Genomic DNA, 71,805 nt, shown 5'->3' with positions numbered 1-71,805 from the left:
TAGCAGTAATCTTAATGGCTTACATTCTCTAAAAGCTGATCTGGCTGGTTGCTACAGGGGTGAGCCATCCTGGTTCTCCACTGGGTTGGCAGTACAGTGAGTCTTGGCTTGAAAAAAACAGATCTCCTTAGGGAATGTTGACCCTTATACAGCATATCATGCTTAGTTAGCAGTGCTTTGAGTTGATAATCCTTTTTATTTCCCTCCTTGCCTCTTACAAATAAAGATCTTTGCCTGCTGTCTGTTTCTTGCATATACTTCTCTGGCTGATATCTACAGGTGGTTATACTTGTAGCGAGAACTTCGCACGAAATTTCTCAGCTCGCTCAATTGCCATGATCATGTAGTACACTTTTGCTTGTGTAGAAAACAGTGCAGAAGTGGAAAGCTCTTTAGTGACAGAAGAATGAGAGAAAGGAAATATTTGTCTACTATGGATTCTAAATATCTTGCTCTTGGCTCTGTAGTTGGTTTTAAATGTTAACTAGTAGCTGGCTTCAGTTTCAGCAACAGATTGTTGATTATCAAGTGTGATTTCAAGAACAAGAAGATAAAGATGAACTTTATTAATCCATTCCTTAAAGGTAGTCGCTTTCAGTAATTTCAAACGGTGATCTTACTCATAAAAAGTTGTACTTTTTATGACAACTTAAATAGCGGTGCTTATTGCACTTGATTGAGAATGGACATGTTCCTTTTTAAATACTTAAGACTTTGTAAGTTGTTCTCTGGGTACAAATATACATCTACCTCTTTGGAAAAAAAAGTGATCCAATTTTTATCTCAATAATTGTCCCAGGTGCTCTGTAACTGAAACAAAGGCTGAAATATATGGGGAGTAGAGCTTATTCTAAACTATCAACAAATTGTGTACATAGAGGAGCTCTTTAAAGAAAGAATACATTGATCTTGCTTGACAGTTGCTGGGATGTAACTGAAATGTCAAATTAGCTTTGGATTCTATAAGGATTTTTAAGACTTTTCACTCATGTAGTGAAGAATATTGTTCTTCTGGGCAAGAAGATTCTATTGTTTGCTATCAAATTTAGGGTGTTCAGATAGTTGAATTTGATTTATAATCTGAAGCAAGTATAGGCAGACTCTGTTTAGTCATAGTAATGGCTCTTAAGTGAGGATGGTTAGTCCAACCTCATTGAGTCCATTGTTCTCATGTTTTTAGCTATTTACTTACATAAACTGTAATATTACTGCAGTGAGTTTTCCATTTGGATCACTGTATATCAGTAATTTTTTTAATAAAATGTGATTTAATATGTATGCATCTCAATTTTTGTTCTGTAGGATCAAATCGGTATAATGCTCTGAACATACCATTGCACAATAGAAGATATCAGGTAAGTACTTTTTGACTTCATAGGTAAAGAAGTAACTTTCTGCTCAGATACCGAATGAAAACAGTTGTTTCAGCAACCCAAAATGGCAGAAGATAGACTACCTTCCTTATTATTGTGGTACTTCGAGAAAATTTCTGTCCACAAAGCCTCTGCACTTCTTAAAGACAGTCTGTACTCTTATATGGAATAAGTCATCTGCTTATCTCGCTTTGACCTAGAGCTAGTCTATTGACGCCCAGTTGGTGATTGTTGTTAAGTATTAATAAACTGACAGCTTTATAGAAAGAATGGCAAAAATGCCAATATAACTCTTATTAAAGACAAACACTTGAAATACTGTTTTACTGTGTCAACCTGTTCAGGTTAGAACCTGAACATTTCATTTTAAAAGTTTAAATCTACCTTAGTTTAGAATATGTAATCTTTTTTAAAAAAGGTAGCTTTGGTATCTTTAGTTTCCCTCAAATTCAGCTTCTTTGGTCATATCACGGGAGCTCCAAAAAATGTTTTCATTTGTAAGTTTTATGTTGGTGTATACTAGGTAAATTACTACTATTTATATGTTGTAATCTTTTGAAAGAATAAATATTGTAATTTTGAGAACTTGAGTTCACTCCCATTTTATGGGATATTTAGTTTTATGGGATATTTCTAACCAAAACATATGTTATATGTCTCTTGTGAGAGCTGATGGCCTGGTGTCCAATTTTGTGATGGAAATCTTAATTTGGCCTGTTGCTGAGTAATAGAAAAAAAATCAGAATAACTTCATGCATAGTTTAGCCCTTTACTGTTGCCTGGTGGCATTCTGTCAGCCAGCTTCACACTTCAAGATCTGCAGTCTTGAAAATGTTCCAGGACAGATTTTTATGACTGGCTCTGCCAGTGGAGGCAAAATGCTGCTGTATTAACACAAGCTGCAACGTAAAGGACAGCAAAACAGTAGTATGGTCTGTGTTCCTCTCTTGCATAGATAACTAAGATACACAAACTGAGTATAATGACTATTAATTATTTGTGGCTATCCCTGATCCACAATTGAGATTCACTTCATTTGACACTTCATTGCACTACTACCAATGTCTCTGAAGGATAACTCATCCTTGGCTGAAATGTCACTTCACCCTTATTCTGTACTCCATATTCACGACAGAATAAGGTTTTCTTCTCCATTGCCTTTGCATTTTCAAAATGCTCCATTTTTGATTTGTTTCTTGGATATCCCCCAATTGCACTGAAACTAAAGAACACCCTGATATGCAAGCAACAGCTCAGTTCTGTACAGGTGGGAGAATTGCATTGCTGATTATAGAAGCAGACGTCTTTTATTCTTGGAGAGAGCCCCAGAATAAAATACTTGTGTGTGTTTTTTTTTTGTTTTGTTTTGTTTTTGTTTTGTTTTTGTTTTTAGTACTTAATTTTCCTTACAGATAGTTGTCACAGATTTCTTGCTTTCATCATGCTGAAAGAACTGAGCCGTGGTCAGCTATCAGTCTATTGATCTTGAAGTATTTATTTCAAAGATTGCTTGCATAGTTGTAACAACCTCTTCAGTGTTCTTGTGGCCTGTAGTTTGAGAAATACAGCAAAAGCAAGCATCATCTGTTGTATGGAATAAAACACTTCAGTGAACAAAAACGTGTTTCTGAATGGAATTGTAGTTCAATAATTCATTTTTAAAGTTTATAAGTAGATAATTGCTGTTGTGTGTCTTATGCTGATCTAGTGGCAGGAAAGAAGTCAGCATTTTTTTCTTGTGTCTAACCACCGAATATTTTGCGCATTTAAATGGGAACGTGTCAAATGCAATCACTTTTATAACTGTCTTTACAGCTCAAGCTACGAGACCTTGCTGGCCAGGCACTATCTTTTGTTCAAGAGCTTGTAACAGCTCTTTTGAACTTCCATACGTACACTGAGCAGAAGGTCCAGATCTTTCCCATTGATTCTGCAACAGACACTATATCACCATTAAATCAGAAGGTAAAGCTTACTGATTTCAGCTGTAAGTATGTTCAGTTGTTTAGACCTTATTGAGTGAATAATCTTAGTCGTGGAAAGTTCTGCCTCCTTTACCGAATGCTGTAAATGTGTTTGAGAGCTTTTCCTGCATCAGAGGTCTTTTCTGTTGGGTGAATTGTCAGAATATGGGGAAAGGGATAGTTGCAGAGACTCCTTTTCCCCTGTGCCTTTGTTAAAAGAGAAGTATGATAGGCAAATCAAAATCTTGCTTTTTAAATGCCAAATTAAAGTGTATTTGTTAGTTAATATAAAAATGCACTGTGTAGCATGGGAGATAAGAAGACAGAAGGTCTTGTGTTTGAACTGTGTAACTATGATGTGAAATAAACGGCATGTAAATTAGGTTTACCAAGGTGAGAACTTTGACTCTGCTTGTCAAACATCAACTGTATAATCTGATTTTGGGCTATTTATGTAAAGACCCCTCCTGTAAGTGTTGTGAAGCTTGACATCTGATGAAAAGCATGTTGAAATTATAGGGAAATGTGACCTGTCTCTACTTATGTAACTCTATGGGAAGATTTTTTTTTTTTTTTTTTTACTTTAGGGTGTCATTCGGAGTTCTCAAGTTGCACCTTTTGAGTTTTTCCTTCTATGCCATGAAACATAGAAGATAATACTGCACACAAGTGTTTGTGCAGGAAGTCCATATATGGCTGCTATGGAATAAAAATTGCTTTAGCATCTGACTTGTTGACTTTATAGTGTCAGTGGACAAACATGCTTTAAAGTTGATAGTTAAATGACCTAGTATTTTGCGGTTCAGATGAAAATCTCAATTTACTGGTTTGTGTGGCTCAGACTTAATTTAGAGATGGATGTAATTTTTTGTTCATCAAACGGCTGTGTAGTACGTATATAAGCAATGTTAACTGTCACAAAACATTTCTGTTCTTGGGAGGACGTCCATCTATCTCTTTGGAGTCAAAAAATACGCTTACGTGGGTGTTCTGGAGAAATCCTGTTACATTTACGTTCTCAGTCCTTTCACCTATTTAAATCAAGAATTAATTTTTTGGAGGCTCAGCATAGCTCTTTGTTTGAAAACAGTGTTTTCCTGCTCCTGCCACAGCAACACTCAAAATGGCATATCCTTCTTGTGAAGGCCATGTAGTCTTGTTATCTTCCAAGTTCTCTGGGGTAGGAACTGTCTCTGTGTGGCCTAACACGGTGATTGGATTCTATAAACACTATTGCAGTTTACAGTAGGCAAATAAAATCAGGTCTCACAGACATCACTTCTCATGCATGTTTTCTCTTAATGTCCTAACTAACAGTTCTTTGTTTTTCAGCAAAGTGCTTTCACACAGCTGAAACCTGCAACTTAATCAGAACTGTAATTTGATTCTTCTTTGCTGATGATGGATTCAGTTCAGGCTTTGTTTGTTGTCATAATTGTTTTCTTGCAGCCTGCCTCTGTTCCTGTATATTTATGACCTAAATGTTTCAGTGCATCCTACCTTACAGCTTTTGCTGTGATTTTTTTCCAGCAGCAAAATGTCTTTTTTGCACTTCTTGAAGCTGCTGTTGCTCCTATATCTTTGAGTAACTTATCTGTTTGGCCGATATTCTCAGTGTGATCTTAGCTCCTCCACTGAGTGTTTCAAAAACCTCCCCGTAATGCAGTAGAGAAAATGAGACGAGTGTCATGTAGTGGCTTAGCACACTTGTGCTGATTTATTTTTCCCCAACTCCAGGTCTTGTCTGGCGCTTTCAAGCTCTTTTCCCCACCAAACACTCAAAGTAGATGTGGACAATTCTCTTCCAGGTTCAAGTATTTGTTTTCTCTTTAAGTATTGGATTGCTGGGTTCTACTGGGGCTTCAGCATCGTGCCAGATAACTCCAGTCCTCTCTCTTGCAACAAGGCAGGAGCATTCTGCATGTGGCTCTTCCTCCTTAGATTTAGGAATTCTCCTTAATTCCATCCAGACATATGCATGTATGAATGAGAGCTTCGCATCTCTCTTCTTGTTAACACTGTGTTACTGCAGCATAATAATAGTAAAAAATAATAATAATAACTAAAGTTTCTTGTACCCTATTTGCCTGGGATCTGTAGCTACTACTGTAGTATAAATAATCAAAGGTGAAGGTATCTTTTTGTGGGATAAATTTAAAAAAACAGTATCACTTTTTGATATGTCAATTGCCTATGTCAATCTGTGGAAAAAGTTTCTGTAATTCTGTGGTGTTTATAGTCACATTTATAAATGTTAACAGTACCACCAGTGTTCATTTTGAAGAGTTTAAGAGTAAATACCTTTGTTTCCAGGCATATTTTTTTTAAAAAGGAGAAATTAGCCATAAAATTAGTATAAGTAATTTTTAGGAAAGTCAGGCAGTTCTATGACACCCATGTTTCAAATTTTCTCTAACCTGATACAGTTCCTGAAAGCAGCAGTTCTCCCTTTGCTTAGTTATTCCTCCATCCTTCGTACTTTGTATTGACAAAAGTGTACTTTTCCCCATGTGGCAAACTGGACTGTGAACAGATAAAAAAATAAAATATGTTTCTTTTGCTGTCAGTTTTAACTCAGTTTAGTTCTTCAATACTTTGCACAGCATGTTCAAATAAATGCTTGTGCACAGAATGAGGGCTGACAGGTGAACAGCTGGGAAGAAGGCAGGACAGTTTGTTTTGATGGCTTAATGGGTGCATGGATCTAGCCTTAATTTGATAATGAAACAAATAATGAAAGTGTTTATAGACAAAAAAGCAGGAGTTTGGTGTGCTGTGCATGGCAGTTAAAGGGAGATACAGGACACAGTGGCAAAGTTTTGCCTGGATTTCCATTATAGTTTTCACTATTTCTCACTTTCCCTCAAGGTATGTGTTTGTGTGCCCTGTAAGAAGAGGGGGCTGTACACTTGACTGTTTTGTTAATGATGTCTTGGGGATCATTTCAAGTTACAGGTACTTTGCAAAGTGTAAATTGTTATCTTAAAATAGTTTGAGAGCCTTCACCAAGCACCATTTTAAAATCTCTCTGTGCTTAGTTCTCACAGTATCTTCATGAAAATGCTTTGTATGTTCGCCCTCTGGAGGAAGGAATGCTTCACTTGTTTGAGAGTATTACTGAAGATACTGTGACAGTCCTGGTAAGATTTATGATTTTCATCACTGAAAAAGATCTTTACAGAGCAAAAATACCTACTTGTTATCTTTCTTTCTAGGAAACAGCTGTGAAATTGAAGGCCTTCTCAGAACACTTAGCTTCATACTTATGCTTTTTAAGAAAGATTCTTCCTTATCAGTTAAAAAGGTACTTTTGATTTAATAGATCAAAATAAAGGGTCACTGTGTCAGATTTGCAGCATTGGTAGCATCTACAACTCAATATTAAGTCAGTCCTTAATGCACCTTGGATTTAAAATCAGAACTTTTTTTTTGCCTGCTGTTTTTTGAGCCTTTAGATTATGCTTTTTTTCAGCTGTGCATTAGACCTAAAACCATATATCTTCAAATTTTTATTCCTTCACAGGTGAAGCTTTAATGTTTCTTAATCATGTTTTTCAGTAGCAATGATACTATTCAGACATTATACACTGAAGCTGTTAATTTTTTGAGCCTGTCTGAAGATTATTTGTCATGCAGCAATTAGAGTAATTTAGTAGAAATTGGTGAGATGCACATTCCTTATGCAGTGAAGATATTTGTTCAAAAGGAAGGTGAATTATCAGTGCAAAGGAATATTTAAAAAGTGGTTTGGGTTAAGGAATAAAGAAAAGGTTTTTTTTATGCTTTCTTTGTACCTTTAGTAAGTTCCTCTGATAAGTTAACCTTTCTAATATAAATTACCAGTTTATTGTTACTTTGGATTGGGAATGTAGAGAGTACTAGCTATCTACCCCCAAAAATACTGTTTGTTTTTTAACATACTCATTTATTTTTTTTAATTCATATATTTCTAGTTTGGAAGAAGAGTGTGAGTCTTCTCTTTGCACAGCTGCTTTAAGAGCTAGAAATATGGAACTACACAGAGACATGAAGAGGTTGACTGCGGTCTTTGAGAAGTTACACACATATATTAGTCTTCTTGCTTTACCAAGTAAGTGCCGGTTTTGGCTCACTTGTATTGAGGCTGGGAGGTATTAGTATTCCTTTTGGGCCAGTTTTTTTAAGTAACACTTCCTTGATACAGGAAAAACAGGATTGTGGCTACTCTTTAGGTACAGTCTAAACTATGGGGTAAATGAGTTCTGCAGAATGCTGTGTCATATTGGACCCTCTTTTATCCTGGCTGTGAGTGTGCACTGTTTCTTTAATGCTCAGCACTCTTCCATCTGGATAGACATGGACACAATGTAGGCCTTAAAATTACACTATAATCCCATGTACAACATTTTAGTTGCAGTTCATTATAGAGGAGAAGAAACAACTGTAGGTTTTTATCATGCTATCGACACGAAGTCATTTGTTATCTCTTAATCATGAATTCGTTAATAAACTGCATTTTATATAGTGTATGTATATGTTTAATGTTAAAGGAAGAGGTAACTCAAGCAAATATGCTTTCAGTAGTTGAAAGTTAGGTGACTTTCAAAGATATTTTTTCATTGGTGACTGAATGCTAAGGTTTTTTCCCTTTTGACATGGTACTTTAGGTACAAAACCAGAAGGACTACTTCGAACAAATTACAACTCGGTGTTTACAAGCATTGCAGCAAGTCTTCGTGGGTCTCATGACATTTTAAAAGGTGAGACTGCAGAAGTAGTGGTTGTTTTCAGCTTTGCTTCTTTGTTGATTCCTTACAATTTTTAGGTTGCTTGCTTTTTTTTTTTTAACATGACTGTATAACCAAAGTTTATGAAGAAGACAGTTTCAAAATTAAAGCAAAATTTCCTGCTTGTAAATGCTTTTCTTTTATCAAAAGGTTGTGGATATACTGGATTAGTGGAGTACTCTTCAGTTGCTGGATTTTTAGTGGAGTGCTCTTTGGTTAATACTCAGGGAGTTTTAAAACATCTGTTTAGTCCATACAAGTCCATATATCCAATAGCTTCTGTACTATGTAGCTGTTTGTAGGGAGAGTAATTAGTATAGTTGAATTGTTTTGATACCAGTCAGCTGCATAAATACTAATGTCTTAATTTAAACAAAATGTATGTTGTTTTTGTTCAATTAGCAATAATGTCAATAGCACTGACTCATTTTACAGGGTCCTGTTTTAAAAAAATTTTGATGGTAGAGATTTGTAGACTTCAGACTTGCAGAGACCTCAAACAACATGAGGTACTACTATGCCAGAGAGTATTGTAGCATTGATAAGTTTATTGATACATACTCTTGGTATAGTTGCTGTAATGTAATCTCAGTACAACTTCTTAAAAATAAAGAGGACAGAAAAGGTACTGAAGAAAGTTTTTAGAACTCATTAGTTAGCAACAGAGATGTGTGTAATGTCTCATGCTTACATACTCGACAATCTTGATCTGTAGTTTCTCTTTACCCTCCCTTTATAACTCAAACAGTTCTCCAATTGCTTAACCTTGCCTCAAGCTAAAATTTCTGGTGGTGATGACCTGGGATTTCTCCCTTTTGTAGCAAAAGTACTTGATTGTAAAATAGCTGTGAAATGTCTATTTGTGAAATGCCTGTTAATTTTCACAACACCATGATTAAGAACATCTGTTTTACATGATAAATACTTGAATTTTTTATTTTGATATTGTTTAAATTTATTAGCATATGGAAGCTAATATTTCCTTGTAAATTACCTTCAAAAAATGTGTAGTGGATTTCTTTTTGTTTTTCTCTCTCAGAAGACTAGTCTATTGATTTTACCTGAAAGAACTTCAGATTACAGAAAGCGATGTTCTGAATTTTTAGTAGACTTTTAGGTTTGCTCTGACAGAATTAAAATACCATACCCTTCTAAGTCATATAAGCTTAAGGCTCAGATACTGAACATTAATAATAATTATATCTTCAGTGTCCTGATGTAAATATGTAGAAGTGGGAAGTATAATTTTGAAATCAAATGCTAGGTTCAGTGGGAGTTTGGCTCCCCTGTACAGCTATGATTTTTGGGATGCAAAACATAAATATACCCTTTTATTCTGCCTGCCGTAACAGTAATAACTGTTCTTTCTGACCTTAAACAGTTGTGTAAGGCAGTCTACTGAACAACTAGAAGCATCCAGACTAAACACTTGTACAACTCACTTAAAGAGGAGAGAATTGTTCAAAACCCAAGGTCATTAGCTGAATTTGGAGATGGTTGCTTGAATAGACAAAAACAAAATTTATGTAAGTGTTTTTCTTTTTCTAGACATTTCCAAGCACTACAGTCAGAAAGCTACATTAGAACAAGAGGTTCCCACTGTCACGCAGAAACTCATAACTACAAATGACTGTATTTTGTCCTCTGTTGTGTCTTTAACAAATGGAATGGGCAAGGTAATGTAAATTTTTGTCTTAATATAATGCCATAACTTGAGTGGTTTTTTAATAAAAATTTTATTTGAGAAATCTAGGTGTACCTCTGATACTATTAACTATATGGTACAGGCTTAATGAAAGGTGCTTTCAGGACATACGTTTAGAAACGATGTGTAATAAGAGTAGATATTGTAAAGAGGATGTTTAGTAAGGTCCAAGCTATGTAAAGGAGCCTGTAGCTTCTTTAAGTTTCTTCTTGTGAAGTTCAGTTTCACTAAATGCTCATCTTTCTCTTGAATGAGTTATTGCTCTAAGTCACTGTATTCAACTTAATTCAAAAAGTGACTTCTCTTTATGTTTAGATTGCCTCGTTCTTTAGCAACAACTTGGATCATTTCACTGCTTCGTTAAGCTATGGCCCAAAAGGAGGAACAGAGTTCATCAGCCCTCTTTCAGCTGAGTGTATGCTGCAGTACAAGAAAAAGGCAGTTGCTTACATGAAGTCTTTGAAGAAGGTTTGTTCAGTTAGCATGTTTGCACAGAGAAAGCATAATTTAGTTGCTATTCTAGACCATTGGTTTCCAGCATTTGGAATGGATTTCTCTCAAGGAGGGTTTTTGGCTGAGGAGAATGGGATCCATACAGCAGTAATGCTATTGAAGTGATTAGATCGTAGTTGCTCTCAAAATTGACAGTATGTGTTGATTCTGCTGTTAACCAGTTCCAAAAATATCTGCACTAAGACTCTGAGACCAATAACTACTTATTTAAACTTCCTCCCATGTTCACCAAGAATATGGTGTGAGTGACATCATTTTTATACTTGCATTCACTGGAGACAGATCTCCCCGCTGTTCCCTTTAAAGTTAAAAAAAAAAAAAAAAAAAGTTACGATGTATTTCACGGTGATTTATTGAGAACCCTTATGTTGTGATATCTAAGTGGACTTCAGATACATTTGATCACTAAGTTGCACACAAGTAAAAGGTGCCCAGAGAACTTTGTATGCATTTTTGGGGAGAGAAGGCAATGGTTTTCTTTGAGTTTGAACCATGGAACCATTTTTTCTACTGTCTGGTATAAATATTTAGAACATATTTTTCTTCCCTCCAGTGAAGTAAGAAGGACAATAAGAAAATAAATGTAGAATACATACTCTGATCTATTGCGAAACATGTTTTCTATCCTTTCACAGCCTTGTGCAGATTCAGTGCCTTATGAAGAGGCTTTAGCCAATCGTAGAGTTCTTCTGAGTTCCACAGAAAGTAGAGAAGGTCTTGCACAACAGGTATTCTGGTATAAATGGTACTGATGTCTAATAATAAATGTAAAGGAAAGTAGTACTGAATAGTCTACCTATGTTTGTATGTGGTTGTTTGTACATAAAGGCACATACTGAGTCATAAAGTAACTACAGATGTCTTACTTATTTTTTTTAGAGTAAAAGAACAGCTCAAACTGGAATATTCATTTCTAATTTTTTGTACTGTCTTGAGTGTTTTTGAAGTGTGTCTTTCCTTTTCTGAAAGATAAGGCAGAGGGAGACTAAATGGTATTTAAACGGCCTTATACAGTCTGCCCACCTCTTTATGAGTGGGACTTGCTAATTTGAAGTACTGACTAAAACTTCTCTTGCTAGCTCAAATATTCAGGCTGTTCTTGTGTTAGTGTCCTTGAACTTTTGTAAAAGAAAAATACTTGCATTTTTTTTGTAGTGGCCCACGTTCAGAATCTATTATTTGAGATGAGATGTTCAGTAGAAATGTGTGGAGTGAAAGGTTATGTACTGTTCCATAGCTTTTCTTATTTGGACAAGCTGGGGGGGGTGTTTGTGCATGTCATAGATGATCACAGTTCAACCTACAGAATGCAGCCTACTGCTTTGTTATTCACTAGCTCATTTGTGTTATGATTTGAGATAATTCTCTCTTCAAACAACTTCTGGGCTGTGTTTTTTCTGCATTGATTAACGTGAACTGTGAACTATCCTAAAGGTCCAGCAGAGTTTAGAGAAAATTGCAAAACTTGAGCAAGAAAAAGAACACTGGATGTTGGAGGCGCAACTAGCTAAAATAAAACTAGAGAAAGAAAACCAAAAACTGAAGAACTCTCTTAGTGGATATTTAGCTGAAACTGCACAAGAACGTTCTGTTTTGCCAAATGTAATTGAACAAAAAGAGGAAACAACAGAAAAGAGTCAGAGGGAACCTATTAAAAGTACTAGTCTGGTAAGTGACTTTTTTTCCTTCAATGGGAAAAAAAAAATACATTTTAGTAGTAGTACTGTTTGATCAGTGAAACATTAATAACGGAAGTGGTTTGGTGTTGAAATGCAATCATGCTTGGGTTCATTACATTTCCAATTACATTACATTTGGCTTGCTGATACTTTGTTCAGATTTTGGAATTTCTTGGCTTTTGAGACTTTGGCTATTTAGTATAATAGAGGGATTCTTGTGGTGCTGTACTTCTGTGACTGAGGAGGAAATGATTGGTATTAACATATCCATAATATGTTAAAGCAAACAGAAGTTGGTAACTAGTATTTTTAAAAGAGCTAAAAGACTTACTGTAGGTCCATGTAGTATAACAAAGTTAACTTGAAGTCATTCAAGTTTCCAGTATTCTCTGGATCATGAATTTTACATAACCTGCGTAGGTTCATACAACTTGGGTTCATCGATTGCTTTTGGATATGGCATGAATTCTGTGTTGTTTCCCTGTGTTGGTAAATAGCTTTTTGCTGTTTATTATGAATATTTTAAAAGGATTGCCCTTTCCTCTGAGTTGCTGTTTCTGAAATGGTATTAACAGGGCTGTCATCTGTAAGACATTAAATAATCTGTTAACACAAGCATTCAATAGAATTTGAGTTTTTTTTTTCCTTACCGCTTTCCTGTTCCAGGATAAAAAACGAACAAACAAACAATGGGTTGTTTTTTGTAGACTCACTTAAGCTGGAAAAGACCTTTCAGATCATCAAGTCCAACCAGTTTTGGAATTACATGCTTTGATGTAAACTGGCATTTTAAGTTCTTGATCACATATTTTATCCTTCAGGAGTTTGAGGAGATTTTTTTCTAGTCACAGTGCTTGATGTAAATGATAGGTCAGCATAACAAAAATATTGTTCATAGACCCAAATCTATATATAGTCCTATTGGGTCAGGAAGAAATATCTGACTGAGTATGAAAATCGTCTTACGTGAAACTAGTTAATCACATACATCCCGCTGGTAGAGTTCTGTCAGGGCTTTACACTAAGCTGTCAATGAAGTTTATTAGTCAAACTGCAAAGAAAGGAATTCATCAGGTACTCAAGAAATCCAAGATAGATTTCCTTTTCCTTTTTTCCTTAGGTTTCCTTTTTCTTGTGTAATTTAGACACCTTAGTGCACTGAAGCATTGCTTTTTCATGTGCATATGATCAAGTAGTTACATAATCAGATAAGCTAGCTGCATCTTGTTGTTTTTATTGCTCTTGCCATGTGTATATCCTGAGATAAGGGATACTTAATATTTGGAGAATTGGTGTCACCTTTAATTCTGTTCAAGGGATTCCTGTATATTGTGCTTTATTTTATGTTACGTGTGGAAATTCTTAATTTTAATTCTTAATTTCTTAATTCTTAATTTTAATTCTTAATTTTAACTGTTTCAAGATCGTTTTATTGAAGTCCTTTTATGATAGGTACCTATTTCTGCAATCCTCACTTCATATGTATTTTCTTCCATGTTTTAGGTCGGGATGTTGACTATAACTACTGATAATGAGAAGGTAATCTATTTTAAATGTTATCCAGTTATATATGGTAAATATTTTAATTTAATTGTTAACCTTATTCCAAAGGTGTAATTAAATATCAAGAATACCATAAAATAATGGCATGAATCACTCAGTCTGTGTACCATATCTTCAAGCTTCTGAAATCATGTATATGTGTTTTTGTTCTGTATAGTCAACTGTAGCTTTTATTTGTGTAAGTGGCCTGGAACAGTATGAGCTGTAGCCTAGGTCTGTTCTCTGTAGTTTCAGTAAGAGTACAGAGATCAATGCTTTCCTTAGGAATCCTAAGTGGATTCCAGGCCGCAATTCTTAATTTCCTGAGAAGGGGCTTAAGTTGGGAGTGGTGTAGAAAAAGTCACTGGCTGTATGTCTGTGTTTTAACAGGCTATCCCAAACCAGAGGTTATACCGAAAGAAATATAGGGCTACCTGTCAGACCAAATGTTAACTCTTCCTTTAGCACTACTATAGCATAACACTTGCCACACCAAGAACTTAAGAGTAAGATTCAGTGCTTTGGCTTTCTGCTATTGCATGGAACTGACATGTATTTTAGTTCCATCTTTTTTTTTTTTTTCCTGAAGGAATGATTAAAAAGAGGGTGGGAGTCAGGTAATAGCTGATACCAGGTCTTAGAAGCTGCCGCATAGGACTGAACTTGGAGGTATTGAGAAATCATATGAAAGCTGCCCAAGTTATAAACCACCACTTCACCAAAAAAAACAACCACCCTCATGTGTAAATGAACTTCTGGAACGTGCACTGTTCTGAGAGTTTGTGAGCTTCTGAAACTCTGAACTCTGAAACTTAGTTATGTGGAGGAATTTTTCCTTGCTGGGAAAGCCAGTAAGTGTTTAGTAGTATGTGTTTTTTTTTTTTTTTTTTAAGGTGGTAGAATGAGTTTACTTCTGCAGTGGTTTTTTTTTTTTTTTAATCTTCATCAGAGACTTGATATGTTAAATCAAGCAAACTTCTTGCATCCTTGGTCATCTTGTTGTCCTTAGAGGAAATATGACACTAAATAGGCATTGTCAGTTGATCTGACCTCTAATTTGTCTGTTGTGGTTTGGGGAACTTAATGCTTTCGGATATATTGAGCATCAGGAGGGAAGGGAAGTCAATAGAGAAGACTCTGTTGTGATGCACTGTGAAGTATTCAGTCCATTAAACTTATATGTGTCTGTTTCAATTTTTGATTTACCAGGCTCCAGATGTTGAGTCTCGGGAAGACTTGATAAAAAAACACTATATGGCAAGGATAGCAGAACTTACATCTCATCTACAGCTTGCTGACAGCAAATCAGTACACTTTCATGCTGAGGTGAGCATACAGGCAGTGTTTGTATTGAAAAATGCTTTTTGAATTTTCCATAAACAAGTGTTAAATATATAGTACACTATATCTGAGAAAAATGTGTTCCTGGAATATGTTTTCGTCTGTGGTATTGTATGCATAACAATGGAGAGTATAGACAGACTTCTTCTATAAAAAAGGCTTTTATTAGCGTTTTCTTCGTTGCATTAAGAATTACAATGTGTATCATGTATTGGTCTACTTCTATAAGGTGAAATGGCTGGTATTAGTTACCAGGCTATTTTTGACTTCATCTTAAAATAATGCTGACGTCATTTAAAAGAAATACTTGAGCATATAATGAAGTGATAAAAACAACTCTCCTGAGAAGCTGTACTTAAAATTTAGAATTAACAATGTAATTCAGTCTTTTTAAGTTCCTCTTTTCTTTTCAAATCGTTAAGTAATCCTTGAACATAGTGGCTGTTTTGATTTGTATAATTAACCAAAACATCTTAAAATTAGTTTTTTAATAGTAGATGACATAGTAAACCATCTTTCTATGATACTTGAGTATCAATAGTATGAAGTGACTTGTGTTTTTTATGAAATATTTTCCTAGCAATAATGTGATTAAAAATAAAGTTTATACAAGTGGTAATATAGTAATTCTGTAAAATGAAACAGAAGTTTAACATTAACTATTAAATTATTTTTGTATTAAAAAAATGTACACAGATTCTGATTAATACCTGAATATATAAGGCTTCCAGAAAAATGGAAACATTCAAAGTATTCAGTTAAAGATGGCACAAGACGATACTGTAGAACTAAATTTCTTCCCTTCTACCCTCCTTATCCTGCTTGAATTGACAGTGTCGAGCACTTGCCAAAAGACTGTCTTTAGCGGAGAAGTCCAAGGAATCACTCACGGAAGAATTGAAACTAGCTAGTCAAAACATCAGTAGATTACAGGCAAGTAAAATATTAAATGACATAATAGATGCATAGTTAATTGTGTGTAAGAGGAAGGTGAAGGAGAAAGACCACCAAGCATGGTCCTGCCTCATCTAGGTCCTTAATGAGACATATAAAAATTAAGGGTATGTAGAGAAAAGAAGTCATACGCTTCAAATCCATGTATAAAGTTGAAGTGAAATATCCTTGTAAAGAAAGGTGGTAGTAGCCAAGCCTGTGTTTTTAGCACATTTGATATCAAGGCTTTTTTATGAAAATGTGTTTTCTGTATGTCTAAATGCAGAGTTGTATGATGTATTTCAGTGTCTCGTTTCCCTCTGTGAGGGGAGGATTACTTAATGTATGAGCAGTACTTAACATCAATTTTTTCCTCTTCTAGTGTCTTCTACTCCTTACAGTATTAGGTGTGGTACTGGCAAGGTTGACTCCATATTAGTTCATTTAATTTAAACAGGACTAGGAAAACGATGATAGTGCAGTATCCTAGATGAAACATGGAATCTTTAATCCATTCTAGCACCTGTTACTGAAAATCTTAGAAAAGTCTGTCATTTTTTGTGGGCGGATACCTTAATATTAAGCAGAGATAATTTTGCAGAGATAATTAAGCAGAGATAATCTTTTAAGAAGTTGTTTTTAACAGTAAGACGATAAACTGTTACAGCAAATTTCTTGGGAACTAGATAAATCCTTTACAACACTAAAAAGAACTCCTAAATTGCAAGCATCCCACCTTGTCCTTCCAGAAGGCAGTAGCGGGGTTAAAATTCCTCATGAGGATTAGGGTCTTAGTAGTGAGATTAGGTACATGTATCAGACGCCTACCACATTACCCTTGTTATTGTGTGATTCCTGCTTATAAGATCTTAACTGTGTTTTAACCACTCTTTCACATAGAGTGTGATTCTTTGCCTTCCCATCTTGTCCCTCCTAAAGAGTCTGTATCCATTCATCGCTATTTTCTAGTAATGCACAGTGTCCTTCCATGTTTTTAAGGCCAGAAAGATCGCTCTGCAACTGCACGTGAGTTGCTGATTCCTTCAGCTTCATGAGCTGCATGTGTTCGTGTACAGGCAGTGTTCTAATCCTATAGATTTTACCTGTGTCTTGGTTGGAAGCGAAAATCTAGCTGTTCAGCTTTTATATAAGCTATACAAAGCTGAAAAAAACTTAAAGAAACTAAACAAAATTACAGGGAAAATACCGTGCATAAGGCTTGAGGTGAAAGGAAGTAACTACTGACATTTTTTTGTTGTGTTATTTTTCAGTGGTTTAATTGCAATTTATGATTCATTGATGTAATTTCAACGGTTTAAGTGCAATTTGGCCTAATTGCACATATCTGATAACAAAAATGTAGATTACTAAGTGGAGGTGGTGACAACTGGCAAAGCAAACATTTTCTAATATTGATCAAAGGCTTCAAATTGTGGACTTCTTCGTTTTTCGTCCTAATAGGATGAATTGATGACAACAAAGAGAAGCTATGAGGATCAGTTAAGTATGATGAGTGACCATCTATGCAGTATGAACGAGACCTTAACTAAACAAAGGGAAGAAATTGATACACTAAAAATGACTAGTAAGGTAAGTTGTCAAGTGTTGACAGTAGACACTGGCTAGTGGAGTTCTGTGGGTTGCATTTGGCGTGCCCGCAGTAATACCCTTTCACAAATAAACAAGCTGTAGTTCTCACTCTTGGCCAACTGGAAAGAAAACTCCAAACCTGGTCATGCATATTTTCAAAAAGAAGATTTTTAGAAACGTACATGTGTGAAAGAGCAGATGCTGTATATCACTGCTTCAAAGCATGCACATTTAAAGTGTATCCTGTGAAAGATCAGCACTTTTTTTTTAGTCTGGTGAAAATGAAGCTATTTGCAATTCTATCTAATGATATAGGATGTTTATGATAATGTCCTGTGCTCCTGTCCTGGCAATTGTTTTTTTCTCCTCTGCTTTACTTCCATATTCTAGCTGATCTGTTGTTTTTTTTTTTTTCACGTGGGAGTGAAAAAGTTGCCACCTAAATTCTTCTGTGAACTTCTGAGAAAGTCACACATTTCTTTTTTCCAAGCAAGTTTATCCATTTACCAGAAGCAAGTTTTTCTACTTTATGATGAAAAATATAGTAGTCTGCTGTTGAACAGTCAGTGCTTAAACTATGGTATATCCTATCCTGAAGGTTCTAGGAAGAAGTGTATGTTGTGAAGGTCTTTATCCTTCACTTGTTTGGCTGTGAAACAAATAACTCTCTTTAATTGTGGAATGCATGGAAGCAGGTTTCACTGAGGGGTGTGTGTATGAAGATCTATGTTTTGATTCGACACCCCATGACAGTGATTTTTATTTGTAGACTTCCTTCACATTTTCCTTCAGATGTCTGAGAAATTTGGCTTGACAATGTGCTCTTTAAGGTTACTTTCTTTGTATATAAGCTCTTCTTGCTTCTAGAAGGAAGCTTTGTATACTGACCATATTGCTTCATGTTTCTATAAAATGTTTTGTGGAATTTTTAACCTGTCATAATTATAAAACTCGAAGGGGTACTCTGTCTCTAAGGAGCTAAGTCATAATCTCATAACAGTAGACACACTTTTTTGCATTTTGGATGCTATCAAATGTAGAAAACAAATGGCATCACTTTCATTTAAACAGAATTAAACCATTAGAAAAAACAAATGTTATCATAAGGAAATAGGAAAATGGAGAATTGCCAGCAAGTAACTACTGTACAAAATTTAAGCTGCATGTTTGCGTTGTGGAATTGGTGAAAGTCAAATGTAATATGGTTGTCACGTAATAAATCCTTTTCTGAACTAAGAATATTCTGTGTAGACTAAGCTGAAGTCAAATTTGTTTTGGAACAAAATGTTAGGGTGGAGAATCGATTTCATTTGAGGCAATTATCCTATGAGGTTTATACTTGAAGAATTACCGAAGGGCAAATTATGATTTAACTTGCCTTTGGTGTCCTTAAAATGTTAATGGTGCTAATACAACTGAATGTTGTGGGACATAACTCAGATGTCTCATTTACCATAGGTTTCAATTAAAGTAAGGTACTGTTGTACTTGTTTGAAAGCTCTGGTACTCTTTCCCTCTGTTATGCCTGTAAGGACAGAGATTTTTCAGAACAAGCAGTTACAAGCTTCTGTTATTAACACTGATGGACTGTTTATTCTCAGTTTTACTGTGCTTCCTTGCTTGCTGTAGGATAAGATACCAGACCTCAGGTTTTATATGTTGTCTGCATACTATTCTTATCTGAACTATATACTGTATTAACTAGTTTCTTCTTGTTCCAGGGAAACTCTAAAAAGAACAAAAATCGATAGTTCCTGGCTCGTCAACTGTCCGTGGAGGCTGCTGCAGAACAGAATGCAGATACTGAACATTTGTCGTCCAGTTTCTGTTACAGGAAGCAGGGGTGGTATTTGATCTAGAAAAAAATGGGATTGGTGCTGTAAATGGCTTTAAAATACTTAAAATTTCTAAAAGAACTTCATGTTGTATCTAAACCAGGACACATACACTCTGTGGATAATTTATATAGTAATTACCTTCAGTTTTTACTGTGCACTTTTTAAAACTGGGTTTTAATTTCATGTAATAACTTTGGCTTTTGTATATTTTTTCAGATAGATTATGCATTAACAAATTTGGTATCAGTACAGTAGTTGTCTATTCTTGAGTTACGTTAAACTGTCAACACCTGTACATTCAGTTACTTGTTAATAAGTTTAAAATTTATTTTTGAGAATTTGGCCATGCAAGCTGTGCAGCTACTGTAAATGTATTCCTGTTCTCAGCCCTTTTGAATTAATTGGAATTGTGGCTTTCTATAAATATTTCTATAAATTCACACAAGCAAATGGGATCATTCTTAATTTAGATTGCAATAGTTGAAACTTTCTGCTTGTATTTGGCACTTTGGGTTTTTTGAAATAAAGAGCACAAATAGCTGAACTGGGATACTTCTATGAAATTGTTTTTAAGCCCTTATTTAGGCATTCTGTTTACATGTATATGTACTGGTTGAAATAGCTGTTTAAAGCTAGAGGACAATGTGATCGTATATTCCTTCACTCTTTTGGGGCAAATTGTGTGTAGAATAGAACAGCTTACTGTGCTCTCTTATAGTAAAGAATATGAATTACTTAGAAAATTGAAACACTGAATTTGGAAAAAGTCTTTCATGGAATTAAATTCTGATGGATTAACTGAGGAGATGCACATGGCTTTTTTTGTGTTTTGGGAAGTGTGAACTTTAGGCCTTTCCTAATTTTTTTCAGTGAGGTCCAATACCACAAGTTTTCATGGCATTGCCTTTTTTTAAAACAGATGCTGTGCTGCTCCACACTTTACACTGATTTTCTGTTTCATAATTTGCATTATGGCACTTGTCCCATAAGGGATCACTCTGATATCAACTGTGTCGGTGTTATTAATATGCAACAATAAAATCAACTAGAAGAAACAGTGTGACTCTTCTTAATTCTGGTTATACCATAAGCCACATGCCAAAGCAGATAGCTTCAAGTGTTTCAAATAGGGTTGGAAGCTCTCTGCTTCCTGCCAGAGTTTGTTTTTTTGTTTTTTTTTTTTTTTTAAGCTGCCTTCTCTGAGGAATTTGATCTGTCAGTGAAGGTACTAATTTAATTAGGTTTAATTTTATGAATCCAATTGATGAACTTACTGATGCTACTACTTACAGTGCCTACGTTCAGAAAAATACATAAGTAAAAATATGCTTTGAAGATTGTTTCAGGGCTTAATAGAAAGTTAAATATGTTATCCTTAGCTGTTTTTGCAACCAAAACCAGTGTATCACTCTTATTTTCATCAAAAATGCTGAACACAGCATCAGAAAAAAACTACCGCTATCCCAGCCAAAGCCATATAGTATATTGAAAGTTTCAATTTCTAATGCTGCAATGCAAGTTACTATTGAAACTACCCAACTAGCGTGTACTTATCTGCTAAGTAATTTAATTAGTTCTAAATCAGCTTCTGAATATCTATAACTACAGATGTTTAACACCTATACTGTAATTGAAGTTATACTATTATAAAGCTGAATGCTGTTTTAAACATTGCAGTGGAGAATTAATCTTTGAGACCAAGTTTTCAACAAATATAAATCTGAACTATTTTGTCTATACAAAATGGTCTGTGTATTATGGGAATACACAAATTGGAAACTGAAATTGTACTAATACTGAAATAAGGCCAAAATTTTAACTTGTAAAAGTGTTGCTGGACAACTTATGATTTCTGCCTAAGTGTTACCACATTCATATTTAATGATTTTGTTACTTACAAGTGGTTAAATCACAGATGTATATTTATGTAACTGATTTAAAAATGGTGTTCATAATGTCTTGCTAATTCCTTTGGATTCAATATTAAGTAGCTTAGTGCTTCAGTGATATGGGTGCCAGAAACATCAGACTTACATCACAACTAGATGTGGTCTGGTAGCACTCAAGAGCAGCATCTGTATTAGGACTGAAACACTTCACTCCCTTGCTTGCTGAAATGTATTTGCTATTTTTACAGGGTGTTTTTCCTTTTTACCAAGCTAGCTTCGTATTCTCCTTTTGTACTTGTAATCCTGTTGCTGTTTCCACTCTATCTTTCATCGCTGACTTGAGTTGAACTTTTTTGTGGGGAGGGGTCTCTGACCCAGCATCGTTCATTGATGCTGACTTCAGGCACAGCAGGAGCCAGTCACTGTACAACTACGCTCCCCGTACCTTCAAAGAGGGGATTTGCTCAGACATCCAAGGGATCAGACTGCATAGCACCTATCATGTTACTATTTTTTGGATTGGTTGAACCAAGTAAACCCTTTTTATTATATAAATACTACAGTGTCTTAGACTTTGGAGAATCATCTGGCCATATAAACTGGGCAAACCTGTTGTTCTTTAGTGCAGTATGTAAAGGTAATTTGAAACTACTATCTTAGCAACAGCAGGCTCATGATAAAAATGAAGTTTATTGCAGTAAAAACACATAATCGCTAATTGCTCCTTCCTACAAAAGCTAGGTGCTCCTCTGTTTAAAAACAAACAAAAATTTGTCATGCATTTTTTGCTTTGGTTACTACTTGCGCTATTACTCAGCAGCAACTTAAATCAATGCTAATTTAAAAGAGGCTCTTGAGTACTTTTTTTTTTTTTTATTAATTTGAATCATGAGAATTAGAAACTTGTTTTAACTACACCCATCTGCAGAACTGCTAGCTTAATGACAGATGGGGACAGAGGAGAGAAAGAGACCTTTAGAAACCAAGATGTATTTGGGATTATGAAATCTGCCACATGGAAACTTGCCTAGGGGCAATTTCTCATTGTTTGCCTTTGTTGTATGTGTAGGCAGCCTCAACCACATCAATGCTAATTCTGAATCACTGGGGTTCTTCCACAAACTTTCCATACAAATACAGTACTGCTATACCCAGGTTGAGCAGCAAAATAAGTATTTGATTCTTGTTGGGCTTAATTTGCCTGTCAAGCTGCTATGCTGACAACACTAAAACAATGTAAAATGTTAAATTTTTAATGAATAAAATGGCAGAGATAACCACAGAAATCAGCATATATGCACTGTTTTTTACTAATTCACACGGCAAAGTCAAAAGCCTCATAAACTGATGAGGTCTTACACAATGAAGCAGCCATGGAAATGCAGGCCTGGTGCTGATACTATTTTATGGTCTTCCATAAGCAACCCAGGTTGGTGCTGGGAAGAGCTTTAACCACAAAATTGGAGAGTCCAGGGTGGAATTTCCAGTGACTTTAAGCTCTACCAGTTGTTATTCATGAATTCCTTTGGAAGGAGTAAATGCAAAGCACTTTATTTAAGGAAGACTTTTTACTGAAGTTACCAGGTTGAAAAAATCTGACCTGTGAATCCAGTGCAGTTTCATTGACTGTAGTCATTGGTATAAGGAATTAGCTGTAGTACTGGACCCCCTTATGTGCCTTCTACTTAGTGACTTTCAGATCACGTATAGTGCATACAATGTTTGTCACAGCAAATACCTGAGGAGAGGAGGTATCAGTTTCACTGAATTTCTTTTAGTATCAGGAAAGTCTGGTTTATGTTCAGTCCCAACGAGGGCACAAAGCCAACTTTCTCTTAGATTGTCAGTCTAGCCCAGGTGGTCATGAGCATTTCAAGCCAATGAGCACCAAATCTCACACAGAAGGAACAAAATGAGTATGCTATATTTCTATAAATATTTTATATGTGGTGAATACATGGTAATTTAACAGTGAATATACTAAACTTCTGAGTTGTTTTTTTTTTTTTTTTTTTTTTTTTAAGAGCAATAGTGGTAAGTGAAAACAATGTATTAAATAAGGGAAGGAGACGAATTTTTCTCTAATTTTTGCACTTTGGCTTGAATTCTCAGAAAGGACTTTTATGGAAATTTGTTGCAAAAATAAAAGGCAAAGTAGTAGAACAAAGGGTTAAAAACAAGTCTACAAATGAGTGCTTTTCTATTTCCATTTAATAATATTTGGTTCTAGCAACATAAGAACTGACAGGTTTCACTTTTGTCAAAACAGTAAACATTTCATAAAAAGGTTAATACACTGCAAATCACATTGAGATCAGCATAAATATAGTTAGCAACATAAACTGACTTAGCATTGTAAAATGTTGAATTAATTTAATAACTGCCTGTAGCAATACATAGTACTGTATCCTTATGTTAAATTTCAGAATGTATTTACAGAAGAAATAGTTCTAATGGTTCTAATTTATTCTGCATATGCTATTCATTAAAGTGAAATAGTATTAAGTACTTTTAAATCTCAGCATCAATTAGATTTTTTTTTTCTGCTTGGATTTATATTGCACTGAGTTATTTAGGGAGAGGGTGAAAATGGTTACAGAATTTCCTGAATAATGGTCTTGTTTTGGAAATGAATCCTAAATATTAGAATGCTTGTCTCTTTGATTATGTTATTGTGCAAAAACCAAAAGCATTCACATGCACACAGAGACACGGTGAAGTGCAGTGATGGACATGGTACCAAGAAACCGGTTTGCTGCAGTGAGGGGCTGGAGCACTGTCACTTCTCTCCTCTTCTAAGTCTTCAGTCTCTCTGGTTTATCAGCATGAAGCAAAACTGAGGTCTCTCAGTCACTAACAACAGCAGATTTGTACATATCTCAGCAAAAGAAAAATCTGATGTATTTTTAGACAAATGCTGACCTTAATAGGGAGATAGAAAAATACATATATAATACTCTGCCTGCTTAAAATGAAAACCATTAGAAAGGGCTAGTGTAGAAACTAAGAGTGAAACTGTTACTGAATGTTGTAAGAGTAAATGAGAGTCCTGAGGACTCCTTTTGATGAATGTATGTCTAAATTCCCTGGCTTTTTGGCAAGATATGAGGTATCAATCTTCCTTTTCTTGTTGCTGAGGTGTTGGACGTGCTCTGAGAGAAGACAGGAGACTCATTGGGATGGAATTCGAGAGGGGAAGAAAGATGCTGAGATCAGGTTCTGGCACCCCCAGGGCGCTATGCTGTGATGGAGGGTGGCATGCCAAGCTACATAACCCAGCACTTGCCAGTGATGAAGCTGCTGCTTCGTCATCTGAGCCTGGGGGCCTTGTGCTGGCAGTACTGAAGAAAAAAAATTTAAAGACAGAAAAATAAAAATGCAACCACTCTCTCTGGCTTGCAAGTTACACATTAAATTATGATGGAAAAAACTTCAGGCTATCAGAAGAAAAGACAACCTTTTCTCTCCCCAATCATATCTACGTATTTATCATTGATCTTTAATGAGATATATTCAATATAAATATCACGTAGAATCGTAGAATTATAGAATCACACGGCACTTGCAGGGCAAGCAGGCAATCAGGCCTAGTCAGCATGGGTTTATGAAAGGCAGGTCCTGCTTGATGAACTCGATCTCCTTCTATGACAAAGTGACGCGCTTGGTGGATGAGGGAAAGGCTGTGGATGTGGTCTACCTTGACTTCAGCAAGGCTTTTGACACCATTTCCCACAGCATTCTCCTCAAGAAACTGGCTGCTCTTGGCTTGGACTGGCGCACGCTTCGTTGGGTTAGAAACTGGCTGGGTAGCCGGACCCAAAGAGTTGTGAATGGAGTTAAATCCAGCTGGAGGCCAGTCACTAGTGGAGTCCCCCAGGGCTCAGTGCTGGGGCCAGTTCTCTTTAATATCTTGAAACCATATCCACGAAACTTTACCATCCATCACTGAGATGGAAGTAAGAACAAGAGCAAGATTCTATCAGAAGCTGGTAGGTAACGGTAGGTAACAAGCCATCAGGTTATGTATTATAAAATTCATTGGGAGCATAATTTTGCCAACTAGTGAAACAACTAACACTCATTAAGAAAGAGCTGGCTAACTATATGAGGCGTTGTTTATTATTATTATTAAGATAATAAAAATTGATCTAAAACTAAACAAAAATAAAAACAAGAATAGCTTTTTTTTTTTTTTTTTTTTTTTTCTTAGCACAATTTTTGTAACTGGAATGCATTAAACTAACAGATAAATTTATTTGTAGGGAAAACTGTGTTGAACATTTCCATTGCACCTGCAGACATCCAGAATATTTCCCCTAAATACAGCAAAAGATCAATATTGCTTAGTTTTTGGAGAAGATATTAGAACAAATGAAAGTAATTTACAAAAGGACACCTCTCCTTAATCTCTTTAAAATTCAAGGGAAAGTTCATCAGCACTGAAAAGCAGAGAAACTAAAATGAACACATGATGCCTTATAAAGAAATTTAGATACATTACACAAGAAACTAGAATTTACTGCTGTAAACGAGCTGTCGCTGATCTTGATGGCTTTGCATACAAGGAATTAGAGTATCTGCAGTCCCCCTTTCATCCCACACATTCTATCCATGATTGGTGTACTTTTTGCAGCATGGTACCTCTGGTAAGCACAATCTAGAGATACTCCACGTACTGGCTGAGAAAGTTTGTATTAGGGTAATATGACAATTATCCGGTTGGTAATTAAGCCAATTTCCAAGCCTTGTTCTGCATTTCTTTGATGGATCTCCTCTCTCCAGAGAAACTCAGAAGCAGAAGATAACCTGTCCTCTCTTGGAGCTGGGAGCTATTTGCTCTGAGAGGTCAAGGTCACTGACAAGGGTGAACAGAGGGCAAGACCTGCCCTGGACATGGTCTTCCAACATTGCAGCTTGGTCTTTCCATTGCTCTATGGGTTTTTAGGAAGACTTGGCAATTTTGATGGCCTACCTTGAAGAAAATCATAGAATCATTAGGGTTGGAAAAGACCACCAAGATCATCTGGTCCAACCATCACCCTACAAACAATGTCACCCACTAAACCATGTCCCTAAGCACCACATCCAACCTTTCCTTGGACACCCCCAGGGACAGTGACTCCACCACCTCCCTGGGCAACCCGTTCCAATGCCTGACTGCTCTTTCTGAGAAGAAATGTCTCCTTGTTTCCAACCTGAACCTCCCCTGCACAACTTGAGGCCATTCTCTCTAGTCCTATCACTAGTTACCTGTGAGAAGAGGCTGATGCCCAGCTCCCCACACCTTCCTTTCAGGTAGCTGCAGAGAGCAATAAGGTCTCCCCTGAGACTCTTCCCCAGACTAAACAACCCCATTTCCCTCAGCCGCTCCTCACAGGACTTGTGCTCCAGGCCCTTCACCAGCTTCGTAGCCCTTCTCTGGACACACTCCAGGGCCTCGATGTCCTTCTTGTAGTGAGGGGCCCAAACTGAACACAGTACTCGAAGTGCGGCCTCACCAGAGCAGAATACAGGGGGAGGATCACCTCCCTGGTCGGGAGACTAAGAATTCCGAGGATAAGTGGTCTAAAGCCTGAAATGTGTTGTTGAAAATGATGTCTTTCAGCATTGATTGAAATCTTTGTTGCTGTGTGCGTATCAAAGTCACTGCTCATCCCACCTCAGGCCATTCAATTTACTGGACCCTGTCTCAACTCCATTTCTAGAAAAGCCTCATAGAACAATCTCACAAGCTTCCTACCCCATGGAAAATCAGCCCCTTGGCTCATAGGTTACATATCAGTGTCTCATATCCTCACCAGAGGCTGCCCACATGCTTACTCCAAGCCTGTTTCCGAGGAGGTCCTCATTTCTAAAACAATTGTAATTCATCTCTGAATCTCAGTCGCAGTAGCTTGCCCTTCCTCAGCTCCTCTTTGACTGCAATGCATCTTCTGCAGGGCAATATGAGCAGATTTTCCTCTAGTGGTAGATCATTTGTCACCTAACTGGTTGTGGTCATGAGTCTTTTCCCACAGTTACTGTCCCTGTGACTGCTACTCCACCAAAAAATGTTATTTCCCAAGGGTTGAGGGGCATATTCGTTAAAACAGAGACACTTCTTTTCTTTCACGTGTCCCTTTCCTGGGACATATGTTCTGGACACCAAGAAATCCTTTGCTTTTTCTATGAGAGCACCTTCCCTTTTAGAGAGAGGAAAATTGATGCTACAGAGAAGAAAACGCCTACTGTACACAAATTGGAAAATCACCCTGGCTTAAGATTTTGCTAAGAAACCAGCAAGTTTATGTATCTGATGTAAGCTAAATGGCTGCAGAGCCCTACCCATGCTTTTGAGCCAGCACAGTGCTTAAAGGGAGACACCTAGGAGGGGTACACAGCTGAAGAGAGTGATACTGGAGTCCTTGTCACACACAAAGTTGCCTTAACTATAAGTACTAGTAAGAAAATCTACTGCTGTAGCACCCACTACCACTGCAATGAAATCTTGATTTCATCAGACATTTTCTTCCCCACTTTCTACATTTCACAGATTTCATATATGCTTGGGTAACTTATTTTACACAAAAATTCAACTGATACACTTGAAGCACTCCTCAACACTGTTTTAAATGAAGGCTGTGGAGCATCTCAAAAGAGCTCTGTAGTATTTACTGGATATATCAGGATTTTTATGCATATCACTTATTATTAAAAGTTGGTGAAAACCAAACCCAGCAATGCTATATCATATGCATTATAACATATAAGAAAAATTGGCACAGGTATTACCATATTACCATTAACAATGGGTCTAGAAAGTAACTTTTTGTTTTAAATTCATGATAAATGTTGGAATAAACACTTGCTTTTCCCCTATTGAAAAGGTTCCCCTATCATTTGAAATTTGTTATGTGCTGGAGAGTTAAATAAAATAGAATTTCTGTAATTTCACCACCAGTCCTGTTTGAAACCATGAAGTTTTGCAGACTTGATGGTTCAGTGGTGAGCACACTTATTGTATGCTGGGGAAAGGGCAGGAAATGAAACAAGATTAGGCTGTAAGCGCAGATGAATGGCTCCTGTGGTCCTGCCGCTCAGCAGATCCACTTAGGCTGTTTAAATTTCAAGATAAGGGGAAATTGTTTGAAAGAATTTCTGGGATGTGAGCAGCACAAGAGGTGAATTATTTTGCACCTTTGAAAGACGTGACCTTGAGGGCAGCGTTTGGTGCCACTGGAAGAGAGAGCGTGCTTGTTCCCAGCAGCCGCGGTGGAATCCGTGCCTCACCGCCTGCCTAACGCACCCCGTCCCTCCCCAAAGTTTGTCCAGAAGACGTGCTCAGGCATCAAACCGAAACGCAAGCACTCGGCTTAATCTCGAGGATTAAACAACATCCTTGCCACGGGAACGCTACCCAGTTTTTAAAAGAAGTTTATTTTAAAGATAAATCCCAAGAGCTACCAGCTCTCCCACCGAGGCTGGGCTCAGCCCGGCGGGGTCCCTCCGCGCGGCAAATGGCGGCCCCGCCAGGCGCCGCGGGGGCTGCGGGGGCGGCCGGGACGGGCCGGGGCGGGGCGGCGAGGCGGAGCCTGGGCACGGACCCGGCCCCGCTCACGGTCCCGGTCCCGGTTCTGCTCCCGGTCCCTCGTCGCCTCCTGCCCGGGCGGTGCCGGCTGGGTTTGCCCACAGCGCTGACCCCCTCCCGGGCGTCCGTGTGAGGACGGGGCCGGGCGGGCCGAGGCTGCCCCGCTCGCTGCCCGGGCGGCTGCAGCGGATGCCGCGGGTCGCCGGAGGGCAGCCGGGGCCGGCGGCGTCGCCGTCAGCAGCGGCGTTTTCCCGGTAGTTGGAACGGGGTAAGTGGGTGGGGTTCTCCGTTTTTTGGTTGAAGAATGGGGTTTAATAAATGCCGGGCTCTACCTTTGTTTATTTACCGACGGCGAAGTGGCGAGAAGGGGCAGGGTTTGCGCGGCGTGCCGGGGCGCTGGGTGCGGGCATCCCCCCGGTCCCCAGGACTTTCGCCTTGTTTCAGCAGGCAGCCAGGCCAGTGAGGATTTATTTCTTTCTTTCCGTGTGCTCTTTGAAGCGAAATGAACTCCTGGAGCCTTCCTCATGTTGTCTAGTAATGCAGCTGGTGGTGTTAAACTGTGCGTGTGTGCTCGCAGCGTCTGAAGTTATTGGTGCAGAAATTTCTGCTGGATGGCCAGCAGCACCCAGGGCTTTGGGGAAGCAAACCAGCAGCTCCAGCTGAACTGTGTGCCTTGCAGCGCTGGCACGGGTCAGAGCTGGTTAGACTGTGCTTACTATGTATAAATAAGCCCTTCGTGCACACTCTGGAGACGTAACTCAAGCGTATTGTAGGTGACAAAGGCTACAGAAAACTTTTGCTTTCTGGTTTTAACTCAGTGTTCAGGGAGAAGGATCCCTTCAGTAAGTTTTTTTTTTTTTTTTTTTTAAAGATTTAGGTGTTCTGCTATTTGCGACAACTGAGAGCACCTCGTAAACGTGCTAGGAAAAATGCTGACTGGGGTGTTTTATTGAAGCACGGTAAGAGTTAGGTTACGGATGTCTGTGCTCGCATTCCTGGTTTGGGATGTTTTCTCACGAATGCAGAGTGCACCAGAAACCTGATTTTTCTGCAAGCAGGACTTAACTTTTAGGGAGAGGATGGTAACGTCTGGATGGGGAAGGGAACAAAAGTTTTAGAGCCTGAGGCTCTTACACATGAACTGTTCACCTTCCTGTTAGCTCCATTTTCCCTGTCTGGAGGTCAAGGCTCTTCTACATGTGTAATAAAAGAAGAAAGTTAGCCAAAGGCAAAACATCAAATTGCCTGCTTTACTGCATTGAAAGTCCACCTACGGCAAGAAAATGTTATGAAAAAAAGCTTACCTATTTCCCTGACTATTTGTATGAGTAGCTATATAGGGAGCAGAGCTTAGCACTGCATCATGTAACTAGTGTGTGACTGGTTCAGAGCACAGAAGAAGTTTGTACTGCTAGAGTTTGACCAGACCTTACACTGACACGTAGCTACCCAAATCCAGATCTCTAAATAACAAATCAATGCAAGCTCTTAAGTTTATCTGTGCATGGATGTTAACTCTGGCATCGTGTTTTCACCCTGTTGGGCAACTAAACTCCACCACAACTGCTCTCTAACTCCTCCTCAGAGGAAGTGGGGGAGAAAACACCACGGAAAAAGGCTCGAGGGTTGACTTAAGGACAGGGAGATTGCTCACCAATTACTGCCATGGCCAAAATAAACTCAGTATAAGGAGATGAATGTAATTTATTGCCTATCACTAGCAGACTAGAGCAGTGAGAAGCTAAAAACAAACTACAAATACCTTTCCCCCATCCACCGTATCTACCTTCTCCCCTGAGCAGTGCAGAGGAATGGGGGCTGTGGTCAGTCCCTAAAACTTTATCTCCACCGCTCCTTCACGGTCACTCTGCCCCTGCTCCACGTGGGGTCCCTCCCAAACTGATTCTGCAGGGGCTGCCCACAGGCAGCAGCTCTTCAAGAACTGTGCCGATACAGGTCTGTACCATGGGGTCCACATCTGTGTTAGAGATGCTTTTGGAGAGGAATCCAGATGAGGATTTTTGGGTAAGTGAATTAGGAATCGTACTTTCTGACATGACTGTGATCAGTAGCTATTAAAAATACTTCTCTTCAATTAAGCAGTAAGGATTTAATTATGATACTCCTTATTAGTATGAGTGTTCAGGCTTTATGACAGGGGAAACAGAGTATCCCGCGGTTTAGGAGGGACTGGGTCTGTCAGAAAATGTTAGTGGTAGATTCCATGCAGTACTTCTCGTGTTAAGAGCTCTGCAAATTTAGGTGGTGTGTTGATCTCTGGGAAGGTACTAGCTCTTGTTTATTGGCTACTAAAGCATGAGGTAGTTTTAAATGCTGATGTAAAAACTGACTCTGAATATACCCTCCATCCATCCTCCCCCCAAGTATACCATGTGGTTCAGTGAATATGCTAAGTGTAGTATTTCGAATAGCTTCCCTGCTTCTTCTTGTTCAGTGCTAAGATTTGGGGAAGGAGGTTTGGAAGCATACTTTTTCATCACGTATTCGTTGTGTCATTTCATCCATGGCTTCCCAGGGACACTACAAATGCTAGCTGAGGACCAGTTTTAAATTTGTTTCTAAACATGGCCTGTTTAACGTTTTGATATGCGATCTGTGTGCCAAAGCCTTCAGGACTTCTTTTTGTTTTGTTTTTCATCCAGAGGGCTGCTTAATTCTAAAATAAGGTTGTTGATTTTCGAGAAATGACACAGCTGTACATGACTGCATTTCTGCTGCTTGGTAGTGTTATAAATCCCTGCCTCTGCTCATGGGGAGGAGTTTGGATGTTAAATAAACTACTTGCTGAAGCCCTCTGCAGTTCTGCCGTGACCAGAGCACTTGTGTGAGATGTTTGTGCATTCCTAATGATAATTTGTTTCCCAAACACTGTTTAAAGTTAATCAGTGACATGCCATTAGCTTGGTGACCTGCAGGAGTACTGTAAATAAAAACAGATTTATTTTCCCGTCTTTTCCAGGCCAGAGCACTGTGTTATGGTTTAAAGAAAAAAAAAAAAGGGGGGGGGGGGAGGAGAGGGAGGAACCAACAAAAAAGCCATCCATGCAGTAAAACGTCAGCTACTGTCAGTAAACAGTTTACATGGGTCTCTTCTGTAACTGCTCACTGGCTCCCCAAAACCTGCCTGCGGAGCATGGGCTGTGCAGTCACTATGGCAATGCTGGAGAGGGGACTGGATGGCAGCGGGAACTTCAGCCTCTTCTCCCCTGTTTATCCTCTAATCGGGGTGATTTTTTTTTTTTGTATAGAGAAGAGAGGCCCCATGGAGGGGTGTGCGGTATAAAGGAGACAAGCAAGCATGTGCATGAAGTGAATTAAAGATGATTTATATATCTCATCTAACTGGACAATAAGAAGGAAAATAAATGATGAAGAGAATGCTTACTAGTTACTGTACTGCTTTGATCAAACTTGTCTTTATGTCTGCTAGGAAAAGAGAGTTTTTTTCTACTAAAGGTGTTTACTTTTACATGGATTACCATTTTGGAGTTCTTACGGCTTAATGCTGGTCTCAGCCAATTTAGTAGAAGTACTTCCACCACTTGTGCCAGTGGATGCTGTCCTGATGAATGTTGCCCCGCTGATCACCTGTTTGCCAGTGAGTGGGGCATGAGCATGGGATGGCCCGTACTGTGTGCTCAGGTACAAACCTGAAGTCCAAGGATGCAGAGAAACACGTGCTACCAAAAGCATGTGTTACTGAGACCCAGCCTTCCTGAAACAGAAAAGAGGGAAAACTTGGGTGGCCAGCACCTCTCTGTTCATAGGTGCCTTTCCTGAGTCTTCTGAAGGAACCAAGATGTGAGAACCATTAATGGACCCAAGAGAGATGCTTAGACTTGCGTTGAGTATTTACGTTTGCCATTCTTGTGGCTAGATGATGAATCAGAGCCTTTAATAAAAAACCCGAGATGATAAATCAGAGATCAGTTAACCCCCACCCCCTTTTTTTTTTTTTTTTTTTTGTCATTCTCATTACCTTTTAATTGTAAAGAACAGGGTTAGTCATAACTCTGTGGTTTTGGACCTTCTTAAATACCACTTCAGACTTGGTGGTGTGGTACAGTGCAAGATACGATCGCCTTTCCTCAAAAACAGAAGAGTTAAATGTAGCTGTGGATTGGGGAAACTTTTTTGGTTTTCTTTATGTTTCTCCTCGTTGTAAGCCTGTGATTCTTGGATGCTTTGTTGGTGGAGATGGGCTTCTTCCTGACTTCTCTGTGCTGCTGCAGTCATTGATTTGTGTGTTTTATAATGCATCTGCAGGCTGAAGGAGTATTCCTGTTTTTCTCGAGTGCCATCTTCACATTAAAACTGGTGTGCCCTACGGCCATGCGTTTAGTTGGATCAGCGAGCGAGCTCGTGTGACTCACCCTGGCTGCGTGACCACAGGAGCAAGGAGGGAGGCTGCGGGCATCGTGGCTTACGGCATACAGGGAGATCAACTTAAGCTGATCACATTGTGCTCAAGGGCAGTCATGCATGTGGTTTTGTTGTCTTTTTGAAACAGCTTTTGCAATTACTTCACATCTGAATGCTAGGGAAGGTCTGTTAGGGTGGATCCAGGCACGAGAAGGTCCTTCACAGAACCCACTGGTTAAGGTTGGGGCAGTTGTTCCATGGCAAAATTGAAAATGCCTTTGAATAGGTATGCTAAATTTTTGTACATCTCTCTTCAACTTCTTGAGCAGGGGAAGCGGAGAAGGAGGCACTGAGCTCTTCACCCTGGTAACTGGTGATAGGACACAAGGAAATGGCACAAAGCAGCACCGGGGAGGTTTGGATGGGACATTAGGAAATGTGTCTTTACTGTGATGGTTGTCAGACACTGGAACAGGCTTCCTAACGAGGTGGTTGATGTCCTGTGCCTGTCAGTGTTCAAGTGGCATTTGAAAAATGTCCTTATTAAAATGCGTTCATTTTTGGTTAGCCCTGAAGTGGTTGGGCGGTTGGACTCAATGATCTTTGAAGATCAATAATGCAATTCCAAGTAAATTATTCTGTTCTGTATAAACTGGAAAGTCATCACTGTCTACCCTTGTTCTGAAGTGAGCAAGAAGAGCTGCTTCTCTGGGGGAAACCCTCTTCAGTAACACGCAGCCTGGAGTAGATAACTAGAGACGTGAATCTGGCAGCACTGCTGCTTTTTTCATTTTATTTTGAAAGCTTGCTGTAGGTTTTCCCTCGTGTGCGAATTTACTATCTGTTTGCAGCTTTTTAAGGCATGAGACGTGACTCAGAGGTGCAGAGAAGCAGGTGTTCCCTTGAGCACTGCTGTACGGAATTTGTCCTGAGCGCTGGATGCTCTTCAGGGACAGCACATTTGGGCCAATACATGGACTTGACATTTTAATAACACAATAACCTGTTAACCTTCCGTGTTTGCTGCAGTGTTTGTATGTTGGGTGCCTTTTTTCCCCAGCATAGACAACGTCCAGATGTGAGATTTGCTTTACTCCCAGTGCAAGGTGGACACAAGCAGCGTTGTGCTGATGCCATTAATCATAGAATGGCTCGGGTTGGAAGGGACCTTAAAAAGATCATCTAGTTCCAACCCCCAACTAAAAATGTTATTTTTTTCACTCTTGTGTGTGCAGTATCAGCTGCTGTATCTGTCAGCTGTGCGTGACTCAGGACAGAGCGAGTTACTCCTGCCTTGCATGGAGGTTGTGCTCCTGGTGCAAGGAGTCTGGAAGCCCCCATGAACAGCTTCCCCCAGCTACGCCCATGCTCTGCGGAGCCAACGTTGTAAATACAAATTCACATTATGCTTTGAAGTCTGTGTATTTTTGACTCTTAGGCCAATGACTTATTTTCTAAAAGTAATGAAATGAGTGGTGCAGTGGAAGACTTCATGTATATATCCAAAACACAAACGAAAGCCAATTTTTCACAGTCAGTTTTGTCATTTACTTATGTTTATTTCCGAAGTACAGATCTGAGATTTTTTTCTCTGTCTAGGAGACATAGAGCAGAGTTAAATAAAAGTGCAGCCATATGTAGTCTCAAAATAAAATTTGAGGCAAATCAGCATAAATCAAGCAATGTTTTACATAGAAGGTGTTCTTCATTTTTTTTCTTTGTGTAGTTAAGTAATAAACTATATGGTGATAAAGGAATATGGCTGTAAAACTGAGAGATACATTTGCCATATTTTACTTGGATATTACAAGGACTTACAAATGTTTAGGTTATTTTATACACCATATGTGCTTTATTGCTTAAACTGCAGAGAATTTGTACTTCCCTGTGAAACCATTACGCTTTATGGCAAAATGCTTTAAGAATCGTCTGCATATTTATACAATAAACAGTAACAACTCATATGGTGTCATTATGGGACAGCTTTACTGCGGCATGCATAGTATGGGGAGTTTTGCATTAGGTTTCTAGAGAGCATGTGGAGAGTGGCTGATGTGCTTCCTGGAAATATCGTTTACGTGCGCTAACGTATGGGGGCCATAGCCCCTCTGGCAGGGCAGAAATAAAACTGCCAGGTGTTGTCCACAAACGGAGCAGCTTGTGCCAAGAGTTCAGCTGGTTTTGAAGGGTTTGTTTAAGTGTTTTGTTACACTGTGTGTGTCTAGGTATATGTGCATTGCTAAATCTGCTTTTTTTTTTTTTTTTTTTTTTTGAACTAATGTGTGATGTTGACACCTGCCTAGTAAGATCCTGCCATGGAAGTAGCATGCCTGAGAGATGTGCTCAGGCATTACAAAGAGAACTTATTTAAAGACTGTATAGTCTAATGCTTTTGAAGCTGCAGTAGTCTCTGGAGCTAAAGAGGTGATAATGAATGTATCTATGTAATTATGCTTCTCTGTGTATTTTGGAATATGAGTACACTCTATTAAACATTACTTCACTTACTATATGCTTTGCAAAAGCAAGTTGTTTCCCTGTTATTCCCTGTTAACTGACCCCATTCCTCTTCAATATTTTTAAAAGAAAAATAAGGAAAAACAAACAAACATCAAACCAGGAGACAATCCTTGTGCAAACATGTGAAAGCTGTGAGTTGCCATTGTGGGAGCTATGCTGTGATGGAGACTGTCCTGCAACCATCCCTTTGTGTTTAAATCCACAGGGATGTGCTTGAAGGATTTACCTGGTGTCAGAAGCTGGGAAGACCTTGGGGCTGAGATGCTCAGGGGGTTCCCTAGCAGCTACGTGACCCCCAATGTTTTTCATCCTGCAGACAACCCAGGCGGTCTGGGTACTGTGATGTGCAGGGCTGCAGACAGCACCAGCTCACATGCTGGTTCTTCCCTGCTGTAGGAGGTGATGAGAAGCTGCTCCATAGGGGTGGTGGAGACGCAACGGGAGGATATCACCATCCTCATCTAGCTGAGGAGCAAGGTGTATCTGGATTAAAAATACCGCAGTCGATACCTTCAATTGCATCTTGGAGCAAGTTAGTTGTTATTACCCTTTTGCTGCAGGAACAGAGAGCAGCATCCCCCCACAAGGCACAGAAGCTGTATTTTAGCAGCAGATTTGATCTGGGATTTTAGAAGCAGCAAAGGACCTGGTAATTGCTGCAGCCTATAAAATCTCTCAATAATAGGGTAGGAATCCTCTTGCTTACATCCTCGAGGTATCAAAATGAAGAAGTTACAGCTGCAACTTCTGTTCATTAAATACTGAGGGACTGAGTTAATTTGCTAAATGCAAAGATTGTTTTCAGGCAGAACACAATGGGTTGAGATGAGTCGCAGCTCTTGGGTTCGCTGCAGTCAAATTTAAGATCAGCTGGTATTTCAGCCAGCTTTTTGTTTATGATTTTAATATGCTAAAAATGGTATTTCCTGTCACATATCTGAAGGAGATACCACACGTGCTTGTAATTTAGATGTTAGGGGCTGCATAGTGTACGTGGTCCCAAAGATCAATGGCATCTTGTATCGTTTTCCTGTTACCTAAAATATCTGGGTTATGCTTACATGGGTCCCTAGGGAGCTTTTTGGAGCCAAACCACATCTATTTTACAGCCTGATTTTAATGCCTTTTAAAGGAAGAATGTGCTAATTCTTAAGAAGGAATTTGAAGCACTTTTTAGAACAAAAGAGGACTTGAGAGACAGGATTAATTTATTGTGTCATACAGATGTAAAAGCATCTGAGAACAAACTACATGAAGTAGGTAAGACTATAAACGTGTGTTTTTCTTTTAAGTACTAGATGAATGGTGCTGTCTGTAACAGAGGAGAGGGTGCATTTCATCATATTAGCATGACATTACAAAAATAGCTTTTAAAGATCTGTATGATTTTTTTCTCCACTCCCAGAAATTGCTTTCAGTAATCAGTGAGCACTAGCAGTGGAATTGCTACCTATTTCAACACTTGCTTCTTGCCTGTGTTTTTTCTTTGTTTGTTTTTAATATCAGTATCTTTTTTTTTTTTATTTTTTTAATACATTTCTGAGCAAGTAATAAAAGGTGAAAGCTGCACTTTTTGACAGGTACGTGAATGATATTGTAACTGCAGGTGGGAGCTCCATCTGCCAAAGTGTTTCCCTTCATAGACATTTATCGACTGAGGTTAAGTATATGGCAGTTACATTTCAAACATCTTTATGAGTGTTTTGTTACAGAAAAAAACATGCTGAATAATCTGCAGTATCACATTTTAAAAAGGCTGAATAGCAACAGAGGCTGGAAAAAAATAGTTCAACATCTGGAAATAATAAAGGGCACTGAAAAACTTAATTTGTAATGTGAAAGGGAAATGCACTAGAAAATGCATATTTTTTTCCTGTAAACATGGTTTGCAAATGTTTCTGTTTTATATTTTCTTCTTCTTTTGCACGATCTCAAGTTTTTGTTATTTGCCTCTTCAGTTTACCAGCAGCGGGACAGGAAGGCTGTGCTTTGTCAGGCTCCTGAGTGCACCGTCACTTCCTTTCAGCTACATCCACGGAGCCCAGGCAGCAAGAAGGTCTCTCACTCTCCTTGCTCAGAGTGGTTTTTCGCCCTCAATGTTTTTTTCTCTGGCTGGCAGTCACTTATCTTTCATAAATGCCAGATGGGGATGGAGTGAGCCTGAAAACATTGAAACTTCCTGCTTGCAAAAGCCGACAATAAATGCTGCAGAGGGGACGGAGGAGAAGGCTGTGAAATAGGAGGAAAAAATGATGACCAAATATGAGACCAAGGAGCTTTGATTTTTTCTCCCCACTGCTGCACTTCATTTTAATGAAGTGACCGAGTGGGCGGAGGGGTACAGTAGTAGTTGTGTGTCTGAGCTGTGATTGTCCTTTGTAACTTGTTTGCTCATTTTCTCCTTCTCTCTTTAAGTGGAGAGGAGAATGCTTATAAAATAACTAGCATAGTGCAAATATTTTTCCTGAACAAAGAGGTTGAGAGTTCAGAAAAATAATGAAGGACCAAAGGGTCCATGCCAAGCCCTTGTTTGTTCAGCAGCGGGGTGAGTGTCTTGTGTCAGTTCGTGATGCTTTCTTAAAGGCTATAAGCCCGCCAAGAAATAAGGGAGAAGTTTTGAAAAATAATGACTCGTAGGATAAGATTCCACTTGGCTGAAGTTTGTCATCTCTAGAAACAGACTGTTCCCTAAACGCTGCAGATGAGGAATGGCTTTTGTGGTTACACGATTATATGCCTACATCCTTGCTGTGCAATTAAGAAATGGCCTGACTATGGCTGCTTGAGCATGAAGGAGAATGGCTCTAGGTTATTGTTATCTAGCTGTAATTAACAGAGTAATATGCATGCAGGTGGTTTTGTGCACATGAACTCTGCCTTCCTTGTGCTTTCCGGCAAATGCGAACACACTCTGGCACAATAAGAATACTGTTTTTCAGATAAACGATGTTTATGTAGGCCCTGTGGTGCTTCATTGTACTGGATTCCTCTGCAGTCAACAGCAATTTATTTCTCACTTCTGCGTTAGTCGGGAGCAGTGGGGAGGAAAAACTTTGTGGATGACACATCTTGCATAAGGATACAATGAGCATTTACATCTCAGTGCATGGTTTAGAACAACAAAAGCAAGACAATTATTTACTGGTTACAGTCTTGCTCAGAGGACATCTAGCTGTGCAATTCACCAAAGCCGCTCTGTTTGATAAGTGTATTAATTCGTTTGAAGCCTGGTGCTTTTTCCAGGCCACCAGCCAATTCAGTGCTTGGCAGATGCATATGTTGTTACTTACTTGGCTTTGACTAGTGCTTCAACAGCTTGTATCTCCTCCGGATTATAGTCTACCCTTCAACAGGGATGTATTGCTCATCCTTATAGCTAGCTCTTGCTTGTTTATAAGCCATTCCACCCCTCCTCTAACTTTACTGTGACATGTCTGATCTCTGAGAGCGTAAGTCAGAGGTCTTTGAAGAGAACAGAGACATGTAACACACAAAATACATTTAACTGAGTAACAGTTTTAAACTAAAAGAGGGTAACTTTAGGTTAGATAAAAGAAATTCCTTACTGTGAGGGTGATAAAGCACCAGGCCAGGTTGCCTGGAGAAACTATGGATGCCTCATCCCTGGAAGTGTTGAAGACCACTTTGGCCAACCTGGTTTAGTGGGTGGCATCCCTGCCCATGTCAGGGGGTTGGAACTAGATGATCTTTAAGGTCCCTTCCAACCTAAAACACTCTGTGATTCTGTATGATCTGTAAACTACATGCAAGTTTTAAGCTTTGTGTGGTTTGAGTATTGTAAGGGTTGGCTTTCTGGGTTTTGTCTTATAATGGAATTGATTTCTGATTGTGTCTGTTCTTTCTTTATAGATGCTTTGAGGGTGATACAGCTGCAAGTGCTCTCTCCTACAAGATGTGTTCCACAAATCCAACCAATTGGGTTACCTTTGATGATGAGCCACTCTTCCAGTCACCTCAGAAATTGGTTGATACTCACGGCAGTTGTAAAGCAAATGGCCTTAAACTCAATCTTTCTAACGTGTATGAATCTTCAAGTCGATCATCTTCTACAGGCAGCACTCCACTCTCGTCTCCTGTAGTTGACTTCTACCTAAGCCCTGGGCCCCCCAGTAACTCTCCACTGACCACGCCAACCAGAGATTACCCAGGCAGTCCGTGCATCCAGAACCCAGGGATTCATGTCCTGTATCCTATTCCTGAATGGCCATCAAATGTTAACCTTCCATCACCTGGGGTTTGCTCTTCCGTCGCCTTGCAGAAATCCAGCATCTTTCCTTTGACTAATGACGATCCAGTTAAGGCTTCACTCCCCAAATCAACAGATGAGGGAAACCCTGATCTGCAAGGAGACTATGACAAGTCAGGAGAATCATTGACACTGGGGCGCTTCCCCCACTTCCAGAGTGACTGTGGCTTTGCCAGTCCCTTTTGGAAGGAAGGATGCTCACTCAGCACATCACCAGCTAATGTTAACACGTGCAGGAAGGACAAAGCGATTAACAAAGTCATTTGTCATTCTAAAGAAAAAGAGTTTTACCATGACCAGAAGAGCCTTAACCAGGGCTCCTTCAGCTACATCTGTGAGAGGCTCGAACACCTGCAGGCTGATGGCTCGGACACTGTGGGAAGCCTTCCCATCTCCAGTGCTCACGCGTGGCACAAGCAATCCCCAGCTGTTCCTCACGGCCTGTTCAGGAGCCGGAAAGTTGATGGGTGGCCGTTCATGCTGCGCATTCCTGAAAAGAAGAACATGATGTCGTCTCGGCAATGGGGCCCTATTTACCTGAGGGTTCTAGCTGGAGGCGTGTTGCAGATGTACTATGAAAAGGGCCTCGAGAAACCTTTCAGAGAATTCCAGCTGCAGCCACACTGTAAGCTATCTGAACCCAAACTAGAGAGCTATAATGTTTCAGGAAAAATCCACACCGTGAAGATCGAGTGTGTCTCTTACACGGAGAAAAGGAAGTACCATCCCAAAGTAGAAGTGATCCATGAGCCGGAGGTTGAGCAGATGTTAAAGTTAGGAACCACGGATTATAATGACTTCACTGATTTCATTGTAACAGTTGAGGAAGAGCTTATGAAGCTTCCTACCATTTCCAGGCAAAGGAGAAATTATGAAGAACAAGAAATGACTCTGGAAATAGTGGATAACTTCTGGGGGAAGGTCACTAAAGCAGAAGGAAAACTTGTAGAAAGTGCTGTCATCACACACGTTTATTGTTTGTGTTTTGTGAATGGAAGTACTGACTGCTTTCTAACTCTGAATGACCTGGAACTCCAGAAGAGGGATGAGCATTACTTTGAGAAGGATGTGGAGAAGAAATGGATCAATATTCTTGATTCCTATTTCCATAGCTGTGTCAAAACGCAGGAATTTGAGCAATTGCGAATTATTAAGTTTACACCCCCTGATGCCTATAGGCTGGAGCTAATGCGTTTCAGGACACAGTACCATGGAGAAGACCTTCCGTTTTCTGTGAAGGCTGCAGTAGTGGTTCAGGGGGCATATGTAGAACTTCAGGCTTTTATAAATATGTCTTCAGCTACAACACGTTTACCCTCTGTGAAATACTGTGAAAATGTTATGATACGCTTTCCAGTTCCTGTTCAGTGGATCAAAGCACTTTGGACCATGAACCTCCAAAGGCAGAAGTCCCTAAAAGCAAAAATGAATAGAAGAGCATGCCTTGGTTCTTTACATGAGATTGAATCTGATCCTGTAATACAAGTCTCGGTTGGAACAGCCAAATATGAAAGTGCCTACAGGGCTGTTGTGTGGAAGATAGACAGGCTTCCAGATAAAAACTCAAGTAAATAATTTGCGCTATAAATCGATGGGTTTGGGTGCATGTCTTCTCAGGATTTTGCCCTGTTTTTATGCTTCTGAGCCTCCATCAGCTTCAGTACTTCTGATTTCTGTCTGTATTGGTGGAAGCTGGACTAACCTTTCTGAAAAAAATAGCCTTTTTTTTTTTTTTTTTTTTTCCAAGGGCACTTTCCCAATTCAATGAAGGCAGGTGTATTACTGTCACAAATCTTAAGGGTGCAGTAGTGTGGAAGTGGATCTCATCATTTGGAGTAAACCTCAAGCCTATAGTAAAAAAACAGATGAGAGGGTTTATGCTTCACATAAAGGTTTCACATGAGGTTTGTGCTGGACAGTGTGGGGATGGGAAGCAAATGCAGGTAGACGAAATGATTTGTTCACCCAGTGTCATACAGTTAATAGAAAAGGTGGTACTGAAACCGTTGTGTCCTGGATTTCTATCATCTTTTGAAAAATGGTGGGTATGATCTATAACTAGAAGGTGCTGTGGTCAAACTTGTAGCAACTTGACTGTGCTGCTGCAAAGGCTGTTATCTACTGCCTCTTTATGGGTTTGTGTATTGAGACGGTATGGTCATGGCAATAACTGCACTGCCAAAAATGCCTCCCACTTTATTGCTGTTTTTCTCTGGTGCTAATAACTCTCTAGATACTTGCTGCAGTAAAGCCAGTTAAGTTTGTAGTCATGCACGTGGGAATTGTTAATTTTTGTCTAAGCAAAATAGTTGGTTTATATTAATTGAGGGAAAGACAATTTTGGGGGGCAGGGAAATACAAATACATGGTTGTAAAATTCCTGTTTTCAGTCATGATTACTAAGCCACATCATCCTTTTCTGAAGGCATGCAAGTTCTTGACAGAAGTCTCATTCTGACTTAAGTTCTGTAGGGTGAAGGCACCTGATGCTTTTCTTGGATAGGCATTTTAAGTATATGAGACTTCGGGGATCTGTGTAAGACAAGGGCATCTATTGAAGTATTTGCCTAAAACATCTGCAAAATCTGTACTTTTAAAAAGGCAGTAGGTGTGTAGGATTTACAAATAGCTTGGGCTAGGCTTGTAACATCCTGACTATCTGGACTAACTACCACTTTAAAATGTCCAGAAGAGATTCAGTCTTTGAATTCCTGGTTTCAGGTATGCTAGTACTAATCTGACATGTCCACTCACTACTTGTGACAGCTAAATGTGTGAGCAGGTGAGACTGCATTCAAAGCAATTAAACACACCCACAAAAAGCAAACAAAACCTCCTGTGGATTACTTTAATGCCATATGTTTTTTCCTGGGTCCCCACAAATTGTTGGTTATTTAGAGAAGAGCCCTCCACTTTGCATGCTGCTTGTTACTTTGGTATCTCACGTTCTGCTCAGTGGTGGGGACAGAAGAGACACAGCATCAGTGGCTGGACTAATGCAAGGCTGGAAGCTGAGCCAGAAGCGATGGCGGGCGTGTGCTTTCTCATGGGACTGTCGATGTGGGTTGCTTTTAATATTTTTTTTTGCTCTTTAAGTACTGAATGGCTGCAATGAGGTCTCCCTGGAGCCTTCTCTTCTCCATGCCAAACATCCCCCAGCTCTCTGAGCTTCTCTTCATAGGAGAGGTGCTCCAGCCCTCTAAACATCTTTATGGCCCTCCTCTGGACCCAGGGTGCAGTTGGCCTTCCAGGCTGCAAGTGCTCACTGCTGGCTCATGTTGAGCTTTTTATTCTCCAGAACCCTCAAGTGCTTCTCTGCAGGGCTGCTCTCAATGAGTTCTTCTCCCAGCCTGTACTCATGTCTGGGATTGCCCTCAGCCAGCTGCAGCACCTTGCACTTGGACTTGATGAACCTCATTATGGGCCCAGTTCTCAAGCTTGTCCAGGTCCCTTTGGATGGTGTCCCTTCCTTCTGGTGTATGCAGATAACACCACTCAGCTTGGTATCATCTGCAAACTTGCTGAGGGTACCCTCGATCCCACTGTCAATGTCACCTTCTCATTTAACAGTGGGGTCACATCTCCTTGGACTTTTTTTTTTTTTCTGACCAATGTACCTATAGAATCCCTTATAGTTATTTTTGCATAGTAAGCCCAGCCAGCTTGCTACCCAGAACACTCTTGCCCCACCTGGCGAGGTGCATCCGAGAGCATAAAACCCCAAACCCTGAGCATGGCACCAGACTTATGTTCTCTGAAAGTAAGAGCAACTACTTTTTTTTTTTTTTTTTTTGGTGGCATTCTACATTAGCTTAAACTTCTGATGGTTGATTAATTCCTCTGGCTGATATCTGAAAAATCACCTATATCCTTGAAATGCTCATGTGTTGGAGGAAACATTTCAGCAGAATTACTGCCTGGTCAATTTTTAAAGCCTTTAGCCGAATATTCTGCATGCATTTAAGCTTTCAAAAATAAAACTGTCCTGAGTTGTGGCAAAAATCTTAAGACAGTCAAACCAATAGAAATATGTAAGCATTCATAATACTTCTATTGGAAGGAGGAAAAAATATGCTGAGGTTTTTGCTTTCAAAAAGCCTCTATTCAAGGCTTAGAAAAAAATAAGGGGAGGGAGTGGGGAAGAAAAGGTTATCTATTGTTTATAGACATTGAAATATGTTAGTATCCGCTGGGTTCTATTAAATTACTTCCTTGGAAGAGTGCTGGCCATGCCAAGTCTATGTCAGCTGTGAGATACGCCAGATTTTTAAAAGCTGTCTGTGCTCATTCAGATACATAAATGGAGAGTTTGGAGCCTGAGTGTTAGTATTAATTAAAAAAAAAAAGTTTAAAAGGCTTGGAGTTTGAAGAATTGCTCAAATGAAGTTTCTGCAAATTGTGCGAGCATACACTTTGTGAAATAAGGACTTAAAATGTTCTACACTTCCATATATAATGATTTCAGCACAGTATTGTCTCCAGTCTTTGCACTGGAGAAGCTCTGCATGTGTGCTGCCTGGGGAGCCGGGGAGATGTTAGTCTTGTAATCACGATGTTCTAATCTCTTGCCGTGTAAATTTGCGCCCTGTGGTGTTTCCTGCAATGCCATCTCAGGTAAGATTGCTTGAATGCTACTCATATGGGTGATTGAGTGCTAAATGGTGTGAGTAAAGGCAGCAAAGTTAGGTTATTAATTTTTTTGTGAAGTGCTATCTGAATGCGAGGTGATGGTTTGAATCTCATTTCATAGCATGGTGGGGTTTTTTGTTTGTTCTTGAAAGGAAGGGAGCAAGAATTTAGAACATTTTTGGGTTTGCCAGATCGTCACATTTAAAATAGGAAAAGACTTTGGTGTCTCAATTCCAAGAAGTTGTAACAAGTTGCCTAGACACCTCAGACTCAGGTTTTCTGTCTCCTAAGCTAGCCATTAAAAACTCAATTATCTCCCCAAATTGTCCAGTTACCTTTCAGGAGTGATTCAGTCCATCAGGCCAGATGGTCAGTGTCTCCACGATGCCTGAAAGGGTAGATTTGGACAGCTAGCTAGCCTTGTGTCTGAATAATATGCTAACAATAAAGCTGATGTCTTAGCTTTCACTGGGTAACCATAAAGACGTACACCCTGCCTGCTGTACCTGCTGTAGCCAACTCGTCTTTCTGCATTTTCTTTGGTCCTGGCCAGCAACTCACTTATTCAGCATTGCTGGTTTTGTTGTTGATGTTGGTTGGTTGTTTTGGAAAAAAGGTCTTACGCATGCAACTTCTCTTTCTTCTAACTCCACTGTAGCACAAGGCTAGCAAACAATAGTTTTGTGGAGCAGAGGTGACAAACACTAGCTGGTTTTAGGAGAAAACTAAGGCAATGCTTGCTGTCTCTTGAAGTGTTGGGTAATCATGTCTGACAGCTGGTGGGAAGGGGTCGCTACATGCTCCCACTGTGGCCCTGTGGTGGGCAGAGGAACTGTTTTGCAAGCTAAGTGGTGAGTGCCTCTGGCAGTGATCTTGTGCAGGAGGTGGGTGGGCTGGGAGGAGCTCTGTGTTTTGGGGGTAGCTAAAAGGGTCCAGGGGAGGCTGCTCCAGAGGACCCGGGGCAGTAGCCTTATCCAGATCCCAGAACTATCACCTCTGCTCTTACAGGCTACCCCTAGGGGAAAGAAAGGGTCCAGAACTTACCAGATCCCAACACTGAGACATTGAATGCTCTGCCTTTCACAGTGTATGTTAGCTGGAATATAAGGCCAGAGGGCTTTTGAAGTGTTAGGTGATACCTGAACCATAACTATGCCATGTCTAACAGACCCGCTAGCAGCAGGCCATGAGTAAAGGCCCATTTATGCCTTCATCTGGGATCATGTGGGCATCTTGCCATGAGACATTTACCATCAGAGAGCTGTCCAGGAGAATGCCAAGCAATTTTGTGGTTTCCCATTCTTGGAAGACAAAATACTTTTCCAAACAATTCCCATCACTGCTCATTTCTTCATAAGCCTCCCTCCCGCAGCAGGAAGATGCTGAATTTGATCTCCAAAAGTCCCTAGATGTACACTCTTTTGTGTCCACCACAAATGGACTCCAAACAAGACGCTGCTGGATGAATCCTTTCTCCTCAGAACCTTGTCAGCCATAGCCCTAGAGGCTGAGAGAAACCCTCTTCTTCCCATGTGCCATCGTGGTGTTACAACTGCTGCTATTTTGCCTAGGGTTGAGTTGCTGCCCATGCAGTGTGACGCACACTTTCGTAAAGAAAGCTGGGGGATTTCATAGCCTGTGGCTGATGCTCTCCCATGGTGCAAGATAACATCTGCTGTGTATATAGGATTATTTTCTGAAATCTGGTTCAGATCTCTCAACATTAAAAATAGATACAGAGAGAAGAAACGTTTAGGATAAGGACTGAATGCTGTATATGCTGGAAGCAAGCCTGCAGTGGATGCCTGTAAACCAGCCACTTAGAGAGTCCAGACAGTGCAGGAATGCACTTGTCCAGTGGCAGACACAGTCTTGTCTGGAGTGGTGGCTGTAACAATGCGGCTGTGTTTGTGTGGCTTTGGGTGAACTGACAGAGAGAAAAACAGTAGAAGTCAGCAAATATCTCTTAAATTGTTGATTATTGTTGTTATATGTGGAGGAGAAAAAGAGTTAGAGATTCTGTCCCCCCCACACCATCTGAAGTTCAGTGGCTGACAATCCAGAGGAGATTTCTTGTTCCTTTTTCCCCGTTCCTCACGTTTTCTTCCAGGCAGTCAAATTTTAACTTATTGAACAAAGGAAGGAAGAGAGATGAGATTTCTAATTTAAAAAAAAAAAAAAAAAAAAAGGTTGTTTTTTTATTGACTACTAAAGTATTATTAATATAATGAGTATGTTTAAGACAAATATTAATTTTGTGCTCTTTAACCCTGGATTGTTGGGGACCTGTTGACTTCCCTCCAGATTTGGGATGAAATCTGGAGGGCAGTATTGAATTAAACTTTGTTCTGGTGAACTCAGGGACTGATATATTTGACAGAACTCTGTCCATCGAAAGCAAGCAAATGTACACGACTTCCTAAAATTGCAAATGGCCTGGCTTGGGCAGGCTTTGAGGCAGGTTGTGGGGGAAACTAAGACAAGATGATGCTGCATATGTAGCTTCCACCTGCCGTGCAAGGGGATGTGCCCAGCCCAAGACTCCTAGGAGCACTGGAGATGATGTTGCTGCTGTAGGGAACTGCTGCAGGTTCAGCTACTTCTTATGGAAGGACTTTTTTATTACTGTTATTTTTTGTCTTGCCAAATGCCTGTGAGCATTTGAATATGGAATGTTATATGGATGATTCCTATGGGATAGATAAAGCTTGGTGTGTGTTAGCTCCGTCTTCAGTATTTTCTTCATTTTGATACAAAACTGATTCCTGCCACCAGAGAAGCAAGAATGGGACACTTTTGCCTGAGCTTTGAGATGCCATTCAATATAATGGATAAAAAATACATACTGCCAGGCTTGCCTTCAGCAAAATATGGCCAATCCCTTTTCTGTTTTTCTCTGCTTACAGCCAAATGGTAGTTAGTTGTTTATGCTGATGCTTAAAATCCTGGAGAGGGGGGGAAACAGGAAATTGCTACTTTTTGCCTAGAAGAATTTGGAGATGCAGATATGATAGAAAGGGTACTTTCCGTTCTATTATACTGCTTTCATGCAAAGTGATCCTGCTGGCCTTGGTTCCCTCGGAAGGCGGGCGTTTCACCCTGGTGTTCATGGTGGGCCAGGTGAAGGAGAAATGATTTTCCATGCCATTTCCACATTGTAACAGGGCAGTTACTTCAGCAGTATTTTCTTTTAGAAGAAGCAGGGTGTGTTCTTTTCCCAAAGCAGAAGCAAAGCTAGGAAGGGAATCCAGCTAGCCTGTATCGTGGCTGCTGGGACATACCTTGTTTGAGCTGCGGTCTGAGCTGTACCTTTATCTTCCTGCTGTAGGCAGACTCTCATGTAACAGCATTTATTACAGTGCTAGCTCTTGAAAGGAACACCCCAGGAAAATTCCAACAGCAGAGAGCCCTGGAAAAGGCTGGTGGTTGTACATAGGGAGGCATCTTTCTCTTGGCTGAGCTGGGGTCTTCCAGTTTTTATTTTTCTGTAACAGTAAAGTAAGAAATGTATTCTGAAGTGAAAAATGAGATTCTTTCCTAATAGTCTGGATTTAGCAGCCATTTCCCTACATTTGTACTACTCTTTTCTTAATCAGAAGCTGAGAGGATCTAGTAAATCACTTGTAAATTAATTTGTAGAACTACAGTCATTGTGAAAAGTGTGCTGAAGTAGCAAAAGATGATAGAATGATGTTGTACTATGTAACAGCTATGCATTAATAAGAGAGAGAGCTATGGTCTTCTGCCAGCAGACTAACCATGCGTTATGAACAAGGAAAAAATAATTAACTGATTTTGTGTGTGTGTGTTGTGTTTTATCTTTTCCAAGGTTCAGATCATCCACACAGTCTGTCTTACAAACTCGAGCTTGGATCAGACCAGGAAATACCTTCTGACTGGTACCCGTTTGCTACTGTACAGTTTGTCATTCACGATACCTGTGCATCAGGAACAGAAGTCAAGTCACTGGGCTTAGAGAGTGATGTGCAGCCACAGAAACATGTGATTCAGAAAGCTTTTTACAATTGCCAGGTATCCGGGGCTGTTTTTCCAATTTTTTCCTTCTCTTCCCCTACCCCAGTCCCTCCATACAGTATTTACAAAACAAATCTGCTTTGTATTCTAACTGTATCTTGCATGTGCTTGTGATAATGACTTCAAGCAAAAAGAATCATTAAAAAATAATTCCTTGTCTCATCAAAGATGATGCTGAAAGACAAATGCAGCCTTATTTTTCCTCGGTGAGCTATATTTGGGAGTAGTGCTTTTGAAATCTGTTCAGTCTGGAAATGTTTTGCTTCTGTGTCAAAGCTCTTACTTGTGCCATTGCTGCAAATCACACTTCTAGTGCCCCCCGTTGTTCGCTAATTCTACCTGTTTTTTGTTTTCTAACTACAGGTTGAAATTGAAAAGAAGTGGATTAGGCTTGATGGAGAAGATCCAGATAAGGCTGGCAACTGCTTAATGCAGTGAAAGAAGACAGCGGGCATCATCACTGTGATATTAGTAGGAATCAATTCACATTGGAAATTCTATGAGAAAAAGCGCATTGATCGTGTTTATCCTAAACTAGGTCATCAAATACATTTTTAAGTGCTTTTGGGTTTGTTGCTGCAAATCAGCACTCACTTGATTGGCTTGTGTTCAAGTCAGGTTCCCGTCATGGGAAAAACAGGATGAGCAAGGTCTGCTTGTAAAGGTTTGCAGGATGTGAGCACTTATTTGACTGATTGTAATACATGTATTTTTTTTCCTGTTGCATATCTCTGACAAGGGAATGATCTCATAGTCCATATTGAAACCTAACGACTCTGCTCAAAGAGTTCATGTCACTTGAACATACAATGCTCAGCAATAAAAATTGCCAGAGCACTTATGTGCACACCAGCATATGTGTAGGTTCCAGCAGGACCAATTACATTTTTTTTTTTAGTGGCATTTGAAAACCTGTCCCCTGTGTTTTTGTTCTCCTCAATTTATGTGAGCAAAACAAGTTGTAATATTATTCTCTATGAGAGCCTCAACTAATGAGTTATAAACTGAGTGACTTCATTGGTAAAATGGGAAAAGTTCCTCAGCAATAATATTCCTCACTTTTCTGTGGCAGTGAGTGTTTCCTCCCCAGCACTTTTATAGGTTCATTTGAAGTAATCTCTTGGGCAAAAAAAAACATATGGCAGATGTGATTAAAATGTTTGTGCCAGCATCAGGCTTTTTTTTTTTTTTTTTTTTCCCCCATTGTTGCAGCAAGTGAGGGGACATATTCTCAGCAAGCGTAAATCGGTCCACTCCAATTTCATTTGGTGAAGCTTTGAAAATTTACACCAGCCCACAGGCTGAAAAAATGGTGAGTTGCTACTGATTGTGTCTTTAGGATTTAGGGTCCAGATATTGGTTTGGAAACTGCAGAAGCTGCTGCATTGCTGCTTTGAAGAACTTCCAAGACAGAGGGCATTTTTTCATGCATGGAAAGGGAGGTATTTTTGTTATGCTGCTGGCTCTAATGGCATTTTTTGGGGGAAGCAATGCAGGAATAGACTATGGCAAGGGAAGTGAAAATGTGACACTTGAGCAGGTAGCTACTAACCCTATATTAATGTGTTAACTTCCTATTATTGTAATTTAGGAAGTCTTTTTAGCATTTCCATGTAGCCATTATCCCCTTAGTCATTTTATGCAGGCTGTAATTCCAGCTCCGTTAAAAAATCTGATAAATTAAAAAAATACTTGTGATAATTTTTTTCCTGCAGTTTTCCTAAAATTATCCTTACTTCAAACTGAAATTATTGGAGAATAAAAATACAGTAATACAGTATGTCTCACTTTATATTTTGCCACAGCTTGTAACTGTTTATGTGAGCACTGTGTAAAAATACAGATAAATGTTATTCCCCCAAAGTAGAAAAATGTGGGATATGTACTGAGAAAATTACCAGTCTGAGGAAACAGAAGGCCATAATATGAACATAGTTCACCACAATAAACTTTTCCACCCATTTGGAAGCTGAGAATGAAATGCGTAATAGATTCTATAGTAAGTCCTGGGGGCAGCTTTTTATGGGTATTACACTGCCAAAGCCCCAAATAGACTGTTATGGTATTTTGTCTTCTCTATATATCCTTTTTATTAGCAGATTATATTATCATAAATCTAAGCAAGCATTTGAATACTGTAGGTATCCAAATATGTCTCAGATGTTGCATCCTCCATCCCTGTTCTGACTTTAGTAGCCATTAGCACCTTCAAGTCATGTTTGGTTTGTTTTTATTCACATTCAGTTTCAGGTTGTTTACTTCTCAGCTGAACTGAGTGGCACAGTGCATAGTAGGGCAAAATGTTCATCCTTGGCATCGCGGCAGAGCTCTGCAATGCACTTAAATCCGCGGTTATACTAGAGCTGTAAAGCAACGTTTTAATTCATCTTTCTTGGTAGTGAGTCTGTATTGTATCTGGTGTGGCGCAAATGATCATTCAGCCTTGCTGAACTCGTTAACATAAAAAGATCAAGCTACAACTTTGTCTGTGTAGCACAATCTTGGATCTCCATCTGAGGCTTGCCAGACTCCGTTATGTTAATAAGAAGTGGATCAGGATCACAGGGAATCCATTCCACAGAAATACTCCTGTATTGGAAGAAAGCTGCTCTGTTTAATGCATAACTTTCAATTTAAACCTGACAATTAGCGAAGCCTAGGGCTGAATAATTACCCTGTTCAGTTTCAAACTGCTGTTTGTATACCTTGCTGTCAGAATATTTAAAAATACAAGGCACTTTAATGAAAGAAAGTTTGGATTGTCTGACTTCCCCTCATCAATTCTAACTTCCTATCCTACTGCAACCTGCTAAAGCAGAAACACCCTGGCTTCCCCATTATAATATTTCTTCTGCATTCTCTGATGCCATTGAGTATAGCCAATTGAATGAATATTCTTTGTGTTTGACTTATTTGCTAACATTTTCTGTGAACACTATAGCAGGTGATAGTGAGTAAACATGCTGGTTTTTATTCTTTAGAAATCTGGGCAGTAAGTCATCTCACTGTATTCTGGGAGATGAGGAACAGTTGCTAAAATGTGTGCTTGGTGTCCAGCTGGCAGAAGGACTGGGGCTTTAAATAGCCCATGAGGTACGTTGGCATCATGCGAGGAACCAGGTTTCACACGTCTGTTCTCTGCATGTCCACAGCCAGCACCTGCACTCACTGAAAGTCTTCCAAATGCTTAGGTCACTTAAGATGCTGACACTTCGCTAACATTTACTGCAGGGCAGTATTTAGATATTATCTGTATTTTCCTTCACAAAGGAAGCACAGTTGGTGTGTGTGAAATTTTAAGTGTAAATCAATGAGAACGGCTATTTTCAAAGTGTTTATTTACAAAGCATTGTATTTGCTCAAACTGACAAACTTTCTTTGCATTAATCTTTCTTAGACTAGTTGTGTTAGTGTAGGTAAATTGTATTTGATGTAATTTTGGATTCAAACACCCATTGAAGTCAATGGAAGTCTTTTAACTGACAAAATGGGATCTGCATCAAAGCCTCTAAGAATAAAGAAGAGGGGGGAAAAAAGAAGAAAGGAATAGTTATAACGGGCAGGAAAAAAAAAAACACACTGTAGAAGATTCTTGATGCTAGTAAATAAGCAATCTTCAATGTTTGCTTATTGCAACCATAAGAGAGCACAAAAGTGAGGACAGGAGATGTTACTGGGTGTCAAAGCTGAAGCCTTGCAGTGACTGGGAACGATGCTCTGGCTGCCTTTGTGCAGCAGCTCTCGAGAAATGAGGGTGATGGTGCACTCCATTGAACGTGATGCCAAGCCATGGTCATCCTTATGCTCCTTGCTTTTTTCCAGACTCCATAGTAGTTGTCCAGAAGTACTCTGCATTGGAAAATGTGTGTTCACATGTTGCATTTAGCTGCATTTATTTTACTTGACAGACTTCTTAGCTGCCGTACTGGTGTCCACATCATTTTTACATTTATTTGTCTTTTTGTTGACTAAACACAGTAATTAACTGCTGCAGTTAGTAATTCTTAGCTGTAATTTTGATAACTCTGAAGCAGTGCTGTTATTCTTAATGGAAAATATTTTATTTTTGTCTGTATAAATATAAACAGATCATGCTGATGATCTTGTAATAACACTTTGTAGATTACATATTGATTAGAAAAATAAAATTGTATTTCAAACTAGCAGTTTCTTGTCCTCTCATTAAAAAAATATCAAGTTCATCTTACATTTACTGTAATTAACTGGTTGATCTTGTACCACCAATATTGCGGTTTATTACAAAAAATAATTCTACTGTGTGTATGAATGGGGGACATCTCCTCTAGCCTTAAATAGTGCTGGTCACAGAAAGCTGAACATGCAAGATTAAAAGCAGGAACTTCGGTATCATCCTGATGATATACAGAGGTATGCTACTGTTGTAACCTTGTTGGACTGCTCTCTAATGTGGGACCTTCTTTTCTCTATTCATCTGTAATGTTTAGTCAATTTTACCTCCTAATTGCAAATATTGACACCAAAGTTTAGAAGAGATCAGAAATGGAGGGAGCAATCCACTGCCTCAAGCAAAAAAAAACAAAAGTTTATTTTAGCCCCCTTTGTGGAAAGTCATAGCATGCAAATGAAAAGTGTTTCCATGTATCCATGAGAACTAGTTACTGATTATTTTTTGCTGCTGATTATGTAGTTAATACTGTTAAAGGGGACGTGCAACGCTTGCATCACTCCAAGTAGATCTACTCAGAAGCAGAGTTTGGAGGAGGAGGAAAAAAAAAGTGACATGATGCATATAGTCAAGTATTAGGAGAGCAGGAACCCAACCATGTTTGCTCTGGAAGGGAAGCCCAAGAAAATGATCATTGAGCAATGGGTCCTCACATAAATGCTTCCAAGATTTGACACGGCAGTGTGACTTAATCCTCATATTCTGCCATTCTTCAGTGGAGTTGACTTGGTATCAATTAGGCAACACTCAAGAAAACCTTACTTCCACTCTGTGCTTGATCCACCTGTTTCTAATTCATGTGCCTGACTGATTTTGTTGGTGTTGTTAAAAAAAAAAAAAAAAAAAAAAAAAGGCTGTCGGTAAAAAGGGGCTTCTCTGGTTGCTCGGACTTATCCCTCTCCAAATTATTAAATGCAAAGTTAGACACAGCAAATTGGGCTTGAGCAAAACATGCTGCTCTTCCCTTAGTGAACATCGCACTCAAGCTGCTGGATTTCAGCAATCATCTGCGCAACTGCTGGATTAAAACTGTTGAGGAACCATCTGCTCGACTCTAAAAACTCCCAGCAGCTGATTCAGATAAGGAGAAATAATGTTCCAGGCACCTCCACCTACAGCATCCCACTGCCCCCTGACTCCGTGTGGTTCTGAACACGTGTGTAGGTAGTGCCTCATCATCCTGCTCATCTCTTAGGCAAAGGAGAGTTGAGCTGGGGAGCCCAGGAGCAGGACTGGAGCTTTGATTTGGGGACAGAGGAAAGAGATTGAATATTTAGGAGAGGCAAGGTTTATTTCATCCTTAATTAGGCTTAATCATGCTACAAAAATCTCTGGGTGTATCAAGGAGTGGAGTTGTACAGAACTATTCAGTGTATTCAATCCATTGGTAGTGCTTTTTTATACAGCAGTTTGTACAGGTCAGAGCCCTTGTTAAGCTCCCCTATGTTATGAAATTTTGTCATTAAATTGAACTAAGGGAGAGCTTTTTCTACAATTCCTCTGATGAAGTGGCTTAAATCAGGTAAAAAGGAAAGGCATCTGAGACAAGAGTCCCACATGATAAATGGGAGAGGTCCATTTGTTAAACGTGTCCCAGTGTTATCTGTCTGAGAACTCCAAAAGAAATTATGGAGCTTATAACTAAATCACAGTTTATAAAATTGGTTATGATACCACAGTGCCATATATATAAGAATCAACAGCTGAACACAAAGGCAGTGTGTTACGGGGAATAGCTTTTAAATGAAATTACAGGTCTGACCATGTCGAGGCATTTGCATGGGGACTGCCCAGGTCCTGCAACCACTTCCTTCTAAGAGTGATTAAATTTACTTGGAAAGAAGGGCAAGATGGTAGTTGTAAAATAATGCCTTAAGAAAGAATTGTATAGACCTGTGGTTATGTTCCTCTACAGCAGCAATACTAGATTTTAACAGGAGAGGGCATTCACTACCAAGCATCTGAGTTTGCTGAGGACTGTTTCTAGAGGTAAGGCATTTGAAAGTTGTATTTTTTTTTTTTAAATGATTAATAAAGGTTCATCATCCGAAAATAAATCTTCTCCAGACATCATGTACCAAGAGGAGTATAAATAATTACAAATTAAAACCTGTCCAGTAAATGAATGCTTGAGGTGCCCTTAAGCAGCACTACCCCAAATGCTGACAAAACCCTGAAAAATCAAGAGTGTCTGAACAGCATACTAATGTTTTTGATAGCCTGACTTCTAAAACACTTGTGAGTTGTTAAAGAAACTGCAATGGGGAGACCTAGATTAGAAGCTGAAGTGAGATGGATGGAACCTGGATGCTGTTCCTGACTGCCATTTGCGAGCTTCGTAAAGACAGTCGGCGTGTTTCTTCTCTTAAAAGTAGGGTTAAATGCTAACAAAATCTGTAAGCATGAAAATCACGATAGGTTTGCACTTTATGTTGCAGGACACTGATCCTATGTTAAGATCACCAATATCAAAGGTAATAAGTATTGCTATTAACAGATTTTTTATATTTTTTGTTTTTTCAGAGTAAATTTAATTTCAAGATGTAAATAACCAGGCTTTTTTATGCTTGTTCAATTGACATACTGAGTGAAAAGACACCTTCTTTAGTAATTTCTAAAAGAAATTATATAAAGTTGCTGCCAGACCTCAGATAAAAGCCTAAGTGCCTTGGTTAGCAAAAGTGCAACCTTCCTGTGCATCTTGGAAAGCTGTATTCCCATCTCCAGTTTTTACTTTCTCCTAAGCGATAGCTGTGCTTTGGTATTCAGCAACAATATTAAGGTTATGATTTACAACACACAGGGTACGGCCATGGTGCCTTGCACTGGTGGGATGTCTTGGGTACATACAAATACAGAGACACAGTCAAACTGAAGTGCAGGATGAAGCTCATTTGCTGTAAATGTCCATGCTGATATACCCAAAGTAACCTGACCTCTATCTGAGATAGCTGAGAAGTCCTTTGGTATCAAGCTCCACAAACTCACTCTCTTTTTGAAGTTAGCTGTACAAATTGTTCCAATGTCAAGGAACTTCGTTACTGCCTGATAAATGAGGGGTCATAGATAGCAGGAAACTCATTTATGTATGCTTTTTTTGCATTTTTCTACCTTTCCAAAAATTGCTGGACAGTATGCTGGCAGATAGATGGCTATGTATCAGGCTTATCTGTCTCATGAATAAGTTGCAGCCAGCTGCAGGATCACCATCTGCAACCTGCAGTGCCCAGTGAGATCCTAAAGGCTGCAAGTTCTCCCTGCTATTTCTTTAAACACGACAGGACTGATCAGACGAATATCCTGTTATGCACTATCCCAGATAGTTTCAGATGAATGATGCACTTTAAAAATACATACTGTTATTTAAATTACTCTATGAGCAAAGCAGCATGGCTTGCCTTTTTTGTGTGGTGATGCAGGGCACACAGAACAGCTGAATATGTAATTGTCACTTAATTCATGATCTAGACAGTGTCATTAAATATTTTTGTTGCTGAGCAAAATTACTTCAATAGCAAATTGCATTTGTTCTTTGTCTCACTTGCAAAAATACAACTTACAATATGATTATGGATGTTGCTTTTTTTTTTTTTTTTTTTTTCCCTGTAGTTGTAGGTATTAGTCTAGCTATAAAATTAAGGGTCTGTCAGTATTTTCATTAAAATCTTTTCATTCTTCTGGTTGTGTAAGCTAGCCTTAAAATCTAATGCTTAAAGGGTGAGTCTTCTCTTCACAAGTCAGACAGCACTGTATCTACATAGCAACCTAAAAATAGAAGAAGGAAAAAGAAAAAAAGATACTTCTAGGTTCTCAGAATCAGAAGAACACTGATGTATGTATAGATGGAAGGCATATAAAGGCCAGAATATATATTCTCCTACATATATGATAATAAAGAACATTTTTCCAGATGAGTAACTGCTAAATTGGTAAATCTCTGTATTAACATATGAGCAGATTGCTGCAAATGTAAGCAATAATTCGTGTAGTTGTACCAGATTGCTGCTACTTAACTGGAAGCTTCAGCTATCTCCCTGTTTATGAGGTAAGAATGACTTCCCAGTTTTACAGCAAGGTAATATGCTTTTCCAAGCAGCTTTCCTAGGTATATATTTGCATTACAAGGGCAACTGTAGTTCCCTTCCTTTCTGTTCTCAGGACAAAGTCGCTTTTCCTCCATGTACAAAACCTGAGGTTTCAGACTGCTTCAGGTTGTGGTAGTGCTCAGGGTCCAAACTGGGTGCCTCATTTGCCCTGTACTTTGCACAGGGGATGATCCCTCTTTGGCCTCTGGAACTTAAAGAAGAAACTTGGGTTTTGTAACCAATACTCAGCTGTGTCCCAGTGTGGCCATTCACAGTGCGTTTCAGGCACAAGGAGGAAAAAAGGAGCACAATGGGAGCAGGGGCAATCATGGGGTTTTTAATACATTTTCTTTTCCGGTTTGTGCTCTGAATAATAAGTTTGTAGCTTTTCTATAACATGTTTCATCAGGCTATGGAGCAATCTTACAATAGCATCACTTTTTGCAGGCAAGGAAATGGAGACAGAGCAGCAAGGTGACCTGCTTTAGGCCACCAAAAAGGGTTTAGACAAAAGCCTTAGGCTCTTGGGTGCTTTTGTGTTGGTGCTTCAGCTAATGGTCCACATCACCTTTTCTCTTGAGATCACCAAGTTCCTACTAGACATATAGTTCCTTTAGAGCTCTTAGTTGCACATTACTCAGAGACCACCAATTATGCAATCTGAATATTGCCCACAGGATCTGTACTTTCTGAAAAAGGGAAATTTCCAGTTGAAGAATTTTGTGGAAACTTACTAATTATTTCAAAGAAATAAAACAAAAGCGTTATGTACGTTTCAGGGGGGAATTAACCTGCCTACCTGGATCATCAAGGTCACTCTTTTTCGACAGGTTTGTGGCCCATTCCAGATGAATGTTTGTCATTCACAAGGCCCTGCTGAGGCCCTATGGCTGGGCGATGCAGTGGGCTGGGAGTGACACTGGCAGTACAAGATCAAGCGTAAGGAGACCAGTTTTAAATGGGATGGAAACAAGAGGTTTTAAATTTTCCAAATGATTTTTCACAGGTTCCATAGCATGATAACCTTCCAACAACTTCATCTTCAATAAAAAAAAAAGTTCGACTCTTCCTCTGTATTAATAATTGTATCAGGGATTCATTTATTTTTCCTTCTCAACACATTAGCAAAACACAATGTGTTTTTTTTTTTTTTTTTAGATAAGTGAAGCAACCCTTGTATTCTACTCTGGTAAGGCTACACCTCGAGTACCATGTTCAGCTTTGGACCCCTCACTACAAGAAGGACATCTCGAGGCCCAGGAGTGTGTCCAGAGCAGGGCTATGAAGCTGGTGAAGGGCCTGGAACATAAGTCCTGTGAGGAGCGGCTGAGGGAGCTGGGGGTGTTTGGTCTGGAGAAGAGGCTCAGGGGAGACCTTATTGCTCTCTGCAACTACATGAAAGGAAGCTGTGGGGAGCTGGGGCTCAGCCTCTTCTCACAGATAACCAGTGATAGGACTAGAGGGAATGGCCTCAAGTTGCACCAGGGTTCAGGTTGGGAACGAGGAGACATTTCTTCTCAGAAAGAGCAGTCAGGCATTGGGATGGGTTGACCAGGGAGGTGGTGGTGTCACCGTCCCTGGGAGTGTTTAAGGAAAGGTTGGACGCGGTGCCTACAGACACGGTTTAATGGTAGTAGGATGATGGCTGGACCAGGTATCTTGTAGGTCTCTTCCAACCTTAATGATTCCATGAGTCATAATGTTGAGACTATCAACCTCAACCCACAGAACCCTCCCCACCCACCCTTCCAAGAGGCCTGATAAACAACCATCATGTGGCACAGCCTCCCAGAACTGCAATTTTACCCCAAGGCCCCCAACCCCTCGGCCCGCCTCCGGCCCGGGCCGGCCGCCCCCGGGCCGCTCCGCCATGGCAACGGCGCCTTAAGGCGTGCGGGCGGGCCGCGGGCAGCCGCCGCCATGGCTCACGGCAGCCTCGTGGTGAGGGCTCGCGGCGGGGGCCGGGGCCGGCTCCGAGCAGGGGAACGGGACGGGGCTGGTCAGGGGCCGGGGCAATGGCTGCTCCCGGCCGGGGGAGAGGAGGGGCTGCCCCCGGGGCCCGTGCTCCTGTCTATTCTTTGCTAATTCGGATTTTACGGTTGTTTTGTAGGGTTTTTAACTCAGTATATGGTGTAATAAATGCTTGTCCTTGCTGTACGGCTGTGCTTAATACAAAACTCCTTGGACATCTTGGGGAGAGGAATAGGCCTGTTGAAAGCAAAGTGGTTTAAGTTCTGCTCTTTTGCATTAACAGTGAAGGCTAAGCCTTTGACATACAGGCTAGTTAGCATCTTTTTGTAGTGGGACAAATCTCCTTTTTTCCCGCTGTTCCTGCAGCCCTGAAGTGGGCAGGGGAAGCTCCTGGAGATCTCTAAGCTCCTGTAAGAAGTCAAACTTAAGGTCATTTTAGAGTAGCTAAAATTATGCTGGTTGCTTTTCACAAAAAGCATAATGTGCTACTACTTAATAACTTTGAAAAGGATGGTTATTGCCTGCAGTGTAGAACAACCGTACAGCAGTAAAACATTTATTTGTTGTTAAATTAGAAAAATGGAAGTTAAAATCCTGGTGTCCTAGCTTCCAAGGTTTCCTAATAAACTTCATCTTTCACCTTTTATTAGTAGGCTGTTCTGGTGGTGATGATAGTCATGGTTAGTAAGCCTTATATTGCTAAAAGCTTGTTATCCTCCTTTTTGATATGAGTGGGTAAATCTTGAAGCTGGTGTGTGGTTGTATCTGTTGTCTGGATCTGAGTGGAGAACTAGGATCCACTTACATGGATGAACTAATAAAATGTTGTGTTAGAGTCCTGTTGTAATATCAGATGAATGATATACATGTATATATTATGTAGGATTATAATTTCCACAGCTAAACTACTATACGGCATCAGACTATTGTCACAAAGGGATTTTTTTTTTTTTCAGGTTGCTTATGTTATGCTTCTGATAAAACTGGCACATCTCATTTTTAGTAGCTTGTACTATTAGTTGCTCCTCAAGATAGAGGTTATGATGCTGGGTTCTAGAATGATACTGAGCAGTAAATGTCAATTTTAAACCAGCACTCCAAACATACTAGGTTTCAAAATACACCACAGCGATTGCTTTTTCTAACATTTCTAGGATTTCTTAAGCATTTCTGTAGCCCACAGAAGTCATTAATTTGAGGCTCAAATCCAGTATTTTTTTCCAGGAATGTCTTATTAGTTCTACAGATTTAAGGGAATGACTGGACTTGTGTATCTGGTAGACTTGCAGACCTTTGCATTTGACAGTATTTAGTGTATTACACAGCTTGGTCTGCATTGTTCAGTTTGTAGTAGTAGTTTATGCAGCCACATTAGACTTGTATGTTATCATTTCAAATGCCTTGATATTCATCTTAACTTGAAAATGTTTAATTTTTTAAATTTACATATAGCTTAAACTCTACAAGTCCGTTATTGAAGATGTGATTGAAGGTGTTCGGGAACTCTTTACTGAAGAGGGTGTAGATGAACAGGTTTTGAAAGACTTGAAGCAGGTTTGTTGGTTTCCATTGCATTAATAAAATGTGTATGCATGCGTATTTATCTTTGGAGATGACATACTTGTCTGTTTCTTGGCCATCTAAAACATGTAAACTTTAGCCCTAACTTAGAATTACAAGTATTCTGTGAACGTTATATTGGATGCTGGAGGTCTAGTAGTGAGTGTAGCCATGCTTATTGGATAGAATCAATTTACCTGTGGAAGACCTAGGAATACTTGATTATCATGTTAGATGTGGTTTGATTTTTGAAGTTGATGTCTGCTGACCTTAATATTCTCTCTGCAGCTTTGGGAAACCAAGGTGATGCAGTCTAAAGCAACAGAAGGCTTCTTCAGACATAGCCAGCATTCTTCACGGTTCACCTTGCAGTTGCCACACACTTTTCATCGTGTTTTGCAGGCTTCATCAGGTCAGATGTTGCAAATGCAGTTTAAGAATAGCTCAGTGTTTCAAGAATGTTTTGGAAGACCTGAAGTTGCTGGAATGATCTTGGTTTGCAATGCATGTGTATATATCTAGCATGATGGGGAACAGTATGTATCTGAAAGCAAAATTTGACCAGTAAAGGACAAATTAAACTATGATAAACTAATGCAGGTATGTCTAAATGAATTTGATCTGCCATTTATTTCCAGCAGGAAAACGTGAAGAGAATTTTAGTCTTCTTGTCTGTAGTCCAGAAGAGTAACCCTTCAATTGCAAATTCATCAAAAGTGTTAAGCTTTCACTTCACACTTAAGGTGTGGCATGATGTGTGCTGAGGGTTACATGACGTGTTTGTGCTCTGGAGCTCTGCTGTCATGGTGGAGGTTAACCTGGTTCAGCTTTTCTTAAAATTCAAGCACTTGCTCAAACAGAAGAGTGTGAGTGTTGGGAAGATTTTTCGGTCTGTCTTTCAGTACTCCTAAAAGCAGTATTCACAGTGCACAGAAATATTTGACTTTCATACAGGCTCATACATCAGGGCATATTCTTCTCAGTTGAGTCCAGCTGACCACTGTGCTAATGTTATGATAGAACATAACGCTCAGCTGAGGCTTCTCTGAGTGTGAAGCACATAAGGAACTTCCCCATGAAGAAAAAAAAAAATAATGATATGTGATGATTTAATGAAAATCTGTGTCACAGTGCCCATGGAGAACATTTCAAGGTTGGGCAGGTACTTTTCATCTACTTACTATTTTTACAGTCTTCATATTTGGACTGTTTTTGGAAGACAGATACTTTATTTATTCTATGCAATTAAAGGGGATTTATTTTGGGGCTTGTTTGCTATTGGAAGCTTTATATTTGATGAACTTTATTTCCCTTGTTATTCCTAATGTTTGGAAGGGCAGCTGATGCTAAGGCACATCAGACTCTGTTAAAGCCACCTGACTTCTTATTTTTGTTTCTAATAGGATTTGAATTGTCCTATGGTCTAGGTTTCTGAAGTAGTTAGGGCTGCCTAAATTCTTCCCGTCTCGAAGCTTGCAGAAGCTTTCTCTTTGGTTTGTCTTCCCTCAATGAAGTATGTAATGCTTTTGAAAACCCATCCTACATTTCCTGCTATTATCACCATTGGATTTGTGCTAGAGTGGGAAACCACTTAAACATTTTCCTCTTGTTGATAAGGCAGTGCATTTTACGTGTGTTTGTAGTCATATTAATAAATAGAAATGGTGTGCTTAGATTTTACAGGACTACTTATTAAGCAGATCAAATAGATAAATATTTTAAACAACAAAAACTCCAAGACCAACTTTTAACAGAATGCGAGTTTTATAAATTCAGTGTATAACCCCTGCCCTGAGTACAGCATAAGCTTTGAAGCAACTTGAAAGGAAGTATATTCAGTAGCCTTATCTGGATGTGCTTACTTATTGTTGATCTAATGAGTCTGAGCTGAAGTTAAGATTGCTTTAGTTTCAGGACTGCATGCTGTGAATTACTGAATGATCAACTGTTTCTGAGATGCACATGTTTTTGTAATTTTTTTTAAATTGCTTCCTTAGTCATCCCAGCTGGCAGAGGTTTACAGCATTTCACGGCAGCAGGCCTGGTAGGTAGCTGCAGTGAATTCTTATTTTGATTATTCTGAATTTTAAAATGATTAAGTTTGTCAGTTTTTCACAGGCTTGAGGGGATGCACATATTAAGGGTTTATTTTCTGTATTTATTTTTTTTCTTTTTGGTGTATGGGTGCTTTAGAACAACATTTAGTGACTGAAAAAGTTAGCATTTCTCATGACAATTATATCTGTAGATATAATTAGGCATAGTAGGCAGGGGACCAGGAGTCTGCTGAGGGAATATCCACAGCTGAGGAAACTCAGTGTGTTTGTTTATGTATTTATTTTTTTTATTTGATGAAAACCATACAAAAGGTAAGAGTCTCTGCAGAAGGGGTGCTCAAACTCTGCTGCTATGTGAGCAGTGGAGGAAAAAAAAAAAAAAAAGGCAGTTGGTTTCGCAAGCAGTGCAGGCAGAAGAGTGTTGGAAAATGTGGCTGCATGAACTTAGCCCAGAGGTTGGAAGAAGTGGAAATGTACATGTAGGCATCATTTTTATAACTTTTTTATTATTACTGGATGTTAAAATAACGCGTGGTTGGGAAATGCCAGCACTAATGAAGTTGGAAGCAGTGTTATCTGTGAAGCATAGAAATCATCCAGATGAAAGTGAGTGTTTTTGGAGTGATAGGTTCTGAACTATTGGCATAGTGGAGTTGGGTGTGGGGGAGAAGGATGTATTGTAAGAGCTTGATGAACTTGTTGAGTGCCTCCTGAGCCTCCAGCCAACTACCTTGCCAAACTGAAATATAATTTTGGGAAGGTATTTGTGTAACATGCAAGTTCCCTGACTTTAAATTTGGGTTTCCTAGGAACAGCTAGTTTGAAAGGGCATCTTATATTCAATGGTTTTCTTTCCGGGAGAAAAAGAGAATGACATGAAGTGTCTTTGTAGGCAAGGAGTCTGTACTTAATGCATAAGCTTAGGTAAAAGTGGCTTTGAGTGGAAGAGTATCGTTTTGGATGGTGTGTTCTTTGAGGGGCTACAGGAAAGTTCTTAATGAAAAGAGGATGTGATAACTGGAAAACATAAAGCACTTGAGGCCAATCATCGTGCTTGCAATTACAAAATACTCTTTATCTGCCTATGTATAAAAAGTCTAAAGCAACTCTTCAGTAGAGATGATTGCAAAGGGGCCTCTTTCTGGGTGTGTTAAATGTGACATTTAGGGCCCTGATAGAATAAGGTATGCACTGCTACTTAACAAAGTTCTTGTGTATCTAGGGTGCTTCACGACCAGGTGCAACTCTTGCTCTCCCTTCGGGTATTGCTTATCCTATACACGTACCAGCTGGAATGACACTACAGACTACGTCTGGTAAGATTAAAGAGGAGACGTAAAACGTTACAGGGCATTCACTGACTGTATGTGAATATTGAAAGATGGTTCTAAGCACAGTAGATAAAACAAATGTGAAGTATAGGTGGGTGGAGCCACTTATCCTCTTCCTTTGTAGTGTGTAATTACTGCATGAAGGAAGTAATTATATTGATTAGTTGGTGTGTCACTTGCGTGCACTCGCAGCATTAGTTAATGTGGGCTGCCAGGTGATGCCATTTTTTTGTTTTACAGCTGCTGGCAAATGTGTTCCTTTGTCAGTCCAGGCATAGATATCCCCTTGCCCTGTATGAGGGGTAGTCTTTCATGTGTTAAACTGACAAAGACATTCTGGTGCTTCAGAATCAAATTGATTTTATATTCGAATAAAATGTAACCACCCATCACCCTTTTTGCTCACCCTTTTTTGCTGATGGAATTGGTGGTACAAAAACTTGCTTGTATTGGTTGGAGTTTGATGAATGGATGGCTTATGTTAGTCATAGATTGATTTTCTCCTTAAACAGCTGTTCTTTTTTAAGCAGTAATGTCCTATATGTCTGTTTCAGGTATAGCTTCTAAGGTTTTGAATGCTGTAGGCTGATACCAATGACTGTATGTGTAAGCAAATGTGTGGAGAAAAGAAAAATTAATTTGGCAAACGAGCTCTGGCATCTTAATTCTAACACTGATGATGATAATTAAGGATTCAGTATTTGGAGTCCTCTTTATGCAAGGAGAAGACAGATAAACTAGGAGTCTTACGTTTAGGACTGTATTGGTATTTTAGTGGGGATGCCCTTAAAATAATGATCTGTCCATGGAGATGGGCAACAGTGTACTGTTTCATCTTGTACTCCTTTGTTTCTGAAATGACGTGTTAACAAATTTAAAGCAAGTTTTTTTTACTCCTAAATGTCTGAAAGTGTGCTTCGGGAAAGTACTCCTTTGTAAACATCCTTTTTCTTTGTAGTTTGCCTGATTATTTCCTCTTGGCTGTTACTGATAATGGGACGCTGGCCTAGATGGATCTGTAGCTGAAGCAGCTTTTCATCCTTCTCTTTGTAGGGCAGCTTTATAAGGTAAACGTTCCTGTTATGGTTACACAGGGCCGAGATGCGAATATTCTGCAACTTCCTATTCAGCAAATATTTCAGTCGGTTAGGCAACCTTCAATTCTGCACACCAATGTGGCCAGTGTTGCACCAGTGAACATACCTTCTGTCCAGGCAACTGCAGATGTGTTGCAAACTCAGAAGACTGCTGTCCAACAGACTGTGGCAGTTCAACCAAGTGCCACAGAAAATAAACACTTGGAGAACTCTACTAGTACTGCGTTGGTTCAGCAGCCTACAGAGAGCCAGCAGCAAATTGCACCCAATGCAGTGCAGAATCAGCATGCGGAGTCTACAGAGAAATCCCAGCATGGCAACCTTGATACACCTGTGTTTAATTCAGAATCCTCTGAAGTGTTTTCTCCTTCTGACTTTGTTGAGGCAAACAACTCAAGCAGTTTGCTGCTGGATGTGGAGGGGCAGTTAGACACTGAGCCTCAGGAATCACTACAACAGCAGGTGTCTGATGATATCATTGAGATGATTATGATGGGCAAAAGTTTGGATGATAACACTGTTTTGAAAGATGAGGACACCGTTGCTCCCACGGACAAGGTAGGACCTTTTTCATTTCTCATCCAGTGAAAATACAGCTGTTGTAGATGGTTGTTTGAAGAACACGTTTTGTAAGAGACGTGATCAAAGATGTCTTTAAGTAGTACCTATGAATGATGATAAAAATCCTCATTTTAAAGTTCACTCTTGAGCTTGTTTTGAAGAGCAATTAGCTGACTGCTTATTTTTTGTATTTAAAGTTTTGGTTGCAAGTGTTGTTGAAATATTTGGATTGAATACAACATCAATCTGAAAAACACTGTAGGTGTGTGGGATAGATACAGTGCATTCACAGATTTATAGGCTATTTTTTTTTTTTGAGATAATTGGTTTCTGTCTCTGAGCAAGCATGAATGATGCTTTGAGAACTACCATGTCATTTTGATGCTGAATCTGCGTGTGGATACTGGCCAGTTGTAAAATTGCTTTTGGACTGTCAACAGGGATTAATTTTAACTCATAACATGTGAAGAGCAATTAACTTATATTGAGAGCCCATACCGAGTATGAAAAGTCAGATTCCATAAGTGAAAATCTGCTGGTAAGAAATACATTTCCTTGGGAAGAAAGTCCTGACAAGCTAGAATTCAGATAGAGGTTTGTGGAAAACTTAAATGATTTTATTGATCAAGCCTCTGCTCTGACTTCATCAAATCTATGTTCCAGAAATCATTTGCAAATGCAACTTGAGGCTGGTGTGCTGACTTTGAATTGTAGCGCTTATATGATATCGAGGCAAATTTAGTAAAAACAAATTTAATAACAGTAATGGAAAATGCCTGTAAATAGAAAGCATCTTATGTTGCTCGTCTACACTTGGGCAGGATGATGTAGACTGTAGGAAGAATGGAAGATCATAACAAAGTGTTAACTTCCTTGAATTAGAAATTGTATGTGGATGTGAATGTAGCACTCCAATAAAGATTTAATGAGAAACCTAAGATCACTGAAAGCTTAGAGCTCTTTCATGTTCCTGTGAACTCTCTGTTTTGGAATTCTAGTGCTTTTATGAACGGTACCTTGAAGTAGTGAGGTATTTATTCTCATTTTTTATATGGTATTTAAACAGAACACTTCGATTTGAGGGAAATAAATGGATTAATCTTGTTTTTACTTCAAAAATAAGAAATAGTTTTCAAGTTACTGGAATTTTCTTTAAAATAGAAATTCTAGAGGCCGGTTTGAACATCTTTTTCTAAAGAAGTCAAGTACAATAGTGTTTAAAGAGAAGTGTAAGAGAATGTATTTCTGTATTACTGAGGGAATGAATATTTGACGTGGATTCCATTTAAGGTAGGTGTAAGAACAAGATTTTTCAAACATACTCAGGGTTTACAAGTAGTCCAGGATTTGAAACTCCCACTGAAGTGCCATGAATCTTGTTGCTTTATTAAACAAAAATCTCAGGCTTTGTACTGAACAATGAAAGCTATGTGGGGTTACTTCACAAGCCATCTCTGGTCTTCTTTATTGTTGTCAGCTGGAACCTACTGAGCAGGTGGAATCTAATTTACGATCAGAGAAGGATATCTGCAGTGACATCGAAGGCATAATTCAGCTAGACGGAACCGGTGATGCTTCTCCCAAGGAAGAAATGTCACACACAAAAGACACAGATGAGAATGAATTCATTGGTATTATTGAATCAGAGGATCTAAAAGTTCTGGAGGATGAGGATGAAGGAGAGGATGAAGAAGGTGACAGTATTTCAAACATGGATTCTAGCAGCAGTAGCTGTGATAATGAAGAGCCCCAAATAGATATTGTTGAGGAGGTAATATACTTTCAAGCCTTGTGAAGCACGTTACAATAATGTCATCTACCCTGAATACTGAATTGTTGGACCCAGAACAGCCCCTGCTAAGTTTAATGCTGAGAGCGTAGTTAGGTTACATATGTCTCTCAAGAGGAGAAGCCACTGAGGAATTATTAGGGGGCTCATTATGAGGAGCATGAACAAATGAATGAGATCATTTGTTTATTGGATCACTTAAAATACTTAATCACCAGCATTAAAGTTCTGTGGTGAAACCCTGACCTCAGTGGAATTGAGTTCTTTTAACTAAGATCCTGATACAAATCAAGTTGTACTATTCCTTCTGAAGAACCACAGGGGATTAGACAGAGAACAGCACGGTGGAAGTGTAGCACTTTGTTTTAAATTAAAAAAAAAAAAAAAAAAAAAAAAAAAAAGATGAAATCTTGTGTCCTTGATGCTCACAAGAGAATTAACTTATGGAGTCTGGACAGTTGGTGAGCATTCTAGTTACTAGGGTCAGCTTGGGCATTTAGCAGTTCTGCTTTATTTTGACTTTTTTTTTTTTTTTTTTTGGTGGTTTGTTTTTGTTTTGGGGGAATGTTTTTGAGAACATAAACATGTAAAGATGATTCTAAGTGAGCTTTGTGGACCATAGCTTCTAAGTCTTGATTTTTTGTGTTAACCTTTATTGTTCTGGTTGTGTTTAATATCAAGCTATTCAACACTATATTTTTGCAAGAATGTATAAAATACTTCTTAAATGCATTTTTAAACTCTAGGACCCATTAAATTCTGATGATGATGTCAGTGAACAGGATGTTCCAGACTTGTTTGACACAGATAACGTGATAGTTTGTCAGTATGACAAGGTACAGTAAGTAGTTTTATCTTTGTCCCTTAATCATTATAAATAGCATCTTCAGCAAATCCGTATCTGGACTGCTGTCAGTGTCTTTTAAAGAAAAACTAATGCTGTAATAATTGAGTGTTTAAATGTGTTTAGCTGACAGTCCTCTGAAGACCTGTATGTTATTTTCTGAAATGAGGACAATTAAAGGGTTCATAAAGAGAAAGGGGCCAAAGCTTTCAAAATTAAGACTTGTAAAGCTGCAAAAGCTTATGCATTTCCTTAAATTTTTAAGTTATGTGAACAGCTTCTTGGATGTATACATGCATCTTTGGCCATGAATTAAGACTTTCGAAACAGTACACACACACACACACACCTTTTTCTATTTCCTATCTTTTGTCTTTGAAGTGCTTTCTGGAAGACTTACTACCAGAATCCTGTTACGTGAAAAGCCAAACAGTCACTAAGGGCCGTTTTGTCCTGCTTTATTTTAATGTTTAAATTTTAACTTTATTTTGAATTCTTGGAGATGAAGTTAAGTACTAGGTATGTTTTGGACACTTGCATGTTAATAGCTTAAAAGTTGACAAAACAAAGTGCCCATCTTATTTTGGAAGCAGATGTGGAAAAATACGTCTAATAGTTTCTAAAAAAAAAAAAAAAGTGACTTTGCTTTTATGCTTTCAGAAGAGACTATTGATAATTTTTTTGTATGTTCAACTAGGTCTGCCTTAAAGGGGTCTGTGCTTTAGGAAACTGGGCTGCTGAGAAAATTGTCTTTACTCAAGTGTAACAGATTGAATGTTTCTGAAGCTTGTTATTTTGGAAAATGTAGCTGCAGGGATGTGTGTGGAAAATGCATCTGAAATTGAGCCACAGTGTGTACTGTGTTGAAAAGTTGCACAAAATTTTGAAGCATTGTAACTTAGTTTGATGTTATGGATGCTACAGGTAGTAGATGTTGCTATCTATAACAAGTTTTGTTTGTAATGAGTTGAAAATATTCTTTTAAAAACTAGTAAGTTCAATTCTATACATGTCTATAGGAAACTTTAATATCAGATGTCATTGAAAATTGGCAGTTAGAAGTTGGGGGAAATGTTGATAACTTCCCCTTTCTATATAGATTTAATAAAGACAAGTAGGTCTAGTAGAAAGTAGATGGAAATAGTTACCTGTTAAATTATATAGTTATCTATAAAAGAATGCCAAAGGCAAAACAATTTTTTTTTTTTAAATTCTTTTCCCCTTATTTTCTGAATCTGGAGATAGGCTGATGCTTAAAATCCAAGGAATTGTTAGAGATGGTTAAAATTCCTTCTTTTAGTATTAAGCTTTCTGTAGTATAGATTGTTTTGCAGGACTTTAATAAGAAATAATGTGAACATTCTTTCTCACTGTTTTGTATGGCAGTATTTGCTTCTGAGCCATGTTTTCATGTTTTTAGCCTTATTCTTACATGCCTGTGTATGCAGTATTGCTTTGCCATGCATATGGGAAAAGGAAACAACTGCATTTCAGTTAAACCATACGTATTTGCAGGGTGCAGTGTATTTTGGGAGTGTTACAGTAATGAAATTGCTCCATTATTATCTTGTTTTTCAGCCAGCACAAGGTTCCACACAGCTACTTTTGCCTTGCGGGGATGTGGGTGAGGGTGTAAGAGGGATGTTTTACGTAATTAGTGTTTTTAAAGGGAGATGGAAAACTCGAATATGGTGAGTAAGATTCAGGAAGTTGTTCCTTTGAGAGGGCAAAGATTCTGGTATATACAACTGAAATCCGCTGCCTCTATTGAATATTTGTGCTGTGTTCAGAGAAAGTGTCTTGCATATTTTGAGTTATCAGAATTTTAAAGGAAAAACAAGTTTTTAAAACCGAGTTATGCTTAAAAGCTCTTTTTTTTATTATGGTCTAATTTTTTTTTTGGGGGGGACGCGGGGGATTGATTTAATTTTCTTTCATCAGATACATCGAAGTAAGAACAAATGGAAGTTCTACTTAAAAGATGGAGTGATGTCCTTTGAGGGTAAGGACTATGTTTTTGCAAAAGCCATTGGAGATGCAGAGTGGTGAAACCTCATCGAAGTATGTACTTCAGAACTGCGGCCTTATTCCCTTACTAACCATCTGTGAAACAACTGGACTTCCTATTTTGTTACTAAAAAATAGACTGAATTTGCAAAAATATGTAAAATAAGTGTTCAATACATGCAAATTAAAACACTGTATTGTTACCTGCTCATTTGTCTCTGCTGTTTCCTGATTATTTCATTACTTTTCCACTAAAGAAGCATTGTTGGAGTGAATAGCTGTAAAGGCTAGAACATTGACTGTGTTAGCAATTCAAGAAAGTCATGGAATACCAAATGACTGTATTTAAAAGTAAATTTCATTTTTTTTTTTTAAATAAGAGCTGAAGTATGACTTGAAATATAAAACTACACAATTGCAAGTGATGATACTTATTTTCAAAGACTGAGTTGAAAAAAAAAAAGCTTTATATTTGTGCAAGTGTGATTTTTTTGTGTGTATTGTTTTTTTGGCTTCAGCTTAAAGGCAGACACTTTATATGCAAGTCAGAAAATGGGGGCAGAAGACCCTTCAGCTCAATATACGAGAACTATTATTGTTTATTCTATACCTTCTATGTCTGCTGAGATGCAATGAATAGTGTGATTTAACATTAGAATGTGATTTATTTTCACTGTCAATGTGAAGTCATTTAACTTCAGTTCTGTGCATATCCACTGCCTTCTATGACTACAGACCAGTAGGCTGTGAATGATACAAATTGTGCATAATAATAAAATGTCATCTCGTATACATTTCTTGCAGTGAGTTTTTTGTCTTCCCTAAACGTAACTTTGCTTAGAGAAATGTGTAGAAGTCACGCCTGTGACAATAGCTCACCCTGCTGTGGGAATTGCATTCCCAGCAGTCTTCAGCATTTTCTTTTTGTTTCTTCCTCTAAAAACAGACATCTAAAAAGTTCTATGTGTTGAGGCCCAGGCCCCAGCCCTTCATAGCTGTAGCTTTCTCCTAGCTAGCTCTTGTTACTTGTAGGGCAACATCGCAAGTTAAAGGGTAAGGCCAGGCTGACTCAGAACAGGATCATCCTGCTACAGAGGCAGGTGCCTCTCACGTCTGGCAACCCGCTCTCCTGGCTGCATCTGCTGAAGGAAGACCGCATGACATGCTTTGGTTCTCCCTACTCCCTGGGAGGCTGCCAAAACCTTGAGAAGGAAAGTAATGGGGAGAGTTGGAGAGAACATGGGAAGAAAACCAACCGTTGTTCATCATGGTGGAAACCTTTGTGCTGATAGCATTGAGATAATTCCTTCAGGACGTATGTGTTTAACTACCTTTTGAGTTTACTGCATGTTCTTTTGGACTTACCTGCTGATGTCCACTCTCTAAGAAGGAACACTGAACTAAAAGGCCTGAGTGTGGCATTTCTTTTGTCTTTTTATGGATGTTATGGGTGATATGTAAAGAGCTGTGTATCCAGAAATGGTTTCAATGTTCTGGCATATAACTTTTTCCCTGTTCAGCTGACTTATATCATCAGTCCAGCTACACTTCAGACCCATGAATATGCAGGAAACGTAGCTCTTCCCACACGATAGATGCCTGTAGATTTCAGCATTTTTACAGGCTCTGAAGTGTTCATGCTGCAGAAATGCATAGATTATGACCTGTGGTACCAACTTCAACTTGGCAGCACAGGTATCATTAGAATAATCTAACTCTGTCCCCTGGCCACGGGCAGGGACACCTTCCACTAGATCGGGTT

The 71,805-nt window shown here is 39.1% G+C and overlaps 3 protein-coding genes across 3 annotated transcripts in view; all 3 read left to right on the top strand.

The window, feature by feature from the left end:
- The window catches only part of PPP1R21 (protein phosphatase 1 regulatory subunit 21), a 28,229-nt gene extending 7,950 nt beyond the window's left edge, over window positions 1-20,279 (top strand). The window contains exons 8-22 of the mRNA XM_084284671.1: window positions 1,303-1,355; window positions 3,189-3,338; window positions 6,376-6,477; window positions 6,553-6,641; window positions 7,291-7,427; window positions 7,984-8,076; window positions 9,652-9,779; window positions 10,124-10,276; window positions 10,957-11,049; window positions 11,756-11,989; window positions 13,504-13,539; window positions 14,752-14,868; window positions 15,718-15,816; window positions 17,278-17,406; window positions 19,128-20,279. Of these exons, the coding sequence (XP_084140797.1) occupies window positions 1,303-1,355; window positions 3,189-3,338; window positions 6,376-6,477; window positions 6,553-6,641; window positions 7,291-7,427; window positions 7,984-8,076; window positions 9,652-9,779; window positions 10,124-10,276; window positions 10,957-11,049; window positions 11,756-11,989; window positions 13,504-13,539; window positions 14,752-14,868; window positions 15,718-15,816; window positions 17,278-17,406; window positions 19,128-19,157 (1,643 nt within the window). The 3' untranslated portion in view covers window positions 19,158-20,279. The remainder of the gene's footprint in view (window positions 1-1,302; window positions 1,356-3,188; window positions 3,339-6,375; window positions 6,478-6,552; window positions 6,642-7,290; window positions 7,428-7,983; window positions 8,077-9,651; window positions 9,780-10,123; window positions 10,277-10,956; window positions 11,050-11,755; window positions 11,990-13,503; window positions 13,540-14,751; window positions 14,869-15,717; window positions 15,817-17,277; window positions 17,407-19,127) is intronic.
- A 19,237-nt stretch (window positions 20,280-39,516) lies between these two features.
- On the top strand, window positions 39,517-48,972 carry STON1 (stonin 1; the record flags this gene model as incomplete). Its single annotated transcript, XM_084283754.1, has 3 exons — window positions 39,517-41,437; window positions 48,329-48,531; window positions 48,898-48,972. 3 exons carry the CDS (start codon window positions 39,517-39,519, stop codon window positions 48,970-48,972), a joined length of 2,199 nt encoding a protein of 732 aa, XP_084139880.1.
- A 9,627-nt stretch (window positions 48,973-58,599) lies between these two features.
- On the top strand, window positions 58,600-68,802 carry GTF2A1L (general transcription factor IIA subunit 1 like; the record flags this gene model as incomplete). The annotated part of the gene is made up of 7 exons (XM_084283401.1): window positions 58,600-58,767; window positions 60,250-60,351; window positions 63,637-63,730; window positions 64,799-65,400; window positions 66,881-67,174; window positions 67,939-68,028; window positions 68,734-68,802. 7 exons carry the CDS (start codon window positions 58,600-58,602, stop codon window positions 68,800-68,802), a joined length of 1,419 nt encoding a protein of 472 aa, XP_084139527.1.
- Between the last annotated feature and the right edge of the window lie 3,003 nt (window positions 68,803-71,805).

The sequence above is a fragment of the Netta rufina genome (genome assembly GCF_964035555.1).
Source record: "Netta rufina genome assembly, chromosome: 3".
Taxonomy (NCBI): Eukaryota; Metazoa; Chordata; class Aves; order Anseriformes; family Anatidae; genus Netta; species Netta rufina.
This window is presented reverse-complemented; position numbering and strand designations above follow the sequence as displayed.